This window comes from Amblyomma mixtum, chromosome 8 (assembly GCF_055824585.1).
Source record: "Amblyomma mixtum isolate Tamu chromosome 8, ASM5582458v1, whole genome shotgun sequence".
Taxonomy (NCBI): domain Eukaryota; kingdom Metazoa; phylum Arthropoda; class Arachnida; order Ixodida; family Ixodidae; genus Amblyomma; species Amblyomma mixtum.
Window position 1 is genome coordinate 27,383,811 of NC_143019.1, and position 71,712 is coordinate 27,455,522.

General features: G+C 46.8%; 2 protein-coding genes, 1 non-coding gene and 1 pseudogene across 4 annotated transcripts; all 4 read left to right on the top strand.

Annotated features, from left to right (window-relative positions):
- Positions 1-3,417: 3,417 nt before the first annotated feature.
- LOC149331800 (iris pseudogene) lies at positions 3,418-9,546 on the top strand (annotated as a pseudogene). The gene is made up of 2 exons (XR_016285104.1): positions 3,418-3,590; positions 4,193-9,546. The product of XR_016285104.1 is annotated as an iris pseudogene (transcript).
- Positions 9,547-25,368: 15,822 nt separating this feature from the next.
- On the top strand, positions 25,369-36,627 carry LOC149331801 (iris-like). The gene is made up of 7 exons (XM_089555577.1): positions 25,369-25,597; positions 27,291-27,659; positions 28,464-28,617; positions 29,792-29,905; positions 33,474-33,678; positions 35,563-35,786; positions 36,424-36,627. The coding sequence occupies exons 1-7, from the start codon at positions 25,458-25,460 to the stop codon at positions 36,595-36,597; spliced, it is 1,380 nt and encodes a 459-aa protein (XP_089411703.1). The 5' UTR covers positions 25,369-25,457; the 3' UTR covers positions 36,598-36,627.
- A 3,220-nt stretch (positions 36,628-39,847) lies between these two features.
- Positions 39,848-46,575, top strand: inaF-D (trp-interacting inaF-D). Its single transcript, XM_089555578.1, has 2 exons — positions 39,848-40,803; positions 44,607-46,575. The coding sequence occupies exon 1, from the start codon at positions 40,095-40,097 to the stop codon at positions 40,758-40,760; it is 666 nt and encodes a 221-aa protein (XP_089411704.1). The 5' UTR covers positions 39,848-40,094; the 3' UTR covers positions 40,761-40,803; positions 44,607-46,575.
- Positions 46,576-51,584: 5,009 nt separating this feature from the next.
- TRNAT-AGU (transfer RNA threonine (anticodon AGU)) lies at positions 51,585-51,658 on the top strand. The gene has a single exon. It is a non-coding gene; the product is annotated as a tRNA-Thr (tRNA).
- The last annotated feature ends 20,054 nt before the right edge of the window (positions 51,659-71,712 follow it).

A 71,712-nucleotide genomic window follows, 5' to 3' on the forward strand; every position in this document is an offset into this window, starting at 1 on the left:
AGAAGTTACTCCTTGAGACCTTCACATGTACACAGATTAAGGAAATTCAGCATTTAACTCTTAAAAGGAATTTCTGGAAGTTTGGTGCACACATTATACACAAACACTACTGTTTTTAGTTGCCTTCAGCAGTGTGTATTTTACAGCATCATGCACTTTTTGCTCAGACATCGCCTCGGGCAGATTAAAACGAAAGAAAACATTAGCTTAGCCGAGCTGTCCGCATGATATTAAAATCAAATCGTCATCATTATGTTGTCTTGTATACATAGGAGCTTTAACACTGATGTGGTATAAGTAGAGAACCATCGACATCTATTAGCTCGACTTGCGGCAGTGCAATTCCAATCGGGTGATTGTGCTGGTTTGCTCTTTGTTGGGAAAGTATGAAATGAAGTCGAACAATGATTTGGTCAATGCATCCGGTGTAACACTTGAAACTGCCGAGTGTATGTACACAGAGAACACATTTAAAATTTTAAACAGTAACATGCCACTCTGACAGTGTTTTACAACAGTACTATACAGTGTTTGTCAGTACCAAGACTGAGGCAGGAGTAGCCAGGATTGCAATCAATGCATGGATTGGAGATGCTATCAAGGACCTTTTTCCTAAGGTATCCTTCGATTCTGAAACTGTGCTCGTTTTGATCAGCAATTTGCCTCTGCAGAATGAACCCCTGCGCAATGAGCTTGTATAAGCCCTACCTGTTGAGAGAGACTACTGAGGGTGTCCACATCATGTACAAGTGGTCCCACTTTAAGATTAACACGATGCAACAACTTGAGAGCAGATACAATCCCAAGCACAAGCCCACTTGTGGCTTCGGTGCTTCCGTTTCTTTGTATGTTCAGATTATGCTGAATAAAGATTATTATTATTATTATTATTATTATTATTATTATTATTATTATTATTATTATTATTATTATTATTAATCGAAATCCTGCGCTAAGAAGGTGGCAAGACATCCATGTTTATACTGCTTCCTTATGAAGTCGGTGGTCTTCTAAAGCTAGAGGCGGTGCTGACACCTTCGAAGCCCTCAGAAGGCTGGATTCAACGATCAACTTCAACTTTCCACACTTAAAAATTGAGGTAAGCGTTGATGTGAAGAAAATAGTCCATGCAATGGGGATGAAGAATTCATTTTCAGACAAGGCTGACTTCTTTAAATAAATGGGAAGAAGGACCTTGTCTCAGCTGCATTCGACAAGGCCTCATGGAGATCTGCGAGGAAGCGACAAAGGCAGCAACCACAACAGGAGTGGCGTTTCTTTTCCTGCGTACTACACCTACCACACCTATTCATGTTTTTAATTCGAAGTCACGACCTGTATATCATTTTTTTCTGGTTTGGTGCACAAAGTTTAGCAACTATAGAGATCTGCAAACTCGTGGATTTCTGAATCCTGCGGGTACATTTTAAAAAACTGTGACTGGCGTGGTTAACAGCTCCGGAGTTGGATATAAGTTTATGGCTGATGGACATAGCACTGTGTATAAATGTCTAGTGGAGGAGTAGGAAAGAACTTTTATTGCCCAAAAAATGCATTCCCCCAACCCCCTCGGCACTAGGGAGGCAGGAGGAACCGCTTTAGATGCTGGTTGGGAGGTCTTGCGTCCCGGCGGCCTCTTCAGCCAGTCGGACAAGGCGGAGCTGGAGCTGAGGGCCTGAACTACACAGCGGGGTCTCTCCAAGCTAGGATTCTTTAGAGTCGATACTTAGCGCCCTCCCAGGAGAATTTGCGCATTCCCAGATTATATATGGTCGAAGCACCCAACCCGCAGTGTGAACACGCGTCTGATCTTATCTAGTAAAGAAAGGCGAAAACACTGAAATTGTGCGAGATGCTTTAATGAAGTCGGAAGTATACCAGACTATACTCCATCCTGACCCTTGAATAAACTAGCAGAATCATATTGTAGTTCTTGATTTTCGTGAAAACTGGACAAAACACGAACGTAAACAACAGGACGACATTCAGGAATTCACCGTATACAGCAGGTTGCCATGGGTGCTATAAAAGTACCTGTGAAAAGTTAATCATTTAGCCGCAGGATAGGCGGTATAATTTTGTCTGCGTGTCAAATGGATTGGGTTCGAGTGGTGTATGATTAAATTACAATGAAAAAGAGTACAACAGGACCGGCGCTGACTATCAACTGAATGCTTTATTAGGAACAACACACAATATATACTCCAATGATAACCAAGAACGCATGGCAACACCAAAGGCTACAATGATACATCAATCACCTGGATCAAGATACTTCAGTTCACAGTCGTGAACTGTTACAGAGGGGATGCTCACGCACGAGTCACTGTTTTTTTGAATATATGAAAGGCTTCACTGATTTCCCGTGTTAGTTTATCTTTGTGTTTGTACAGAATCTGTATCAAGTGCCGTTCACGTGCGGGAAGACCTATGTAGGTCAAACAGGAAGGTGCTTGAACACCCGCTTAAGAGACCACAACACTTCATTAAGGGGGGCTCCGTCGTCAAGCTTGGCCTTGCATTACAGGAACTGTTCCCAGAATAACCAACCTGATTCTTCTGAAAAATTATGTACCCCCATTTTTAATGAAACTAAGATTCTGTACAAACACAAAGATAAACTAACACGGGAAATAGTGAAGCCTTTCATATTCAAAAAAACAGTGACTCGTGTGTGAGCATCCCCTCTGTAACAGTTCACGACTGTGAACTGAAGTATCTTGATCCAGGTGATTGATGTATCATTGTAGCCTTTGGTGTTGCCATGCGTTCTTGGTTGTCATTGGAGTATATATTGTGTGTTGTTCCTAATAAAGCCTTCAGTTGATAGTCAGCGCCGGTCCTGTTGTACTCTTTTTCGTTGTCCTTCGTTTAGCGCTGTTTTTTCCAAGAAACATGTACCAACTAGCTCAACTCTCCGTTTGATTAAATTACACAGTATCATTTCGTAAACATGTGATAATTTGAGAAAAACGAACAAATTTATGGTAATCATTTGATTTTCGAATCACTTCTTAACCAAAGCAAAGGCACAAAACTCGATCTAATACTACCCAATGGGCACTTAAACTCTGGACGTCCTGGGACGTTCGAGACGTCCTACGGACGTCCAGTGACGATTCAGTGCCCACTGGGTAGCAATCCCGTTCGAACAAGTAACATTCATAGTGGCAGTGGCGCTTGTAGAGGCCCTTTCACGCTAATTACTTACAATATTAAGCCAATTACTAACCTTCTCATTTTATGACACCGCAGCAATGCAGTGACGCAAGCAGTACAATTGCGTCTCGCACTTCGCGCGCGCTCTCGGTTTTCGCGCGGTTTTGAGGCGAAGCTAAGTTTCCCCTGCTAATTCCCCAGTGTCCCTAGCTTCTCAACACGAGGCTAGGAACTTCACCATGGAGGAAAAACTTCACTCTCTCCGTTGACAAACGTGACATAATCAGCATGCGAGAGGAGCTGGCGAGCTTGCGCCGACGCCCATGTTGGCCTCGATCCCAAATTAGCGCTGTTTTTGCACGCGCCTGCATCTGAGCGCGTGTTTTCGTCTGGGCAGATTCCGTTGACGCCCAAGACTGGCTACGTTACAAGTAAGTGGCGTCGAGATCGGTGCGCGCTGGTCGGGCGCACAACACGAATTCTGGTCACAGCTCTTAAAACTAGCAACAAAAAGCAGGCCAGGACATGTTTTGGGTCTCGGTGGTTACGCATTATTTAAGACAGGCACTGAATTTTTCGTGCATGGTCTGCTTGAGAGCTATGTGTATGAACTGATTAATCCGGACACTGCGTTCAGCGGTGAAGTCGTAATCAAGATATACTAGTTTCGGTATCGCAGAGGCGTACTGACGTACTTTACTTGCACCGTTTTTTTGTTGAGTCTGGTTTGCATACCTTTATGGGGCCTTTGGATATATATTTGAGCAGCGTTTCGAGACTATATAACAAACTTAGCTGAATCTATGAATGTATAGTTTCCCATTTCCGATCGCGGTCGGATACGTAGCGTACAAGCATGTTAAACATATGATAAAGCTTGACCTTGGAGCAGAGCCTGCCATTACGTGACGAAAATTGAGCCCCACATTCAGAACTAAAAGTCATAGCATCGAAAATAACGTTGATGTGGTGTTTTTACACTTTTCTCACCTTCATAAACTATTCATTCTTTATGCTTGTGCCTGTCTTCCAGGATCCCATTCGCAGCATAAACATGTCTTCAGACCTGACTGCTGCGCTTTCAGCTTTCACAGTAGGTCTCTACAAGGTACTACTTTCAGAGAACAGCCATCAAAACATTGTTGTCTCGCCGTTCAGCATTGCAGCTGCTCTGTCAATGACACTTGCCGGGGCCAGGGACCGTACCGCCAATGAAATTGCTGCTGTCCTAAATGCAAAGGATAACCTAATACACAAGCAGTTTGCAGAATTCTTCTCAAAAGTGTCAGCATATGCACCAAATGTGACTCTTCAAGTTGCCAATCGTCTGTATGTGGAGAAGAGATACACCATTCTCAAAGAGTACCTTGCTGTGTTGAATGACTGCTATAACAGCGTTGTGATGCCTGTTAATTTAGCAAGCGAAGCTGAAGCAGCGAGGCTTGCAATCAATGCATGGGTTAAAGAAGCTACAAAGTCCAAGATAAAGGACCTGCTGCCCAGTGGAAGTTTAGACTCTGATACCAGGCTTGTTTTGATCAATGCGATTTACTTCAAAGGACTTTGGAATGAGCAGTTCAACCCTGCGGTGACAACCTTGGAGGATTTTTATGTGTCCAAGGAAACGACCAAACAGGTCCGCATGATGCACAAAAAATCCAAATTCAAGCTCACTGAATACGGTGACCTCAGTGTCAATGCAGTCGAGATACCATACAAGGGCGACAAGACATCCATGGTGATACTTCTTCCCAACGAAGTGGATGGCCTTGAAAAATTAGAGGCAGCATTGACGCCTTCAAATCTCTCAGACATCCTGAGAGGACTTGAATCAACAGCTGTCGAACTCAGTCTTCCACGTTTCAAGGTTGAGTACGACGTGAATCTGAAGCCTGTGCTTCAAGCGATGGGTGTCCGGGACCTGTTCACACGTGAGGCAGACCTCTCTGGGATAAGTGGAAACAAGGACCTTTTTGTCAGTGCAGCGCTTCACAAGGCCTTTGTGGAAGTCAATGAAGAAGGCACAGAGGCAGCAGCTGCGACAGGAGTGGTGATCCAAATGAAAAAACGTGTCAAGAGTCAGCCTCCCTTTCTCTTTATCGTTGATCACCCGTTCATGTTCTTCATTCGAAGCCATGATCCAGATGTCATTCTTTTTGCGGGATCAGTGCGTGATATCTAATAGCCTGATGCATATGTTGAGCCTGCTTACTATTTGTGTTCAGCTTTAGCCACAGATTAATGGAAATGCCTTCTCTTTGCTGATGATATGCCGTGGAACAAGTGACTTGTTTATGTGCTTTATTAGGAGGAGATGCAGGAATTTCTTTTTTAATAAGTGGAGCAGGAATGAAGGAAAGAAAGGCAGGTCCTAAAGCAATGCCCCAAATGAAAAGATAAATACTAGCTGTTCAAGTGTAACCACTGCGGGCAACATGTATTACGTACATGACCACACACCACAATCTTTCCCAGCTCAACTGGTTTATGGAACAATTTCCAGTTGGTTCCAGTTGGAACCTACTGGTACCCAGCTGGTTCCAACTGGAACCAACTGGAAATTGTTCCATAAACCATTTGGGCTGGGAGAAAGATTTTCGCCAGGGATGGGGGTTTCTTATGTAGGCCGTCCACCCGGTTAGCATATTCTCTTTGGCCAGTAGCTGAATGCTGGAGCTTTCGGTGGAAACATTTGGCTATGTTTGAAGTTTCCCCAGCCTTATCTAGTGGGAAAATAGGTGCCACCGTTCACTGAGAGCTTTTTAAAGAGTGCTTCATTCATCATGGGAATGCTGGGCAATGAACAGTTTGTATTTGTCTTGGCTAGTGTTAGGCTGAAAAAATGGATTCTGCGGCAGAACCATAGCTGTGCCGAGATTCTCTCGATTGTGCACTGGTCAAATGAGTTTAATAGTGCACTGTTTTACTTCTTTAATGAATTTACCGTTATTAAATGCCCAATATTTGGCTTGTGTAGAAATAAGCACAGGATTTTGTGAATTTTTCTCTCAAGAAAAGTCGTGCTTTTGTGATTGAGTTGATAGTTTCTGCCAAATGGTAGCCAAGAGTGTTCACTTCCTAGCATCCCCCTGGTAGCCCATGATGAACAACTCGCCACAGCAGTTTCTAACCACAAGGTGATTTTGAGATTGGTGTGGTTCTCCACTGCGTATTGCATCCTGCCCAGAATGCTGCTTTTACTAATGATATTCCACTCATTAATATTGTTTTACTCTCTATATTTCTTGAAGAAGCTCTCTGGAAAGGCACAATTATTTTATCTCGTGTGAAATGTAAGAACATTGTTGTCTGTGATTGATTAGTTTTTTGAGTCAAGCCACTCGAAATAATGTTGCAGGTGGTGCTTGCAATAATCAGCATTTTGCATTAAAGACCTTTCCAGTGTGTACGCGTGATGTTGGAAAACCTACTCTTTGGATTGTTGGGAATAGGTGCAGACAACTCATGTTACCGTCTCCGCCAAGCTTGCACTACATGTACTCAGCATTCCAGCCAGCAATGTGACAATGTCTAGGGAGTGCTTCAGTAGGTCCACTAATGTCGTGTGCATATGTAGATTGCATTGCAATGTTACAAGAAGCGTGCAAATTGTCTTTAGTATGTGGTGCATCGAAAAGTCAGGTCTCTTATGTGAGGAACCCTCTCCTGTTATAGGGTTTGCACATAGAGAAGAGATGAATTTTATGGTGGTGCATAGAATAGTCATTCCAAACTTTCTGTTGCATAATCATCCTACAAGCAACAAGCTGTATAGTTTTTGACACTTCTGGTGTAGCGTGCGCTTTTAATGTGTTCCTATATGCTTGGAATAAGCATGTGCAGTTTGTGGTGAACGCTACCTTTGCAATACATATGAGGATGTTTTCGTTATTCCTGCCACTTCGTTCACAGCCACGAAAACTGCCATTTAGTGACAGTGATTCGCATCGTATAATCACTTTTTTCAAAAGGCTAATTTAAAACGAAGTTAATCTTTTCTGCAAAAACCATCTCTGCAGGTTTCCTGGTCGTCTGAGAACTTTTTGCATAACGGCTTGGTACGTACGTAGCATTGGAACACAGCTGCTTTTGCTAAAACTCCTGCAGTTGTTGCTTCTTGCTGGTGTTATTTCTGTGTTTTGGCCTTTAACACCCTTTCTACCATTAGGCCTATTGTTTATATTCTTCAGTGAGGATCTTTAAAAGCAGCACTAGCTGTATATATCGATGATTATTTTCTAAGTGCCTTTGCTTCTCATGAAACTGTGAGAGTGTACTTCTTAAACAGAGCAGTAAAAGCTTTTCCTCTGTGACCAAATTTCATGCTGTTGCTATGAGCTCTGAACTGGTGGGTTTTTTGTTTACAGAAGGATCGAATTCAAATTTTTTTTGGGAAAGCATTTGACTTTTCTCCTGCAATTCTGTGAAAATGTTTAATCTAAAGGAGCACTTTGTCTTTGACCTCATTAGATAAGGATTTGCTTTGATAAATCAGCAGAAGCTATTAATTGGCACAGGCCAATACTGTAACTTTATAAGTAATATAATTGCCAATTAAAGTAGCATAATGTGGTTTCTTCAATATGTACTGTGCCATCCTATAAGTTTAATTATAAACTAGGCAGAATTAGTTTTCAGATGAAGTAGAATATGTTTCTAAAGAAGGCTGAAATTGTTTCAGTTTTCAGTCTAAAGTTCCCAGCAGTTGAAGGAAATTAGGTTGAAATTCAAGTTCAAGGCAATTGCACACAGTTTTTTGTAAGCTTCAGTCAAGTTGGTAAGTTCACATGCTTGAAGTTATTAGTGCAATAACACTTATAGTGGCCATTCCCTGCATTTAGCTCCTTTGTGTTTGTTTGCTTTTTTGTCTGTTTGCTTGCTTGCTTGTTTGTTTATTTCTCTGAAGCCCACCGATGGCAGCACCTGCCATCGAAGGGTATTGGTACATTGTTAAGAATTTTTATTGTTATTGTTAAGATAAAGCGTAGTACTTGCAGATATAGTTAAAGTTTAAAGCATTTGAATTTATTTGTTGCCTGATGGAGACTCTTGTCCCTTATCAAGTTTTGCTTTGTCTCAAGTGTTGCTGGATTAATGAATATTAAATGCATTGTAAATTGCGTTGCAAGCCTTGATGGTCAGATAAGGAAGACATAATAAACTGCTTACGTCAAACATAATGAGACCTACATATTTTGACTGCTAGCCAGGAATCTCTCTGGATTTTATGTGACATTTTTACTCTGCATTAACTGTGTTCTGTGTCAGTGCGTGAAGCAACTGCGTGCTAGTGTCAGTTCGGTATGGCACTTTTTTTTTTCATTCGCTGAGAATTTCAGCGAGACCGAACATATTTCCAGTGACACAGAATGAGAGTGTCTTTGTTTTTAAAGGTGGTGTTCCTGTAATGCAAGACAGTTTTTTTGATGCCTTTTAGTTGCTTGAGGTCAGAGTTTTGTTTGACTGTGTTGTACTCTTACTATAATAGCATTTTGAACAATCACTGCTGTCCTAAAGCACATTTTTTTTTATGAATAAACACCAATGACAGCTCTGTAAGAACAAACATTATCTTTAGCTTGGCATGATTTTTATGGTGGAGATGCCAGTGGCATTCATTGTGCTTTTGCAAATGCTTTTGCAGTTCAAACTTCTTTAATCTTGTGCGCTAGTATTTGTATACCATATGGAATAGAATTGACGGTCAGCGAGGTTAAATTCTGAGGAAACCTGAGTGTCATATGGGACGTTTCTTCTTTTAATGTTTTGTTTATTGGGTCATGTATGCTTCAAGCAAATGATTAAATGTTTACTTGGTCAAAGGAATGGCTGAAGTTTTGTGCACGCGCAATGATCAGTGCTGTAGTTCCTTAGAAATTATTTTACAGCATCTGGTAACTGCGATTTTTGGCAGTTTTTGAACCCCTTGAGCGTGATGATGATTCAAAGAGCAGTTGTGAAAGCTATGCGTGTGGTGATAGGGAAGTGAATTCCCTTAAATACTGACCATGACTCTGGAGATGGAGTGCTAATTTGGATGTCTGTTTTTACCATTCCATCCAGAATTTGATGTGATTGTTGGTGCGCAATTGTCACACTACTGTAATCTGAGACTGTCTGTATTCAAAAGCTTGTTATCAATACCTATTTGTTACACTGCCCTAGTGCTTTATTACAGCGCCTACAAGGCTTTCTAGTTTTGCGGATCTCACAGTGTTGCGTAGCACTGTTTACTTTGCATTTAAAACAGTGCAAATATTTACATTGTTCTAAGTGTAGAATGCGCATTAATATGCTCTTTGCATGACTTTACATTTTATATCAATGCTTTGTTTTTTGTATATTGGAGCAGAAATAAACAATTTGGCTGTTATTTTTCTAATGTCATTTGCAGTGTTGTGTTCATTTTTAGCTTAACATTGTGGAAATAATTTGGTCACTTCTTGAGTAAAAAGTGCGCAGATGTTTTGTTACCGGTCATTATGGCAACTATTTTGGCCTTCTGTATGCAGAAGTGCTGCATATTGATGTCACATTGGTTTGCAGCCAAACATGCAAGTTCGTGAGCTCTACTCAGATCCAGCACTGGTTGTGAGTCTTCTCAGGCTTTGTTCCTGGTTCAGGTGTTCAATAGGAGTTTCGATAGTGTTAGGTTATAGCAAAATGATGGGTGTATCTGTGTGTTCAGAGTGTTGTGAAAATCATTTGCAAGGTCAACAACAGAAACTTTAGGGTAGAAATTATTCTCGTAGACTTCACTACTCCGCAGTACAGTTAAAACCACTTTTTCGAGAGCTTGGTGAAGAAAATATACATACACACTACTGCTGTTCGTGAGTTTCAACTGTATTATGTAGTGACATGCACCTTTTGCTTGACAGATATCCTGCATTTTGAGACTCATTTTGTATAGTAACACTGAGCCTGTCTAGATTTTGGAATAGAGAGAGGGAACCATCGTCATCAGCTAGCGCGACCCACGAAATTGTGATTTTAGCTCAGGTGATCATGCTGGCCATTAGACAACGGAAGCAATAAAGGTTTGGTCGATACTTGCAGTACTGGATGTCCAGGAGACGAGAGGTAAGAGTAGCCTGCCTTTTCTGTGATAATATCCCTATCAGTCTAGGATTTTCGAAAATGCCATTATCGTCGCCGTTTCAGCGCAAACTATTTTGGGGTCGCACACGGCCGAAACCGAAACCTCTCGACCAGGAAGAGCGCTAGCCACACCCATGAGTGTGCGTCACACATCAGTGCGCCTGTCACGGCTTGTGTCACGGCGGAGGAATATGTCACGGGCTCTCTGCCCGCTCGCTGCTCCCAGTCGGTATAGTGTTCTAGAACGGTAGCGGATCAGGCTAGTTGGTTCTAGTTGGGCTAGTTGTAGTGTTCTAGAACACTACACAGACGGGCTCTTTGTGGCCGTGCGGTTTCACTTTTGTCCATGGCTGGCCCCAGAATTCCTTACGGTGCAGTGGTGACGAGAATGACATTTTCGGAATTCCAGTAACTGATATAGACATTATACTTACAGTGGGCTACAGTCCTCAATAGATAAAGAGCCTATAGCAGTTATGGTTAAAAAGTTGACTCTTCGGTATCAGTTAACCATGCCAACCAGTTCGCATGTCTTAATTGCTTTCTGATGCACTACGCTGCTGGAAACGCTATAAGCTATTGTGACGCAAAAAAGCCTATTTTTAAAAATTGCAGACAGTCATAGGTGAAACACCCTGTTTATGATACGTCCCAGATATACGAACCGCCTGTGCTGAGATACTCGACGCATAAGATTCATTAGCTACAGTCTCACTGTTCATCGCATGTCCCTATGGCACTCTTGGCTTTCCTTGGTTGCAGCGATGTAATTGGGTTGAAAATATCTGTAAGCACAATCTAAATTCTGTGCCCGGGCAACGCGGCACACAGCAGTATGCCATTAGGTCCTGCAAGGCAATGGTGAGCGGTTTAACAATGCGCTTCGATATTACAGTCGTATGCTTAAAAAGTTCAGTGCAACCACACAAATTCGTCGAGCGCGAGTGCAAAATCAAAACTAATTAAGAGCTGTCAGTCAGAAAATGCGCCCACAAATATTCGAATTATACACACAGTACGCCACAGACAGATATAGACTTTATGCACGCTACAAATAACATTATTGCTATCAATAAAAAAATCTTGGCTCACCGTTCATGTGATGTGATGTGTGGTTCAGCATGCGTTGAGCGTCGCCGATTCTCGGCGAAGCACGAAGTCAGCGTCTGAGCAGTACTGTCACATCGAACGCCAGCAAGCTTTTTTTTTTTTTTTGCACGTATGGGTCAAAGAGACTGAATTGCCAGTGACAAGGATCCAAATACGCGCATGCGACTGACCGACAGCGTGGTCAGCGTGGTGCAGCAGCAGACGACAAATGCAGTCGGATGGATAAATGGATGGATGGATAGGAGCGCCCCCTTTGAAACGGGGTGGTGGCAATTGCCACCATGCTCAGATTTTCTTTATTTATTATTTTTTTTTGTTTACTGTGTTGGCAATTCTCATTAAGATTATCCATCACCTTTGCCTACGGTTTCCTACTATTCTAACCTTATGCCACATCTCTGCTTTTCAGCCACCAATACTCCAATCGCTTTTTGCTGACTTCCACTGCAGATTTATTTACATGACCATTGTTATCTTTAAACCCTAGGGCCCATGGAGCAAGGAAAAAGAGAGGAGAGGCCGTCACGTGACATTTTGTGAAGCCGGAAACCAGCTCGGCGCCATCTTGTCCGGGCTGACGTCATCGCATAAGTCCCGCCCTCGACTACTGCGCGCGCGTTTCAAAGCCAACGAAGGAGCGTGCTACCGCAGGGGCACAGATCCCCGCGCTGCCCCGCGCTGGTGGCGCTTGGCTGCTTACCGCCGGTTTAGGGCGCCCTATGCCGGTGTTCGTCAGCGGAAAAGTTACTAAAGCGGAAATACCCGTGTGAGACAGGCGGCTACTTTCAGTTATTGCTTCGTACTGCGTCGTCTCCGCGCCGTCTCCAACTGCTCGGCCCTGGTCACAATTAGAGATGTGAAGGCCTGAAAAAAACACTGCAATTTTGGAAAAAAAACGGTTTTTTTTCGTTTTTTTCAGACGAGAAAAAATGGAAAGAAACATCTAAAATTTCACAATGCAATTTCAAGGTCTTATGATTGCCTTTCAGTTTAGGTTTTTGTTTTTCCTTTGATAACCATTACAGTGTGCATCGTTGAACGATTGGAGAGCAGTCGTCATCGCCGGTGCCAGGTAGTGCTTTTAAAATGTTCGTGCTGCGAGTACGCGGGTTGAAGGCCAGGTCGCATTTAAGATCCAGGCTTGGCTTAAAAACACACTAATACTTGAACTCACGGCTGAAGTAGAACAAAATGGCTGCAAATTTTACAGCACGACACACACAGCATAAATAACATAGGCTGCTGTGCACGTAAGCGGTTTTAGCCAAATACAAGCCTAGCTTCTTGATTTCCAACGTAGCAGAGTACAGGACATCCGCAGGAATTTGATCCAGGACAGGGGTCTGGGACACAGCGAAGCACGTGGCCCCATCTACCTGGTGGCAAGGCCTTTGCACCAACCAGCCGCTAACTCACTGGCTTGCCGACTGCTGCAGATGCCACAATCAACCGCCAGCTGCGAACGAAACTGGTCAGGTTTCGGAAACGTGCGAACAAGGATTCGCAACAGGCTTTCAGGGGAAGCGCGTACGAAAGCTCGTGTATGTGCAGTCGAACCTAGCTGTGGACACAATTTCAATCCATGCTGCTGCGCGTAGTGCCGCATCCAGCGACAGTGACTATGAGTCCGATATGGAGTGACTTATAGATCAGTTTTCATGTTCCCTTTCTCGGTGCAATAGAACAAGAAGTTCGTTCCACAAATATGATATTTAGATCTCCATATTCGCCTGAAGTGCAAATCATTATCTTCTCGGTGCGCTAGAACAAGTTCGTTTCACAATATGTCATCTATGACTGCATATTCGACTGAACTTCGGAGCATTATTATTGATCGTTGTGCTGTTGCAAATAAATCTGTTTTTGACACGTTTTGCAAAATTTCCAATTTTTCATGAAAAAAACCCTGAAGAGAATGGTTTTTTTCATGCCATTCAAAATTTCTTGAAATTTTGCATCTCTAGTCACAATTAGTAGCAGCCGAGAAAAATACTTATCTCAGCTCTTGCAAGCGCGGGAAGTGACCTTCGCTTTCAATTACTGCGGTGGCCCATCTTGCGATGGTTATCTGCGGTGGCCCCCCTTTGGCAACGCCCGTCCCTGGGACTCTGAAGTTGAAGGCTGCATTCGATGAAACTAGTATACTTGCTTGTTTAGCTCAGCGCTCGAAATTAGCCTTCACCGGGTGAGGTGAAGGACACGCGAGAAACGTGGGCCCCTCGTCTCGCGAAACCACACGACGGCCACCGATGCCCGGGAAGGGCATTCGTACGGTATCGAAAATCTCCTCCCTGTTCCTCAACTCTTGTAAGCACGGGAAGTGACCGTCGCTTTCAATTACTGCGTTGGGCGAAGGACAACTAAGCACACGCGAGAAACGCGGGCCCCTAGCCGCGCGAATTCCACACGAGCAGTGGTGTAGCCAGAAATTTTGTTCGAGGGGGGCACATGTTTTATTTATTTATTGGAAACGAAAATAATGGAAACGAAAATAAATGTGGAAACGAAAATAAGAGTGCCCATTTATTCTTCACCGTCGCACGGCGTATGGCACTCCTTTTAATTCTAGGCACAGTTCACCCCATTATTAACAGACCTTTTTACGTCAGTTTACTTTTTAATCCTTTGCATTCTCCTCAAATGAAGGTATCGCGAAAATAAAAAGTGCTTTTTTTTTTAAAGGACCTGCAGCCGAGCGCAGGTTTGCGTATGGGGTTGAAGTTTTGACAAATGTCATTTGTTTGCAGTTGATGACTTTGTTATAGAGCAGAAGCTTTTGTGTTGTTGTATATGATGTGAAGATATTGTAAACAGCCACGTTTTTTTCGTGCGAGTTATTTTTTGTGAGAAAATAAATGTTTTTTACAAATGAAGTTCTCGGCATCCTGTGTGCATTCGTATCTTTATGTAGATATTGCAGTGAACAAAACTAACCCTTCGCCTTTATTAAAGAAAAAAAATCTCTAAGGTATTGTTTAAGCGCAGGGTCTCTTTCTTTTCATTTTTACCGCCGGCGTATAACAGGGGCGTGCAAGCATGCAAAGCGAGCGCAGCGGCTTCCTTTAAAATATCGCCCTCCACCGATGTCATGGCCACCGCTGCTCACACAAGCGCAATCGCGAAAAACGAAAATAGTTACACTAACACCAGTGACGATCACTAGAGCGTTGCAAGAGCACGCCTAATAGCAACGAGGTTTCACTGCCGATGGAAACGGGAGCGCGAATGGCACACGCACACTGCACGCACAGGACGCGAAACGTCCGCGCAATACGCCGACGACCTCTCTAGCGCACAGCGTATTGAATCACTGGTAAACGAACAGCACGAGTGCTCCTCAGTAAGCAGCGGCGGTCTCCCGACGGCTCCGAGCAGTGACGCAGTTGACGAAATGCCCATGCGATCGTGGTCGAGCACGTTGAAATCAATGCACGCAACAACGAGAGTTTTGCAGCGAATTCCGCCTGAGATATGAGTGAACGGCGCCAACGTAAGCTTGCGAGCACGATCAAAAACAAACTCGAGCAGTTGAGAAAAGTACGCCGCACCGCAACTGCTACGCCGCGGTCGTCTGCTACCGCCCGGCTTGCAAGCAGCAACTACGACGCCGTTGCTAAGCTGCCCGGACTAGGTGGCCTCCCGATCGCGAAAAAAACCACGTGATTTCCTCCACATTTTTTCCCATGGTGTTGTGTGGAAAGGGCCTCTCCTCTCTTTTTCCTTCCTCCATGCTAGGGCCTCAGAAAGAGTGACTGTGCCTGCATCGACATCCGGATGGATACCATCACATTTGATTATGAGGTGTTCAATTGTTTCCACAGATCTACCACACACTGCACATGTGTCATCTTCTTCGTTAAATTTATTTTTGTAGCTGCGCGTTCTAAGACACCTTGATCTAGATTAAAAAAGTAGGGCACTGCCTCTTGAGTTATCATAGAAAAATTCTTTCCTGATCTGCCTTTTCCAGAATCGATATAGTTCTACACTATGTTTCTTTTCCATTGAATTCATCCAATTTTTAACTTCCACGTTTTTAACCTGTCCTTTAATGCTCTTTCTCCGTCCTCATGACCGGCATACTTACTGGTTAGTTTTCTAGTTCTTTTCCGCCACTGTGAGTCAACGTTCTTTCTGTATAAATATTTAAATACCTCAGCTGCCCATCTGTTATCGTCCAATTTCCTCAGGCGTTCTTCATATAGTATTTTACTCTTAGGTTCCCGTGCCTCGAACGATGCCCAGCCCATATCCCCTTGTACTGCCTCGTTTGTGGTTTTGCCGTGGGCACCTAGTGCTAATCTTCCAACAGCTCTCTGATTTACGTCTAATCTCGACTGAACTTCTGCCCTTAAGCACAGAACCGCATTGCCGAAAGTAAGTCCCGGCACCATTATTCCTTTCCAAATACCTCTACTTCATATTTGTTGTACCCCCATAATGCCCTATGTTTCATTATCCCGGCGTCTCTTCGTCCTTTTGCCCTAAGAGCCTGTTCATGCTTTTCCGTGTATATCTGCCCTTCGTTTAGCCATATCCCGAGGTATTTGTATTCGGCCACTTTGGGTATTTCGTGGCCTTGTATTGTAAGCACCTGATCAGTACTGTATCGTTAAAAATCATCACACCTGATTTAGTTGCGCTAAAACTGAATCCTAGATCGTCTCCTTCGTCTCCACAGCAATTAACCAAAGTTTGTAAATCTTCCTGGCTATCTGCTAACAGTACAATATCGTCCGCATACATTAAACCCGAGAGTCGCTGCTCAACTACATTTCCGCCTAATCTGTACGATAGATTATAACCCAGATTACTTTCTTCTAGCCTTGTTTCCATATTTATCACGTAAAGCATGAACAGCAGCAGTGATAGAGGGCAACCTTGCCTTAATCCTTTGTGCACCCCCACAGTTGTGGTACTTTTTTTCCCTTCCCATGTAAGTTCAACTTCATTATCTCGGTAGATTTCCTGTAGAAAATCAATTACCTCATCACCAATACCTAAATCTTTCAATATGCTCCACAGGAGTTCCCTGTTCACGTTATCGTATGCACCGCTTATGTCCAGAAAGGCTATAAACAGAGGTCTATTTTCCGCCTTAGCTATTTCTATGCATTGGGTAAGCACGAACAGGCTATCATCTAACCGCCTACCCCTTCTGAACCCATTCTGAAGTTCTCCGAGTATCCTATTCCCTTCTACCCATGACGGCGCCGCCGCGGTGGCTCAGTGGCTATGGTGCTCGGCTGCTGGCCCGAAAGACGTGGGTTCGATCCCGGCCGCGGCGGTTGAATTTCTTTGGAGGAGAAATTCGAGGCCCGTGTACTGTGCGATTTCAGTGCACGTTAAAGAACCCCAGGTGGTCGAAATTTCCGGAGCCCTCCACTACGGCGTCTCTCATAGCCTTAGTCGCTTTGGGACGTTAAACCCCAGAAACCAACCAATCTACCCATGACTGCATTTTTAATTTCACCGCCTGCATTGCCAGCCTGTACATTGCCAGTTGACCCCAACGTGACTAGCGCCACCACTCGGCATTCAGTAGCGTAACCAACTGAGGTGCGCCGACGGCTGCGGAGGGCGCATTCGGCAGGCACAGACGTGTGTGCGGGTATGCGAATTCCCAGAGAATCATATAAAGCCATAGAGTTTCTTACTATTACCTAGAGGGAAAGCTGGCAGCCCGTCTATGGGAGTTTGCATGGAGATCCCTCGAGACCACTTCAGCCACCATGGGCGCTCAAAGCATCATGGGGCGGTGAGCTACCGACTGCAGAACTTCAACTTTTGGCCAAAAAATAATGCAAAAATAAACGCTATTCGATAATCAAGAATGTCCTAACGTTTAATATCCTGTCCGTAAATTGCAACAAACGAGCAGAAAAGGATTTAAGTGCAAAGTTCGCCCAAAATAAGGGATGGCTAGCTCTCCTATTGGCCAAGTAATGAACACTACAAAAACGAATATTTCGTAATTAACAGGCGCACTTTTAAAAGTAAATATGTTTTCATAAAAAATGTTGTTGCTTAAACACTATAAGAGGTTTTTAATGGCATTTCAGAAAAGTGAAACCTTTTATTGGCGTCGTGTGTCTGTGCGTTTTTACTACTATGGTTCTTGCACACTGCGTTCGCGCGAAAGTCGTCTGCGCACACACGAACAGCGTCTTCGGAATGAAACATCTCAATAGTGCCACTCCGTGTTCCCGAAAAACTACGACTGTTCCGCAACAAGTAGCTCACCGCCCCATGATGCTTTGAGCGTCCATGGTGGCTGAAGGGCAGCGCCGCCAGCTTTCCCTCTAGGTAATAGTAAGAAACTCTATGCAGAGAATCATATAAAGCATATAACTTGCGTAGTGCGATGACGATGGTGGCGCCATTCAGCTAATGAGCAAAGAGCTTTTTATGCAACATGCACCTACGACAAAAATAAAACTGTGATCTTAAAGAAAACAAAAAGTAACTGCGAAAAAGGATGTGTGTTATTAATTTTTATGATCACTGCTCTAAGAGCACGAACAGGTGGCCAGTTGTTTTTGTTGTGGTGTCACTGTCGTCGTCTGTGGCTGTTATGCTCCCTCAGTTTTTTTTCCTCCATGCTGTTATGGTCGGAACATAGGGTGCGTTCCAATTCTCTAGACGTCCGACAAGACGTCTAGTGTGACGTCTAGGAAGCCGTCTACATGTCTAGATATTGGAACGTGTTAGAGTTCCTGTATATGCTCCCGCAGACCGCAGGGGGCAGAGTTGTGCGAAGGTCCGCCATCATGTTCCAAGCTGTGCGGGAAAGCCACTTCTCGTACGTTCAGGGGCTGCGTAGCTCGCTGTGTAGGGCGCTTGGGCTTCTTTTTTTTTTTCTCCTTTAAATAGATTGACTTGATGGCAAGTTTCTAAACGTAACGCTGAAAACTAATCTGTGATTTGCCGAGGGTGTGCGTACAGCACGAAAAAAAAATCGCCAAAGGTTAACAGCAAATCGTAATCATGACAAACTGACGAAAAAAGACTGGAAACGGCCTGCGAGTTTTTTTTTCTTTCTGGAACCAGTAATTTCACAAGAACAAGCAGTTCCGTTCCAGATGAGGCAGCGTCTGTCCCATCCTGTCTTCCTGCGTGCACGTCTTAAGAACAAACAAAGTTGGTTTAGGTTTATGGGGTTCAACGTCCCAAAGCGACTAAGGCTATGAGAGACGCCGTAGTGGAGGGCTCCGGAAATTTCGACCACCTGGGGTTCTTTAACGTGCACTGACATCGCACAGTACACGGGCCTCGAATTTCTCCTCCAAAGAAATTCAGCCGCCGCGGCCGAACAAACAAAGTATAGCGATGAATTACTTTTTTTCACAACTTTCACCGCCGCGTGTTCTGTACGAGTTATGCGCGGAAAATACGAAAACGCATCTCTCTAGAACCACATTAAAATAATTGCGCAACTTGTTGTAGGCAAGCAGACTAAAGCAACTCCAATGCATTGAACGAGGCGAGTCTGACATAACGAAAAAATTAACACTCAATTGCTTGCCCAACACATTTCACAAAATGTACCCCGTTGCTAAATGCAGTGATAGGGCGGATCTTTAAAGGACCTTGAAAGTACTCTTACACGTAGATATTATTTAACTTTCCTCATTTTTTTTATCGAAAAGCACTATCGTTTCACCTTAGTTATTAAATTACAATAGTTGTTGATTACTGTGATAGGTTTTCCTGCCTGCTTCATCCTTATTGCTCGGAAAAACTAATTTGATGTTCCGCTTTGCATTTTTGTACTCCTTCTTCGTAGATTCGGCTTAGGTCGCAGTATCAAAACATTTCGCGACTCCTGGATTTTTTTAAAGCCGAGGTTATAGGCTGATTTGCTGTCTTCTAGCTGAAATTATTCGCGGCATCAATATTTGCGACACTTGTTTACATGCGATTTTTGCCTATCCTATCCTCACATCTCTCACTTAATCCTTGTCAGATGGTTCTTAAGGGCATTTTTACTAAGAACAATACTTTATAGCATAGGCAGACAAATGGTTTAGGGGGTTTAACTGCCCAAAGCGACTGAGGCTATGACAGGGAACAGTACATGGCCTCTAGAATTTCGGCTCAATCGAAATTCGACCGCCGCGGCCGGGATCGAACCCGCGTCATTCGGGTCAGCAGCCGAGAGCTATAACCACTAAGCCACCGCAGCGGCTGCATAGGCAAATTAAATGTTTATGCAGGTGAGACTGGCATCGAAATGTAGCAAAACTTTGCATGGAATTTGCTTCTTGAACATTCATTGTCTCTTATATTTCACCTCGAACCATCACTACAGGAGGCTCGAAGCAGCAGTAGAGTAAGCAGAGCCTGCCCTAGTGAAGGACCAAAAAGTTGCAGATGCAGACTGTAAATTCGGTACAATTTTAATGCAGTGATATGCTACTAATACTGCTTCGAGGGACAGGTATAGGCTCAAACTAGTATCCATAAAAGGACACTAAGTGAAAGATATAGACAAACAAGATTTTCGTTGCTAGTTCCTTATTTGATAATGTGTGTAAGCTAGAAAAAAAAAGTAGTGATTTGTTCAAGGTAAACAAATGTCGACACATGAAAATGTTTTTACCAATGCAATTCTGATTTCGCTTTCGAAACAGGCAAATGTTGGTTGTGATGGCACTGATAGATCTTGGAACATGTTAGAAATTTTTATTTATTTATCAATGCTGTAAGCCTTTCACAGCCGCAAACAGGAGAGGTTCATTCTCAAGAGCCACTTGAGGCGCCGACGCACTTCGGCCGCCGACCTTCCACATTGCACTGCGTAAAACGCTTTGCCGTTTCCCGTGCGGTTGCTGCAGTTTGGCGCACTGCACCCAGTCATAGCTGACGACTGCGCCCGTCACTGCCACTGCAGAACACCAAACCTGACGCCGCAGGTGTGCACGGAAAACAAATGCATGTAGCCGACAGCGCGGGCTCACATGACGCGTCGAGCAGACGAGGGTTCGCTCGGCGCTGCACCTGTGAAGTCAGCTTCTCCGCGGAGTGTTGAACGCACGACGTCACGAAAATCATGTGATCGCCTCTCGGCGAATGGCGTTCGGAGCGGCGAGGGAAAACAGACGCGCAACTCTGCTATCTTTGGTAGCATATACAGTAACTCTAGCCCCATGCTACCTTTGGTAGCATATACAGTAATTCTAGAATGGATGGATGGATGGATGGATAGGAGCGCCCCCTTTGAAACGGGGTGGTGGCAATTGCCACCATGCTCAGCTTTTCTTTATTTATTATTTTTTTTGTTTACAGTGTTGGCAATTCTCATTAAGATTCTCCATCAACTTTGCCTACGGTTTCCTACTATTCTAACCTTATGCCACATCTCTGCTTTTCAGCCACCAATCCTCCAATCGCTTTTTGCTGACTTCCACTGCAGATTTATTTACATGACCATTGTTATCTTTAAACCCTAGGGCCTCAGAAAGAGTGACTGTGCCTGCATCGACATCCGGATGGATACCATCACATTTGATTATGAGGTGTTCAATTGTTTCCACAGATCTACCACACACTGCACATGTGTCATCTTCTTCGTTAAATTTCTTTTTGTAGCTGCGCGTTCTAAGACACCCTGATCTAGCTTCAAAAAGTAGGGCACTGCCTCTTGAGTTATCATAGAAAAATTCTTTCCTGATCTGCCTTTTCCAGAATCGATATAGTTCTACACTATGTTTCTTTTCCATTGAATTCATCCAATTTTTAACTTCCGCGTTTTTAACCTGTCGTTTAATGCTCTTTCTTTCTCCGTCCTCATGACCGGCATACTTACTGGTTAGTTTTCTAGTTCTTTTCCGCCACTGTGAGTCAACGTTCTTTCTGTATAAATATTTAAATACCTTAGCTGCCCATCTGTTATCGTCCAATTTCCTCAGGCGTTCTTCATATAGTATTTTACTCTTAGCTTCCCGTGCCTCGAACGATGCCCAGCCCATATCCCCTTGTACTGCCTCGTTTGTGGTTTTGCCGTGGGCACCTAGTGCTAATCTTCCAACAGCTCTCTGATTTACGTCTAATCTCGACTGAACTTCTGCCCTTAAGCACAGAACCGCATTGCCGAAAGTAAGTCCCGGCACCATTATTCCTTTCCAAATACCTCTTAGTACTTCATATTTGTTGTACCCCCATAATGCCCTATGTTTCATTATCCCGGCGTCTCTTCGTCCTCTACGCGTCTACTTCACGCGCCACCTTGCGGCAGATAAACTGAACTAACATTTGGTAATAGTTGCACTCCTATGTTCTTAAAAATTCTTAATAAAACAAGTTAAAAACGCGCTGTTAGTAGTTTGCTAGTTCTTATTTTATTTTTTTTCTGCAATAATGGTGCGTTCATCGCTACCGCTTCAGCAGGCGATCTCACCTGCATAGCAGACGATCTCACCCGCACGATTTCCTCTCGCTCGATTCACAAATATAATCGTAGGTCCACAAAGACGGCTTTATTTGCCACCAGTTCCTATAAAAATCAACTTAACGGAATGACTGACACTTGAAAGATGGTGCGTCCCCGGGCTCCAGTGCCCGCCAAGAGCACGGCTCACTCAGCTCTGACTGCACCAACTGCTCCGCCATCTTTAGACAGGAAGTTAGCCTGCATCGATGTGGACTTCGGCGAAGCAGTCTTCTTGAACAGCTTCGTGAAAATTGGAACGAGTCTCAAAACGGCCGCTGTCCGGCAAGACGTCTAAGTAGACGTCAACTTGGGAGTATTGGAACGCACCCCTAGAGTTTCTTACTATTACCTAGAGGGAAAGCTGGCGGCGCTGCACTTCAGCCACCGCGGACGCTCAAAGCATCATGGGGCGGTGAGCTACTTGTTGCGGAACAGTCGTAGTTTTTCGGGAACACGGAGTGGCACTACTGAGACGTTTCATTCCGAAAACGCTGTTCGTGTGTGCGCAGACGACTTTCGCGCGAACGCAGTGTGCAAAAACCATAGTAGTAAAAATGCATAGACACACGACGCCAATAAAAGGTTTTACTTTTCCGAAATGCCATTAAAAAACTTTATAAAGTATCTAAGCAACAACTTTTTTTTTGAAAACATATTTATTTTTAAAAATGCACATTACAAAATATTAGTTTTTATAGTGTTCATTACTTGGCCAATAGGACAGCGAGTAGTCTCTTATTTTGGGCAAACTTTGCACTTAAATGCTTTTCTGCTCGTTTGTTGCAATCATTAGACAAGATATTGAATGTTAGGACGTTTGTAGTTATCAAACAGCTTTATTTTTCTATTATTTTTTTGGCCAAAAGTTGCAGTTCCGCAACAAGTAGCTCACCGCCCCATGATGCTTTGAGCGCCCATGGTGGCTGAAGTGGTCTCGAGGGGTCGCCATGCAAACTCCCATAGACGGGCTGCCAGCTTTCCCTCTAGGTAATAGTAAGAAACTCTATGGGTCGGAAGGCGGGAGTGTGTTGTGAGCTTGGAGGAGAAGATTGTGTAAGCACACCCTCGATAGCTATAACAAAACGGGAATTAGGCTATTTGAGCCAGATTCAGTTAGAGCAATTAGGTCGCCCTTCCCTAATTTCGAAGTTTTAAAGTTTAGGGTTTCTGTATTCAGCTAATGGCCCTTTTGGAATTGCTTATTTTCGTCCTGCTTTTAACGTTTCTTTTTGGCCCTTTCAAAAAGTAAGTACTGGATTGTGTATTACTTTGTGACATCTTGCGCTTATACATCGCATGGATTATTGTTTACTTGTTCTAAACAGCTGTATCGAGCCCGCTAGCCAAAGACGTCGGAAAAGGACAGTGGAGCGTGCCACTCGAGCGCTCATGAGATTTGTATGGCCATCTGCACGATTCAGACAAGCTCAATATAAACACTTCCTTATAACAACCGATCTGCGACTGTTTTCAGGACGATCCCACCGCGGCTTTTATACGGACCTCATGTCCGTATAACGTTCGAGCCGCGACTGTTCCCGGGATAATCCCAGTGCGGACTTTTTACGTATGTCCCAGGGACGTCCTGTTAGGGATGTGGGACGTGCGTACATTTTTGGGACGTCCTACGGATCTTTGGTGTTGTCTGGGTGCCCTGCCTACAGCGTCGAAAGGCAGTCTCTCAGCCGTGCACTGTAGCGTCTAGATCCACGCCCACTGACTGAAATGAAGATCCTCGGCCACTGTTCGCGGCGATCGTCGGCGGTGAAGGCCTCCGAGGCACTGCGTTTCTGGCGGTCTTCTGGCCTGCATGATAGGCTGTGACTTCACGAATGCTAACTTTCTGTTACTCTCCTTTCTCTTTCATTTTCCTTAACCCTCACCCCCTTCCCCCCGTGTAGGGTAGCAAACCGATTATTCTTTCGGTTAACCTCCCTGCCTTTCCTCTTATTCCTCCTCCTCCTCTTCTGCGGGACGTCCAAGGGAGGTTCAGTGCCCATCGGGATGTTGTTGAGGACGGCTGCCACGGAATAAGATATACAGGAGCGCCTACTGTAGGGAGGAGCGCCTACTGTTCGCAATGCATTCTACACTTCCCGGTAATGCTACTCTGACGTCACATGCTCAGCATTTCTTTCTACTCTCTCCCTCTGCTGCCTTCTCTCGACGATACGTCTTTGTGCGCGTCCTCCTTTTTATAGAACCCTTCGAGCAGACCACACGATTCAGTTACCTGAGGGGCACACAGAAAAAATGAACATAATCATGAATTCGCGAAAATCGTGTAGGAACTACAACAGGGGCAGGATAGGGCAAGCAACCATTTGGACCCTCAAGCAAGTAAATGAAGCCCGAAAGCAAGCAAAGCTGATATGGATACCAGCGCTTCAAACCGTATTGGGTCCCCCATCGAATTTAGTCCCAATTAAAATGTTTTCATCACCATCCTTTGACACGATTACTTCGACGCGCCAACTGTCGATACTGATGCTAAACAAAATGCAGCATGCAGTCGCTTCAGGGAAGGCGGGGTCGTACTACCAAGGGCTTTGATTACGGTGGTTCCATGCCAACACATCCATTTAATGGGGTGTCAACCGTCTTCGGTTTTAAAACGCCGCCTTGTTTCTCCAGAATTACCTATAGCTCTTGTGTGGAAACGAAGTTAGTTTCTATCTCAAAGAAGACTTGCCTTGAAGCTGTATCAGTCAATCCCGCAACCCAGACAGCCGAAAATGCAGCCTTTCCGAAAAAAAAAAAATTACCGTAGCGTGGAAAATTGAGCATAGGAGGAAGCTGATTGCGTTGCGGCGCCACCTGTTGGATGTGCTGCAAAACCAGCGCCCAGTGAAGCACAAAATTTGCCCTTTTGACTTGCGGCACGAAAGCACTCTGTCCATATGTTCCTTATCGTCCAGGCCCACCTTGATAACCTTCTCATTGGCCTAAGCTGGACGCGGAATTTTTCGGCCATGACATTATACGACGTCGTTGTCGCTTTTTCTCCAGGGGAAGTGCCGATCGGGGTTCTCTCTGCCGAAGCTTTGTGAATCTTGTCGTGAAACTGAATCACTTGATCACTTTTTCCTCCTCTGTCGGCGGTTTTCTTCTCTGCGGAGATCTTATCTGGAGATTCCCTTTGCTCGGTTAGGGCTTCCTTTCTATTCAGGTTTTCTCCTTTGGGGCAAGCGCCAGGGATAGGTCGTAAAACCAGTGTGCGCTTATCTTCATGATTCCATCATGACATAAAAGAGATTCCTTTGTTAGTTATAATTTCCAAAATTTTTTTCCTTTAGTACGAAATTTCACCCACGTCAATCTTAAATGCGTCGATGTGTTGCTAATGTTTGAAAGTGCACGGCACCCTGGCGAACCTGTGGGTGTGTGCCACTCCAGCCAAGAACAAAACAACAACTACCACTTACAGGTACCGCTTTGAAAGAAAAAGACATGGCGAATGGTCAGCACGAGGGCTGAAAGGACGACGAAAAGTAGGGACACGGCCATCTTCTGAAGCGAACTGACCGCCTCTCACTGCAACTGCTGCCGGTAGCGAAAGCGTCCCACGTTCACAACAGACAGGGCTGCCGCCAGCGCCTTCCTTCACGGCCCCTCGCATTTCCTCCTCCTCCGATATCTGAGCTCCGTCACGGCAATGTCCAGCGGGTCCGTGGAGAGCCACGGCTCGGTGGAGTACAAGTCCGTGTTCTGCGGTACCAGCTCGCCCACAGAGCTCGCCGTGGCCGCAGAGGCTGCCAAGAAGGCTGGCGAGGCGACCGGGACGACAACACCAGAGTGAGTCTTTACTAACCGGCATAGTACGTACAGGGTCAACCACACTTAGAGGGAACACGCCTCTGCGTGGCCACGTACCTGCGGAGTGCCATTGCATCTAACCCGCTCATAAATCAATGCAGAGTGGCGCACGAGAAGAGGGACCTCGACGTGATGCTTCGCACGGGTTTGCCAGCGGCTTAGCCAGGTTCCCTTTAAGTGTGATTGACCCTGTACCGGCGGCACTGCGCTCCGTTCTACGGCAAGAGAGTCGATAGTTCTTAAATTTTTACTTTCCAAGGCTACACTGTTGGTTCTATAGTATAACATGTAGGGTTTGATCTCCCGGTGTTGCAGCTGAACTTTGAGAGACGCCGTATTTCATGAAGGCCTCCAGAATAATTTCGACATCCTGGCGTTCGCCGAGATGTACTACGAGAGAGAGAGAGAGAAGAGAGAGAGAAAATAGGGTTTTAACGTAGTTAAACCAAAGTAGACGCGCGAAAGCATGTGTTCATTCGCCTTTTTTTCTGGCATCTGCATGAGCAGAGCGAGAAAATAAACTTAGATGGGTAGTTCCCCCAGTTCCCGGAAACCCTTGGCGAATACGTCCCTCCAGGCTTGACCGATCAGTTGGCGCTAAGAGGGGAGCTCTGTGTGATCCCGCTCCGCCTCCCAGAGCTCACGGTTGAGTTACCGTTAACTGTACGCTTTACGTCACTCGGGGCAGTTCCAAACCTTGCGTTCCAAACCTTGCGGAGGGCGTAGGAAATCTCTCCGCAGTGAAAGCGTTTCTCCCTCTTCATCTTCACACCGTCTCCCCACTCGGCGGCAGCTGGCACAACGCCCTTCTATCGTTGGCTGCAGCTGGCGCGACGCTCCTCCGAATTTACCCGAGCTTTCTCCCATTGGCTACAGCTGGCGCGACGCCCTTCTATCATTGGCAGCAGCTGGCGCGACGCTTCTCCGAATTTACCCGAGCTTTCTCCCATTGGGTACAGCTGGCGCGATGTCCTTCTATCATTGGCTACAGCTGGCGCGACGCTCCTTCGAATTTGCCCGAGCTTTCTCCCATTGGCTACAGCTGGCGCGACGGTCCCCCAAGCTTACTCGAGCTTCCTCCCGTTGGCTGAAACTTGCGCGACGCTCCTCAGAACTAATCTGAGCTTACGCGAGTAACTCCGATGCTCCTCACAAAATTCTTGGTTGGGACCGTGTTAAGTAGTGCTTTCGAACTAGAACCCTCCTTAAATAAGCACTAAGCGTCGAAGATTTCCTGAGTCACCACGGCCAGCTGGTTCGATGCATTGACATCCCCACTAACCGTCCCCCCCCCGTTTTCACGTAGCGAAAGCAGAGCGCACAGCTTCGGTTTATGTAACCCATACCCTAACGTCACAACTGTAAATTGAACCACGGGACACCACGCGATTACCACGTGGCTTCTTACCGCCCTCTGCCGACAACTTGAAAGGTCAAAGGTCAAGTGGTGCAGCACCAACGTGGACCACACATGATTAGGCAGATGTGCAACCATCACTTATCTCAAGGTCGTTTCATGGTCATTGGGAGGCTCGCGGCGAAATGCGTCGCAGCTATATTATAGCTTTCGCTACAAAAAAAAGTAGAAGTGAGCCGGTCCTTCAATGCCACTCAGCCCCGTGGCTTCAACCTATGAGCTAAGATCAAACCCTTGACCTGGTCGCGCGTGCAGGCAGCTGCTCCGTGAACAGTGCCGTAGCCAGGCGCCGGACTTTGCCCGCAGCAGCCTTCAGTTCGCCGTGGACCTGCACGAGAGCCTGCGTCGCGACGGAGGCTGCGCGGTGCGCAACGTGCTCTTCTCGCCGTTCGTGCTCTCGAGCGCGCTGCTGGCCCTGTACAACGGGGCGCAAGGACGCACCGCCGACCAGATCGCGCGCGCCGCGCGCCTGGGCTACGAACCGCGCAGTGTGTCCGCCTGTCTGCCCGTGTGGCACGCAGAGTTGTTCCCCACGTGGCCCGACAGCCACCGGCGGAACTTTGAGATGCGCCAGGACGCCTGCCTCGTCTACGACAAGGGGCTGCAGATCTCCGACGGCTACAAGTGAGCCTCCATAAGAATGTGAGAGAGTGCAAGAGTACACTGTAGGACCAGTTAGTCTCTCCGTTCTCGTCTTTTGATAGATTAGGTTAGGTTACGTTAAACATAAGATGTGTGTGGAAGAGGGTTACGTAAGCGGAGGAGATTAGGAATTGAGAGAGGATGCTAGATGGATGTAGCTGCAGGAGATCAGTGGGAGATTCCTTTGTCCTGGTAGCTGTGGTAGTGAGGTTGATGATGATGATACTGAGAACCAGTGACGGCTTCAAGGGGAGACGGGGTGGTAGTTACTACCACAAAAATTTTCTGGACCAGAGAGAAATCTCCTTAGTGCTTTCGAAGTAGCAGGATGTTATTGGCCGAAGCATGGGAATGGGAAATCATCAGTGGACAATGCTTCGATCATAGGCAAAATTCTGGACGCCAATCAAAACTTCTGCTTGGTGGTGGTGACAAGCTAAGTGTTGTCCAAGCTGAGGAAACTTCAAGCACGAACAATTACAGCCCGAACTGGGCCTCCTCGATGGTATATGCGAAGCTTTCACAAGTGCGTTTTGTAAATTTTGTCTTGCTTGTATGAAGAGCAGTGCCACAGAGGTATGGTGCTAACGCAACATTTTACCCCGTCCCCCTTTAATCCGCCTTTTCGTCCCCCCCCCCCCCCCCCCCCCCCCCCCCCCCCCCCCCCCCCCCACACACACACACGATTGTCGTGGCACCGCCCCTGATGACAGAACACATACAGACAACACACAAACGAAACCAGCGCACTTATCATACACGTTGTTGTGATCGGCTTACGTGCAGGCAATGGCTGAGCCGATGGTACCGCATCGAGGCCGAGGACTTCGCCAACGACCCTACAGATGGCGTGGTGTTCCCTACGCGCATGACAGCCTGGATAGGGGCGCTCACGTCCTTCTCGTGCAAGGCACCAGAGGACGCCGCCTTCTGGTCGGAGGTTAGTCGGAGGTGCCCAATATTCTAGAGCACTGTATCGGAGGTAGTGTTCTTAGTCGGAGGTAGCACCTGTTGGCGCTGGACGCCGTCGTTCTGGAACGTTTGTCGCCATCTACATAACTGCGTCTCTATACGCCAGCGTGAGAAGCTTACGGACTGGGGTAGATGCCCCCAAAAGTAAAGTAGAAGAGGAAGCGAAACTGCAGATACACCCACGAAACGCTGGGGCCAGCACTGGCCGTATATATACCAGGTGTCCCAGCTAAATGTAACCAAGCTTTTAAAAAACACGGGATGTTCTAGCCGTCTGAAACCAAATGAGGGTTGTTTAGAGTCGCGTGACCTAGTCTGCAGTATTTTTTTCGTTCTTCAAGGTTGACTAATTAATCAAGCTTATTTAACTAACTTTTTAATTATTGACTTGAGGAACAAAGTGTCAATGGAAAAGTTGTAGATCGCTTTGAGAAACAGCTTACTGAGACAGTTGGAGCAAAGTAATATTTACATAAAGTAGTTTTTTTACCGGACTTCAACCACAACCCGCACAATAAGAAAAAGCTTCCACAGGACAACTGTGCCACTTCAACGTCCCAAGACGCGCCTTAAAGAATAAAATCCTTTGTTTCTGAAGTCCTCTCCTCGATGACACATTGGGTGCACATTGGAGCAGAGAAGTAAGCGAGCAGCTGGTCACGTGACAACTTTCTTTTAAGGCCAATAAATGAAGCTACGTAAATCGTACCTTGACGGAAACAGCACTACGAGCGGTTTTTCGAGGCGATCTAAAACTTTTTCATTGACACTCTTCCTGAAGTCAATAATTAAAAAGTTAGATAGTTAAACTTAACTAATTAACTTTGGAGAGCGAAAACAATACTCAAGACTAGGCCACGCGACTATGAACAACCCTGAGTTGGTTTCACTGGACTAGGACACTTCGCCTTTTTTAAAAGTTTGGTTACATTTAGCTGGGACACCCGGTATATAGTGCTGCGTATATACAGCACTGCAGAAGCATTTCTACAGAAATTCAAATGAGGCTCACGGGTAACGAGAAGCTTCTCCTTATCTTCTTATCTCTTATCTTCTTAGCTTCTTATCCATAGCGCTACACGTAAGCGATTGGATTGATGAAATCTATTATCCCGGCTCTTCCTGTCCTTTCTCGCAACCAGGTCGACCGAACGACATCACTGTTCCTGTTGAGCATACTGTTCATCAAGGGCAAGTGGCGACACGTGTTTAACGTCACCCGGGGATACTTCAACGAGACGCCCAAGAAATCAAAGGTAACGGAACACGCCGTCAACAAGGCAGTGTCCCCGTATGCGTCTAGTAGAAGGCTGGAGGACCTATGGTCTCGACTTCAAAAACGTTCAAAACGTTTTCAAAACGTCCTTTAATCCCTTTTCTGTCTTTCTTCTTATGTATCTTTATCTTCTTAGTTAGAGTTCAGAGCAAAGAGGCTAGGACTGAAGAAAGATAATGCACACGGGCGCTGATGTTCTCTCCTGCTCTCCGCTATTCCAGCACGTTCACTCGTAGTGCATCTCCTGGGGAGTCAGCTTCAACAAAGGTTAACCAGACAAGATCTGGGATTGAACCGATGGAACGGATGTGAAAAAAATTGCGCAATATTTACCCTATCAGTGCGTAAATCGTTATATAAACTCAGCGAAGGCTTGGTACGCAGAGCGTTAGTGCGCAGCGCTTACTGGTATCGGCTATGCCTCACACTCCCAGCCTAAAAAAATTACAAAACCTTATCAAATACGACAAATTCTTTTGTAGCTTTGTCGTAACGTGAAAGTGTTCTGCTTTGTAGTATTTTTCTGTAGGACTGTACTTTTTTCTCCAGTACTTTTCTGTAGTCTGTAATTTTGTAGTGACCTGTGGTAACTGCACAAAATTCTGTTACTATAAGTTCTAGGTCAAAAACATTACAGAAGATCTGAGCCAATATTTTAATCGCTCAAACAACCAGGGCCAATGTAAGCCCGAAGATTTCGGGCCAAACCTTTAAGGTGAAGCCAAATTTGCCAGTCCTGCAGTCTGATATCTTAGCCATGGTCATGAGAACCCGCTTCCAACCTCCTTCACGGGAGCATGAGCTGAGCCCCGAACCTTATCTAGAAAACTTCCTTTATTTCCTTATTTTGATGCGCCTCTGATAGAAAGAATCCGAAAGAAAACAAAAATAAAGGAGAGTAATTGCCTGCCCCCCCGCAAATATATCACAGGTTTAAAAAAATAGAAGTTAATGAACGGGGGAAAAAAATGGCTGAGGCCTTAGGTTAAGCCTAGTCAGATGCGAAGCATATTGTCGCCGAGTTGCATATCGAGCACGCCGCTTGGCTAGACGTTCTTCACGCTCTTCATCAGTCTCTGTAGCACGCCGCAACTTTTGCTTCTCATTCCAACGAGCAGCCCTGTCTCCAGGAGGCATCTCTATCCCGTGTACGCCTAGCAGAGTTGTTGTTGTTGTGACTGAGAGAAGGATGAAAAGGAAATTGCACTGGCCTGCTACTGGCTCTAGCCAAGCCACCACCGCTGCCAACGTGCAGATAGAGGAGAGGTAAGAGATCAGAGGAAAGAGAAAAAGGCAAGAAAAGACGCGCGTCGCAGCAACAACTGCGTCCGCCGGAGCGGACGCTGCTGAAAAAATCAGATAAGCGGCCCAAGCCGCGCTCGCCGAAGCAGAGGCAGGCGCACCCCCTTGTATACCGCCGCTCCAGCATCACGTGTTCACTACAGCGCACCTAGCGGCAGAAGCAGGAAACACATTGGTCGCGACGCTCGCGCGACGGCGCGAGCTGGGGCCCCGTTTCTCCTATGTCGTTACGTCACGCATCACGTGGTCCTCCTTGGTCGCGACGCCTCGCGCGACGGCGCGAGCTGGGCCCCCGTTTCTCATCTGCTGTGACGTCACGCACCACGTGGTCATCCTTGGTCACGACGCCTCGCGCAACGGCGCGAGTTGGGCCCCCGTTTTTCATCTGCTGCGACGTCACGCATCACGTGGTATGACATGGAGGTCACGAAAGGTCAATGGTAACGACACCGCCGCGCTCGAGGAGCTGGGTTGGGCTATTTTAGTATGCTTCGCATAAAAAACGTAGCAGTGGAATTCGACAGCTTTAGATTTTATATTTGTCGTAGCTTCTGTTGAAACACGATGATTTGTTTAGTCAGTGTCTTTGCATTAGTGGGTCCATCAACCGCCATATCTATTTCGACCAATCGGCGAATTTCGTTACACCAGACGGCCCCAGGTTGGTCTTGACGTTAATTCTAATGCTAGGTTGCTATTTAGAAACTAGGTTGCTCACAACTCGGCAGGCAGGTTGTGATGGCGTCGCAAGGTCACCTGACCTCTATCAATCAAGGCGGCTATGATGACGTCACAGGGTCTTTAACGCACGAGAGCTGCCAATGCGGCGGAAGAGTTGGCGATAGCGCTCGCTTGCGTCGGTACCAAGGCCACGACGATTTTAAGTGACAGCAAAACTGCAGTAAGAAACTTCGCGAAAGGAAGAATCTCGGAAGAGGCCAAACACGTCCTCGAGGCGAGGCCGATACAACGTAACATAGAGATAATATGGATCCCAGCGCATGAGTCTATTGCAGGAAATGAGGCTGCACACGAGCTTGCCCGAGCTCTCTATCACCGGGCGGCCGCAGAGCAGCCCTCCCGCATAGACATGAAAGATAGCCTAATTTCATACCACGAGATCACGGAACATTATAAGCTGAGCAGGAGGGTCTATCCGCCGCCCCACCGTTCCCTCGCAAAAGAGGAGGCAATTGCGTGGAGAAGATTGCAAGGGGGGAATCATATAAGCCCCTTCTGGGTATACATAACAATCTCCAAAGAGGAGAAAGACCAATATTGTATAACGTGCGGGGAGAGGGGCACTCTCGACCATGTCATATGGGAATGTGCTGGAAGCCCGGGCGCCGAGCAAAATATAGAAGATAGAGAAGCCTGGGAGACCTTGCTGCGGAGCGAGGACCCCGCTAAGCAGCAACAAGCCATCCGCCTGGCGGCTGAGGCCGTGAAGAGACAATGTGTCTTCACCAGACCTTAGTTTGCGAGGCTCCTAAGTAGGGCTCCCTTAGGCCTGCGTGCCGGGGGGTCCAAAAAGGAGTCTCATTTCGGTGGAAATAAACGTTTTCATGATGATGATGATGAGCGAATTTTCTGACATCGGACAGCAAATTTGCTCCTGACATGAACACCGCTATGCACTAAAAACACAAAAACGCAAACCTGCTGAAACGTTCCTACGAACTGTACATATGTAATTTTAGAATCGCAAATTCAGAATTATGAGGGAAGCATGCAAATTCCGCACGCTTTCCTAATGGTTTCCTGTGGTTTTTGTTCCTTTTTTGTATAGTTTTCTACATGAGATTTTCATGTGATGTGTGTGACCTCATCGTAATCCGCAAGTATTTCTACTTTCCCCCATGCGTTGTCCCCATAGTTCGTGTAGGTTGGTTGGTTGGTTGGTTTATGGGGTTTAACGTCCCAAAGCGACTAAGGCTATGAGAGACGCCGTAGTGGAGGGCTCCGGAAATTTCGACCACCTGGGGTTCTTTAACGTGCACTGACGTCGCACAGTACACGGGCCTCTAGAATTTCTCCTCCAAAGAAATTCAACCGCCGCGGCCGGTATCGAACCCGCGTCTTTCGGGTCACAGCCGAGCACCATAACCACTGAGCCACCGCGGCGGCCATAGTTCGTTTAGATTCCGCACTTTCCGTGTGTCTTACATAGTAGCCGTATGAAAAACGCATGCCATTAGGGAAATATTCATACGGAGTGTTGTTTCACTAGGGAATTATATCCGCAGGTGGTGCGGATGATGAGCCAGACGGGCCACTTCCGCACGGCCGAGAGCGAGGAGCTGGGTGCCAGCGCTGTGGAGCTGCCCTACCGCGAAAACACCAAGACGATGGTCATCCTGCTGCCCAGCAAGGCGCAGAGCCTGAGAGAGCTCGAGGGAAAACTCACCGCCGGCCACATCCTCAGCTGCCTCGACAGGCTCGAGGACAGGGGTGAGGACGCCAGGGGGCTCTTTTAATGCGTCAGCATTAGAACCTTCATTAGCGGAAAAAAGTGTCCGATCATAGCCTCCGAGATAACCCGTTCAGTTGGTGGCAATCTCGGAGGCCTCCGGCGAGTGAAGCCTCGGGGGGAGAGGAGGCAAATTAGAGAGGAAATAAGAGAGGAGGGAGAGAGGGAAAGTTAGTGGGAAGCGACGGATGACGAGAGGGAAATTCTGGTCGCCAATCAAAGTTGAGGTGCGTGGATACTTTGTGGCTTACTGTAACTGCTTGTTAATGACATCTTAGTTGAAATCAAGAGGAAGAAATGGGCTTGGGCAGGGCATGTAATGCGAAGGCAAGGTAACCGCTGGTCCTTAAGGGTAACGGAGTGGATTCCAAGAGAAAGCAAACGTAGCAGGGGACGGCAGAAAGTTAGGTGGGCGGATGAGATTAAGAAGTTTGCGGGGATACAGTGGCGGCAAATGAAAAAGGACAGGGTTAATTGGAGAGACATGGAAGAGGCCTTTGCCCTGCAGTGGGTGTAGTCAGGCTGATGATGATGATGATGTAACTGCTGGATTGGATCAGACAAGTGGAGAGGGGGTACGGCATGTCACACAGAGATTAATGGTCTTGATCACGCCGGTGCCATCGTCAGAGGGAGCACTAATGTTAACGCATGCGGCGCATACACTGCCGCATAAACAGCATTGATAGTTTGTGACTTTATTCACAGAAGGACCCGTAGGAGCACAATCATCGGTGGTCAACGCAGCGAAAGACGAGACAGTGCCGTGGCTCGGTGCCGTCCGTGTTGGTTCCGAGCGCGCGCAGTGACCTTGACTGAACGGTTCAGTTATGTCTCATGGCAGCAGAGCGTGCTACAGCCAGTTTCCGCTAGCGAGCAACTTCTTCCGCTCCATCCTGCACTCATTTCGGTGGCAGGACAGCTGCATCTCAATTGGGACTTCTTACTCTGTCCTGACTACACAGTACACACACACACGTGCATACTAAGAGAAAAGCAGCTGTGAACCACTCCCCCCCCCCCCTATCTGCAGAGGTCGAAGCTGGTGAAGGCCAACATAGACAAGCACACGGCGCACCCCCGTTGGTTTCCGCCGCGGAAAATTTTTCTGCTTTTCATTTTAATCTACACACCTAGTCTCCTTGAAGCCCTCGACGTCCCAAGATAATGCAGTCACCCTCTCCGGCCTTTTCTCCATGCCTCCTCGCCATATCGGGTACAGATTCTGCTGCTTTTGCAGTTTTTTCTCTTCAGCCCCTTCCGCACAATCAATCTACCGCCTTGGGAATGTTTTCTTGTACCTTACGCTACTCCCCTCCCAGAGCCCCAGCTGTGACCACGAGAACACAGGCGCGTTTGCTGGGTTCCCGCGCTAGTAACGGCTACCGCCGTAATAGAGTTTGCCAAGAGGTCATAAGAATCTTGAGGATGCACCAAAGATGCATACAGAATTTTAAAATGTTTAACGTTAGAAAACTCTTGTTTGAAAGCTGGACGTATCCTTCGGCCCACTCAATATCTGCAGACAGGAGCGGCGCCTATGAGTTGTGCAAGCAAATGCTGATGTTCTCCTGCAACTTTTATTTCCCCAGCATAGCGGTGTTCTCAGAAGCGCTGAGATGTTCATCTGAACGCTGCTACATAGCGCGTCAGTCAACTGACCTCCGACTTTGAGGTGCAGGGCTCCATACATGGCGCCTGTAAGCAGTTTCACAGCTGGCATGGTCAAAGAGCTCCGGTTGTCCACTAGTACCCACGACATCCGTACCGCTCACGAATATGCGTATTAAAACGCTACATTTTGTATAGATAAGTCACCGATGGTTACACCTGAGTCACGTAACAAAGACCCACGTGCTTCGCAGGCCTGGTGAGTGTGAGCGTGCCCATGTTTCGAGTGAGCGACGTCACCGACTTGAAGGAGGCGCTGCCGGCGCTGGGGGTCAAGGACGCCTTCCGAGCCGACGCCAACTTCTTGACACTTTGTGACTCGCCGGCCGGGCCCAAGGTCTCGTTCGCCCGGCACGTGGCTGTGTTCCACGCCCGCGAGAGGTCAACCTCCCGCATGCCCAAGTACACCGGCGCCCAGGTATGGTGACTTACGGGACACTGGACAAAGTTAGGGGTTTGTGGGGTTTAACGTCCCAAAGCGACTCAGGCTGTGAGGGACGCCGTAGTGAAGGGCTCCGGAAATTACAACCACCTGGGGTTCTTTAGCGTGCACTGACGTCACACAGCACACGGGCCTTTAGCATTTTTCATTGAAATCCGATCGTCGCAGCCGGGATCGAACCTGCGTCTTTCGGGTCAGCAGCCGAGCGCCCCAAACACTGAGCCACCGTGGCGGCTCGGGGACACTGAATGTATACAGTGCCTCCAGGATATGAATGTCAGCCAGATGAACCTATTGTTTATTTATTTCGTACCGGTATCGGGTTTTCTGGCATGAGCTGTAGCGGGAAGGTAGAGGTAGCCCCGGCATGAAAATGAATAATAAGTTTGGACACAAGAGCTAATTATGTTCATACTTCTGCAGTCCTGCCCAAAATATTTCATGTGCATCATGGGGATTACCGTAGAGAGAAATGCTATTTAGAACAAGAAAAAATATGTACAGCATATATGTAGAGCAATACACCCCGTCCCTCAAATTTTTATACTGCGTCATCGGGCTAAGCTTCTCAACACCGTAACCACTAAGCCTCGTACCGCGGTGGGTCATGCAGGGTGCGCCCGGAACCTCGTCGCCGGCGAGAAGATCGACGGACGACGAGACCGAAGCGCATGACGATGAGGCCACGTTCACGGTGGACCGGCCTTTCATGTTCTTCGTGATGAACAGCGAGCCCAAGGCCGTGCTCCTGTACGGCTCCATCCGGAAGGTATTCGCCTGGAAGTAGCCGACTACGAGCAGCAGCCATCCTGCCCGATTGGTCGGGAGGATCGTGACGTCACACGCCCTCTGGAAGATCCTAGTTTTCCGCCGCACAACTGTAACCTCGGTGTGACGTGCTTGCGAGGAGAGAACGTCTTTCTCTCTTCGGCTACCGGTGTGTTTTGAGCGTCTTTGATTTGTGCAGTCCGAATAAAAGCTGCCGTGCATACCTCGTCTGTCGTGCGAAGCAGATGGTCGAAGACAGGTGCACACTTCTGCTGGGGGACACGTCGTAGTCTATACCAGGCGCTTGTTTGCCAAATGTTGCCATTGCAAATTCTCCTCAGAGGTCAGCTTGTCAGCATTGATCCGAATGCATTTAGAGCGAAACTGTTATAGTTTCGGTTTAGCCGTACAGCCCTGCATTCTACTGTGAAATTTATAGCGTCAGCCGTGAGATGTACAATTAGTAAACTAGTTTAATGAAGGGAAGTGTGTGAGGAAATAGAGAGGGTCGGAGGTGATCTGTGACCTTGTGGCTTGGAAGGTTATGGTGAGAGCGGAGGAATGCGCACATTGAGGGTTGTTTCAAGACAGAATGCATAACTATATGTATTTAAATTCATTTACAAATACACCTCAAAAGGCCCTAGGTAAGGGGTATTACATCAGGGAAGGTGGCTAAACACTGATGGTGAATTTTTCATGGCGCAAGGACATCCGCGGCCAAAAAGCGCAATGGCACAAGGTATTTTCGTTTACTCAACTTGGGGTCAAAGATATGGCTATGCCAAAGCTATTGCCTCGTCTGTGGTGCGAAGCAAATGATGGCAGACGGACACATCGAAGTCTGTAGCAAACGTTTGTTTGCCAAACATCCTCGTCAGTCCACTGCAAAAGTGCCCTGCGATGGCAGCATCTGCCATCGCAGGGCACATGTCTTAACTGCTGCACCACTGCTCCAGGAGTGGCATGAGGAATTAGAGAATGAACATTTCTGCATATATAGTGATTAACCTCTTAACGCTATGGCATCATACCCTTAGGGGAGGTTAAGAGTCTCCTTACAATATATTGTAAAATCGCTACACAGGAGCACAGTGAGTGCACACTGACCTCCAATAGCATTTGCAGGCCGCAGAAGTGGTGGTTAAAAAAAATCCTGCAAAAAAGAAGTGTGCATCATACGCAAGCGGAGTCTTCATACGGGGATATGGATTGGTTTACGGCTTATGGGGGTTTAACAACCCAAAGCGACTCAGGCTATGAGGGACGCCGTAGTGAAGGGCCCCGGATAATTTCGACCACCGGGGGTTGCTTAACGTGCACTGACATCGAGCAGTAAACGGACCCCTATAATTTCGCCTCCATCGAAACTAAACCTCCGCGGCCGGGATCAAACCCGCGTGTTTCGAGGTCAGCAGCCGAGCGCCATTACCACTGAGCCACCGCGGTGACCTACGAGGATATATCGGTTGTCTCACCGGAACCAGAAACTAAATTTAAAAAAATAGGCTTTTTGAGGTGCAGATAACGGTGGAGGATAGCGCGGCATAAGAAAACCAGGTTTAGTAGACATCAAAAAATCGGTGAATAATGTTAACTAGTAGGATGTTTAATTTCTAACAGTTTACTTTTCGCCAAGGGTTAATTGGCCAATGCCAAGGTGGCCAATGCCTTCACCAGGGTGGCCAATGCTCTGATGAGGGAGTGCTTTGTCCGTTCTGGTCACCGAGATCAGGCAATGCAAAAGGGGAAAGAAGCTGATGAGGAACAGGCAACAGCAGATCTGTAGAAGGACGGAGGGGAAGCGTAGCAGGGGACGCAGGAAGTTAGGTGGGCGGATGAGATTAATCCGCCTACCTAACTTTCTGCCGCTCCCTTGGGGGGGGGGGGGGGGGGGGGGTATACGGAGGTTGCAGCTAGCAAAGGACAGGGTTAATCGGACAGACATGGGAGAGGCCTTCGCCCTGCAATGGGCGTAATCAGGCTGATGATGATGATGACTTTTCACCTGATATGGTTTCTATTTGAGATTTGGAGCTGGCCGTTTTTAATAGCCATATCAAATTTCGAATACCTGCTCAACCTTGCCGCTGTGGCTTAACACATTTCGGCCATCTCGCGGGTATTTTGATAACTACACGATCTGTGGAGCGCGTACAGCAACGCCCATCATTACACGTCACTCCGCGGCGCTCGTGCATCGGGATCTTCGCCGTCCCGTTTGTGCTGGAAACCCGGTACATTCAGTAAAATACCGTTTATGGCGGTGCGGTGACAGTTGACACCTACCAAATGATTTTTAACGTGTTAATATACTTCGAATGAGTGAGATGTGTTTCTGAAGTCAACGCAAAGAATCACAGGAAAATCATTTTGCGGTTCCAATTTCCCCCATTTATTTGCCTGTTGCATTGCAGTCTCCGTGCAAGCCGGCAACGTTAATTCACAGTTATTTGAGCTGCGACATCAGCGCAGAAACTGAAAATCCCTTAAGGAAAGCGTGTTCTGTCGTGTTTAGTATGCTGGAGTATACTGGCTGTTGATTGCATGCTCTGGAGTACTGCGTTTAAACTAGTTGGTCAGTCTTTATGTTACTTTATTTTTTCGTCGCACTGCGAAGTGCTGGAACCAGTACAGTTGAGCAGACGATAAATGTATTTTCCTCGTAGCTTTAAAGGCTATCAGTGGGCTAGCAAACGATCCATACATGCCACTGTGCACTCAGCGCTTCTCAATACATCCCGCTGCATACTAAAGGATAGCCTCGTAGCATTTTTATTATTTTGGTTGCATTTCCTACAAAAACACGCCACGGAGCAGGATAGAGTCGACGTCGCGTTGGCCTTGCGATGATGCAATGCAATCAGTTATATTGGAGCCATTGAAGCCGGTGCAGTAATAGTACACTGCTTAATACAAGCTACGGTGCGCCATGCCTAAAGGCGCGCGAGATATTTTGCGTGGGCGTCAAACAACGATCGGCTGTCGGGCCTCGGCGCTGAGGCGAGCGGCTCGGGGCGGGACACCGCCGAGATGAGCCTTACGCCCCAGTGCGATAACATGGCCTCTGAGATCCCCAATCTCGCAGGTCCATTTTGGAAAGCCTAGGGAAGTCAAGAGGGTTCATCAAGAGTGTAGTCACCACGACCGCCACCAGATGCCGCCACCTACGTCGCACCTCCGCCAATCCTCTGGTCTACGCTCCTCTCGTATCGACCCGGAACTTCTCCGCTCCTCACATTCCTCCGCATCCCGCCGCTCTCCCGCAGAGAAAAAAAAGCCGTTCTCCATCCCTTTGTCTCCATCGCTTTCGCTTCTGAGTACCGTTTTCTCCTATACGCCACATCAGAGACGTCTCAGGGTAGAAACAAGGGTTGCAAGCACGCCATCAAAGCCACGCCTGCAGCCAGGTAGGCTTTCGTCGTCGTCTGCTACCATCCAACGGTCGCCTGCTGAACGCATACTCTCGCCCCCATCGTCCTGTCGTCTGTGGCAACGTTTCGCGCCGCTCGGGCCATGAAGATGGCCAACGAGTGCGGCGCGACGACTCGACCCGCTGCAGCGCCGGGCGGACTGGCCACGACGACGAGCATGGGACCAGCCGGCGGCAACTCGTCCAACAACAACAATAACAAAGACAACAACCACAGCAACGGCGCCGGGGCAGTGGACACCGTGCAGAGCGGCATGCCCTTCGACACGGCCAAGGCTAAGATATACGAAACCAAGCGGCACAAGAAGATTGTGCGCCTGATGACGGTCATGGCGTACGTGTTGTCAGTGTCGCTGGCGGCCATGGTGCTGTCGCTGTACTACGTTTTTCTCTGGGACCCGAACATGCGGTCAGAACCGGTTCCGACCGTCCTGGACCGCGATGCTGGCAGGGTAAACGCGGCTTTCACTTCCTCCTCAGCCACAAACGAAACAGACTGTGCGGAACTGGCTGCTGCTTCTGCGTCCAGAAAGGCAGCGGCGCGAGTGCAGAGCACGTCAACGACAGCACCATCGACCAATGAACCTGCCCCTAATTCTGTCGCGGACATGACGACAGGCTACAGCGCTGTGGAGACGCCTTCAGAGATGTCTCTAGCGGAAATGAATGTAGCCGAGAATGTGACGGATGCGTGGATCGGAGAAGCAGATGATGGCACCACCTTCGCGTCGACAGCTGACGTCCACTAGGTGAACAGGTCTACCCCGTCCGTCGAGAGATGAGGGGACCATGGTGAGCTTAGTTTCTTCCACGTTGTTTATTTTCTTGATTAGTCTTAAGGAGGTCAAGGAACTTGCTGCACCAATTGAAACCACTGTGAAATAAGACGCGAGAAATTAATATTTACTGTGCTCCCATCAAAGTCTGTAGTAATGGACAGGAGATGGCCGAGCAGAGCGGCAGCGAACTCTATTTTTGTAAAGGAAAGGAAACTGTAGTGCGGCTTTGTGTGCACATCGTTTCTATTTGAGCTTCACAGTATTTTTGCTATTTTTTTTAAATAATATATGTATTGCAGGATACATCAGGTTCGACCAGGACAGCAGCTTGGGCATATATTGGTTACTCATTTGTGATGGAACAGCGCAGTACACCGGGGCAAGAGAGAAGCGAATAAAGTTCGAGGGTTAGAAACTGCAGGTGGTTTGTAAACCAGTCCATGCTGCATTCATTGCGCTTGCATTACATTTGGCAACAATGTATTCCCACTGTACTCGCGGGGTAAACATATTGGGCTCAGTGCGATAAAATACCTATTGCGGATCATGTTTTTGTTGCTACTTTATAGTGGCAAATGAAACATATTTGCCATGACATACTGGTCAAAACTCGAGCGATGACCTCCCAGTTTTCAAGGATGTTTCAAAATAAAATTAAAAGCAAGAGCGCGTTTTTCTTACACAACCATGAGTCTTTCGCGCTTGACCGTGTAGTGTGCCTCTTTTTTGTCGTTTTTGTCCATGTAGCTATATATTCAGCGCTGACCTTAAATCCCTGATAACACCAACAAGGTTTGTTCCAAGCCTTAGTGACATGAATTTTTTTCTGAAAGCTATATTACCTTAAACGGTTGCAAACAAAACGAAAGCCAGAACGCCATTTAACGACTACGCCATTTATATGACGGGTTGTGAAATCACCTCTGTGGGCACAGAGCGCAAAATTAATACACTCGTAAGGATGCATGCGAACGGAAGCTAGTTGCGATAGGTCGCTTTCAGCTCGCGTGTGTGGCGGCCACACTAGTCGGTAATGTGCTAATTCAATACTAATTCAATTAATAAGCGTGTTCAATACTCAACACAGACAGGCAGACTAGTCGGTGACGAACTGGAACGCATATTGTAGCAGGCCGCAAACAAACATGAACTCAGGAAAGAAACGACAGGACAAGGCGCGGACTTCAAGTGAGATTTACTGCAAAAGAAAGCCGAATATCTATACATAAAAGCGTAAGCACGTGCAAATGCAAAGGGAAAAAATGCACCATAAAAGTCTGAAATGCTGTCGTGTGACGCGCTTTCTTTCCTCCGAGAGTTCCGGTATTTTGAAGAAAGAACGTGTAATTCACGGCAGCATAGTTTTATAACGGGTACAAGATTTTCCCGGCCTGGTGCTCGACTTTTCAGTGGTGAAACGCTTGGGAAAAGGGTCTTGAACCAAACTGTTGCTTTGACGGGCCAGTGATTCGTTCCGCCGTCAAACAACCCTAAATACGCCTCGTGCGGTAAAAGCCCACTTGGGGCCCTTTTTTTGATTGACTAGCATGGTTTACTATCATTTTTATGGTTTGGTTTGGTTTGACGGGGTTTAACGTGCCGAAGCAACTCAGGCTATGAGAGACACCATAGTGAAGGGCTCCGGAAATTTCGTCCACCTGGGGTTCTTTAACGTGCACTGATATCACACAGTACACGAGCCTCTAGAATTTCACCTCCATCGAAATTCAACCGCCGCGGCCGGGATCGAACCCGCGTCTTTCGGGTCAGCAGCCGAGCACCACAACCACTGAGCTACCGCGGCGGCTACTATCATTTTGAATTTTTGCCTTCTATCATTTGCGCGTTCCTACGCTGATATGAACATAATTGGCGTGTCTATATAGTAAACCTTGGTTGTAGCTCATGCCTTGTCCCGTCGTTTATTCCCCGGGTCCCTGTTCGTTTGCTAGGTTACAATGCGCCTTCTAATGCAGTACTTTTCGCATTAATTTTGCATCGCCTTAGAGAATGGGTAGGTTGATATGTGGTATAAATCTTGCGACGGCGGTTCGCTATGTTCGCAACAAACTATAATCTATCTGAGCGCAGGTTATGTTGGCAGCTGTGCATCCAAGAGCCGTCGTACGTGACTTGTGCAGCTGCCATATTCGTTAACTTTTGAGTAAACAGCACAGCAACGCTGAGTTGTCAAAGTCTACTCGGCGTGGAATAATGCTACCAGAAAAAAAGAGCATAAAGTCTCCCGAAACTTCTGCTTAAAGATTAGTAAGCTGCATTAGAAAACAAATTATTGGGTGCAGCCTCCGTTAGATTCAGCGACTGGCTCAGCTGTGAATGGCCTGAAGCCAGCTACAGGAACGTGCGGTCTCGTACTTCTCTATTTACTTAGTGGCTTCAATTCAGTGTATTTGCATCATTCTTCGCCTCATTGCGATTTCCGACCTTTGAGTTGTTAGCGGCTGGAATTCGCAGCTGTACTGCGACAAATCAAGAAAACCTCGCAGGGTCATTTCGTGATCCGGTCGTAAAGCTTCCAAATCTTTTTGCATTTGCGAGTGAATTGATATCTTGCTCAACGACCAAGTTAGCACGCTTGTACGTTGCAGCTTCAGCACCAACAGCGTTTTGCCTGTAAGACCCCTAACACATGTGGCCATATCGTAAGAAATTACGTCGTTCCATAACAAAACCATGAAAGTGCATCTGTTTGCACATTTTGGACTACAGCTACTCGCCGGCTCTGGTCTAAATCACAGGCTTACCAATAAATCTATAATTTCTTTTACTTCAGGACTTGAGGAATTTCTTTTAGAGAGGGACCGGGGTGGCCATGTTTATCGCTCCTAAGACTTGCTTATTGTTGAATACTTTGTCTTTTATTAGCTTATTGTATGTTAACTGTTGAAAGAGCTTCCGGCACGTACGGCAGTTAAGGACGGACCTCTAGTTGGTGAACCACACGGAGGCGACTGGAGTGTCGAGTTCTGTTACAAAAACTTAGCTATAGTTTCTCTCACCTGTCCCTGAGAGACTAAGGCCATCGGTTTTTTTTTCTAACGAGTACGTTTCACCGATGAGTATAACCTGCCCAAAGCCACGAACGCGCTTTCTACAACTCGCATAGAGCAAGTTGAGACCAGAAAGAGTAATTGTGAATTTTTAATGAAGAAAAAATCATACCCATCGTCAAATGCCATCGTTAACGAGCTGTCTTGGAACCCTGCATGTCGGGATGCACCTTATAAATACGCAGGATGTCCCGCTGAACCGGACTTTGGTCAATATGCCGAATGGCAACTCAGGTTCATTGCGAGGGTTTAACCAGCCTCAAGGTCTTAACATTTGCTAGCCGATTCAAATACATGTGATGTGTCTGGCTTTACCCTTTTCATCCGCACAAGAATACCCCTTGAAAAAGAAGAAAAATATTCATCGCCACTGTGATGCACACAGGTGCCAGTATCATGCGTACTGACGCTGACTTAACGTAAGCGGCGAGAAACGAAATAAAATCTGCTAATTTAGCTATTGTATCGTTTATCGCCTTAGTTATCACCATTCTACGATAGCAACAATATGCCAGTACAGAAACAGCGCCTTGTTCCCGAGAAAGGACATTTCCTACCGACGACCGCCACTTACCGTGTCTACAGTTGTGCATGCGGTGTAATGCGTTAGATTTCATAAGTCATTGCAAAGGTCACTGAGCCATTAAATAAAAGTGTCCGTTTCCAGTTGCATGGCATATAAAACTCCTTTCTTTTTGGTGTGAGAGGATTTTTCTTTAAATGCTTAACGACTGTTTACTTTCAGAGACAGGCCGGCCTTCGAGGTGACAGCATGCCACGCAGGTCATCATCCACTTCCACGTCCGTTTCCAGGCCTGCATGCGAAATGGACGAGACGTGCAGCTCCACAAAACAGCCCCAAGCGGTGTCCTCGTCTTTCGCTGGCGCATCCTTTTAATCGGCACGTATCTCATTGTTAAGGCCACGCCAAATGGTCACGAAACTTCCACCAGCTTCATATCGGGCTTCTACGAGAGGAGGGCACTAGTGTCGATTAGAGGCCGTTGAGCTTCTGTCCTGCCGGAAAGAAACCTCTCCAACAAGGAGACAGATTGCTGTCATGAAGAAAGCGCTAGGTTAATAAATTTGAGCGCAGAGTGGAATGCATGCACCCAATACGAACCTCTGAGGCTTGGATGCTGTGACGCGCATCAAATCTTTCCTCTTAACTTTACTATTTGTTTTTTTTTGTGCGTTCACTCTTATATTCACACGCTGTAGTGAAACTTGTCTGACGTCCCAGAAATGAAATCTCGTAAAGCTTGCGAATGTCTTGCTGTTACAAAGCTTTTTGCTGTACCACACCGTTAAATGGAACCTTATTGTTAAGTTGAATTTAACCTTGATGCTTTGATTTTTAGTCTTGCAGTGATCACTTTGCTTTCCAGCCGTTCAGGTTTCAAGATGAACTTATAGGTTGTTCACCACGTTCACGTGAATTGCTAAAGTGTTACTCCATCACATTGTTAAAGCAAGAACTCGCTCCGTATCAAAAGAGTGACCATAAAGAAAGCCTTGCAACCTGCAATAGAAACCTAAAAACTATGGATCTATTCGGTAGCTGTAAAGCAACTGCGGAAGAAAGAAAGAGCCGCGTGCAGCTCGCAGCTTCGGCGTGATGATGTTTTTACGGCTCTCAAAAACAAACGGGAGAGGTATAGTTGTGATGTTATGACATGCGGACACTAATCCGCGTAGCTTTTGGCACTTGATGCACAACCTGCATATGAAGCACTGAAGGAACACAAGTTAAGCGACACAGGTAGGGCACGCCTGTCATTAACACGAACTTCCTCCTGCAGAAGAATAAAATGAAAATGATGGGCTAGTTTACATTATTTCATGTCTTGAGTCGTTGTTATCTTCATGAGTTGTTGTCTTCGTAAATGGATGGGATAGTTTACATTATTTCGTGTCTTGAGTCCTCGTTGTCATCTAGAGTTCTTTTCCTCGTGTATATTTACTGGAGCGCAAATGACGATTCCTCTAGGTACCCCTGCTTCGTCGTCACGTTGCACACAGTACATGGGGCCTGCGTTGTTCGTGTTCCTACACATCTTGAACGCACAGGGAGGTGCGAGAGATTAAACCATGCAGTCGAGAGAAAATTGCTTTGCTTTTCACAGCTTCGCACTTACAATCCTGCGACTGAAAGCAGCGTTGCGTTTGTTGCATGGACAAGTGCGGACTGCGTAATTTGGTTCTAATATCTGTATGCACAGAGTGCAAAAAAAGTTATGTTTCATTAACTTTTCTGATTGAGTTTAACATTCATGGCCAGGTTACAGCTGATTCATGACAGCGAAAAAGTGATTATGCAGATGAGCTGCGGCTCGAAGATACAAATTCGATCGATCGATTCCCAAGTAAACGGCAGATTTTTTCCTGGAAGATTTTGTTGCTGGCGGCAGCGAGAAACTGCGCACCTCGGGCCCACTGGCTGCCGCAGACCCAGAACAGAAACACTCACGCAGAGCGGTTCGAACTTTTTCGGCAGCCGCCTACCACCCGCGAGAATTGCTTTTGTTGTTTTCGTTTCGCAGACCTCAATATTTACACTATCCGCACGCGGCGGCAGCGCTCTCGAACCGAAGCCTAAGCGCCCTTGAGGAGCTGGGGGATGTATTTTTGGCACCGATGTAGAGAAAAAGTGAAAGACAAACAGGAGAAGTAGAAAGGAAGAAAGTAGCAAAAAGATAAAGAAGAAACAAAGAAAGGAAGAGATAGAGAAAGAAAGAAAGAAAGAAAGAAAGGAAGGGATAGAGAAAGAAAGAAAGATAGAAAGAAAGAAAGGAATGGATAGAGAAAGAAAGATAGAAAGAAAGGAAGGGATAGAGAAAGAAAGAGAGAAAGGAAAGAAGGGATAGAGAAAGAAAGAGAAAGAAAAGAAGGGATAGAGAAAGAAAGAGAGAAGGAAAGAAAGAAAGAAAGAAAGAGAAAGAAAGAGAAAGAAAGAAAGAAAGGAAGAAAGACTTAGGCAGTATTTCGCGACTTAGCAGCAGCTTAAGCGTACAACGACGCTGTGCTTGCAGGGGCGGATGTGAAGAAGGTGGAGGGGAATGAGAAGCGACCGCAGCTCGGAGTGACAGACTGAGTTGAAAAGCGGACTGACCCTTTTTTTCCTAACGATAACCACTGATAACAATATGAATTTGGGACTACACAAGACACAATACGATGCTTGAAAGGGTCGTGGACGTGTAATTTCGTGCATAAGTGACTGCTGGCAGCAACATTCGCCAAGATTCAAACTGTAGGTGGGGTCTTACTGATTTGCGTTTTAGAGCTGGAATTCAGAATAAGGGCATGAATAAGCTAGACAGCGAGTCCGCAAGTGAGCACTTCAGTCGATTCAACTGATTTATCGAATCATTGAACGGGTTAACCGGGTAACGCGTTCGACCATGACTTAGGGCCAGATATGGAGCGAGTGAAGCTTGCATTGGAATGATTGCGAATGTGTGAATGAAGCAGGGAAGTGTGTGAAATAGGAAATGTGTGAGGCAATCTGTTATTGTCTGGTATCATTGTTAATTTTGTGCCGCAAGACATGCAAATATCGACGCCTTCGCTGTACTTTGCATCGTGCCACATGAACGTTGTTACGCTGCCAGGTGAAAGTTTGTAGCGCGTGAAAGAGGGACATTTGCAAATAAATTGACCTCTAGCTTAATGGTAATTCTTTTAGAGGCAGTAATTCTGGTATGTACACACAGACGCATGCCTATCCCGTTACACAAATATGGATGCACCCTTTCGCCGCCGAATGTTAATGACGAGACTACATTTCTGAACGAGCTTTCCGTTCAACAAGTATTAGCACTCAGGAGAGAGGCAGAGACCACAAGCCCCTAACTTGTTCCTAAAGCCGACCTGTAGACCGTCGACTCCCAGCCATGTTATTGTGATAAGTACGCTTTTGTAGAAAAAAAAAGTAAGTAGTACAGTACAGTAATAGTCAAAAAGAGTGCAGTAATAGTCAAACGTAGCAGTTTTGTTAGCGTTTCCAGACACCTCATGGCAGTTAGCTGGTTTGCGGTAGAAATCGTTGTTGGTTCCTAAAGCCTGGGTTTTGGCATGAATGTGACACCGATGCACACTATGATTTAAAGGAGTAACCGCGTAGCTCCTTAAGCAGGCTGACACGACTTTTCCGCGCATTGCTGTTAAATGAACGAAAAGCCCTGCGAATAATTGGTTTTGAATTAAGAGATAGTGTTAGAATGGCCTCTGACTTTCAACAGGGGAAATTTAGTGAAGTATAAGCGGCTCACTCGAAACTTACGCCAGACTTTGCGGTGTCAAAAAGCACAACCAAAATGATAGAATATGCGCGGAATGTGTAAAAAAAGCTCTGTGATCATAAAAGTGGCGCACCTCAATGGAGGTACTACTGTACAACGGTACCTTATGAATAAACACCTCATGTGCAGTCTCATGTGGCTGCTTTTGATTATGCTACACGTCATGTACTAAAAGAAAGTAAAACTAATCAAACGTGCCCTTAGCGGAAATCAACCCATACCACTGATAACTTAAAAATACAAATATCTCGATGTCAAACCATTCAGGAATGTGGTCCTCCTGGCTTGCTTAAACCATTAGGCATCTGTGCCCCCTCACCCGGAATTGGTTGGAAGAATTAGTGCTCAAAGAGCACTAATGATGCTCGGTTTTGTTTTCACTGAGGGCGTGGCTTTGTTTTGAACTGATATGCTTTTGATGTACATATTCTCTGATGCTGCGAATAAAAAGTTTGCAAAGTTATACCATGCCTTTCTTGATACTCTGTGCTAAGGGCTTGAAATCAGATCAAATGACTTAGCCACAATCGTTTGATGATGTATTGAAACTGGCAATAACAAGACTGCTCTTTGCTATAACCTCCTTAACCTTACAATCTATCTGACATATCCTGCTTTGCCAAGTATTGTGGCGAAATGAGGAGGGACGTTTCTTGTTTTGTCTAACGGGAAACCGGGAGCCATATTTTGCAATGATTCCTTTCGCTGCTCACTGCTTTGCTTCCTTGCCATTGGCCAGAGCCCAGTCTTCGTTACCAGAGCGGGCAAATGACCTTGCTTGGTTTGATATAGGTCATGACGTCACAGTTCACAACATCCAATGAGGGAAGTGCATCTAAAAAAATACGAGGTCTGTTAGAAAAGTATCCGACTTTATTTTTTTTTGCGAACATTTGATGGATATGAAACAAGCGCGCTTACAGCAGCCGACCTTGAACCCTCGTGCGCATGCACGAATTTTTTCCCGCCTGCCGATAGCGTCAGTCGCTGGGAAGCAGCGTTTGAGTGAGGCAGTGCGCAGTGCTCACGTCGGTTTTTTGTTGCAAGGAAAATGGCGGCGCGAGAGGAGCAGCGCTACTACCTCAAATTTGTCCAGAAACTTGGCGATAGCCAAGTGGAAACCATTCGAAATGTTCAGGCGGCTTTCGGTGATGATGCTATGAGCAGCACACAGATTAAGCTGTGGTGCAACTGGTTTAAAGACGGCCGCACATCCGTGGAGAGAGAGCCACGCTCCGGTCGGCCATCAACATGCCGAAATGACCAGGTAATTGCCGAAGTGAACGCTGTGGTGATGCGGGACTGTTGTGTGACTATCCGAGAAATTGCGGAAGAGGTGGACATCAGCAATTTTTCTGCACATTCCATTATCACCGAAGGTTTGACCATGGAGAGAGTTGCGGCGAAGTTCGTGCCGAAGCTGCTGACGGTGGAGAAAAAGCAGCTTCGTGTTGAAGTCTCACAGGAGATGCTGGATTCCACAAACAGTTACCTTGACTTTACCGACGCCGTAATCACTAGTGACGAGTCTTGGGTGTACGGGTACGACCCGGAAACCAAATCCCAGTCGTCACAGAGGACGCATTCCACGTCACCAAGACCAAAGAAGGCCCGCCAAGTGCGCAGCAATGTCAAAGTGATGCTGACTGCTTTTTTTACTCCCTCTGTGTGGCACACCACGAGTACGCACCCCACAGGGTCAAAGAATGACTAAAGAGTACTACAGGAATGTCCTCCATCGCCTACGTGGTGCTGTGCGGCGCAAGAGACCGGAATTGAGGTCAACAAAAAATTGGCGCATCCCTCGCGGCATTGCTCCTGCACATTCCTCGCATTTGATTCAGACTTTTATGACGAAAAACCTGACTCCTGTAGTTCAACAGGCTCCTTACTCTCCTGATATGTCCCCCTACGACTTCTGGCTGTTTCCTAAAATGAATATGCCATTGAAAGGAGCGCGATTTCAGAAAAGAATGGACATTATGGCTGCAACGACAGCAGAGCTAAATTCCATTCCGAAAAGGGCCTTTTCGGAATACTTCCAACAATCGCAGCACCGCTGGGAGATGTATATGGAGCCCCAAGGAGACTACTTTGTAGGTTATTAGGTTTTTAACGCTCCAGTTATGCCAGTTTTTTTTCTTCGGGCAAAGGTCGGATACTTTTCTAACAGACCTCGTACACCCTCCGGAATTTAGCGTGGGCGAATAAGTCGCACAGTGAAAACTGCACAAATAAGCAATAAATCCAGTACCGGCGCCTCATTGTTCTATCTGCTCAGGTAAGTGATAACAAGGACGATTAATTTTCATTCATTCATTCATTCATTCATTCATTCATTCATTCATTCATTCATTCATTCATTCATTCATTCATTCATTCATTCATTCATTCATTCATTCATTCATTCATTCATTCATTCAAACTTTATTGACAAGGATGGCGTGAGGTCTAAGGTGGAAGTGGGGGGCAGGGGATAGGTTTAGGACGCCGGATTCCAATAGGACAACTTAAAAGCAAATTACAAAGCTAACCAGAACGGACGATAGATGTTGATGGCAGATCGACTTAGAAACTGAAAGTGGAAATCATCAATGTTATTCCAATAGTTGTGAGGAATCATGCAGGGTGGAGTGATACTGTTGGAGAAAAAAAACAATACTAGTAACATTCTCTTGAGCGAGGGTGATTTTTTTTCAACAATGAAGGTTTGACAACTGAGTAACTTTTCTTACCAGAAGTATGGTTGCGCCTACGTAAGGTGGAATTCAGAATATTTCACTGCTGAACTTCACTCCACCAAGGGTGTCTCGCTTGAAAACTGGGGCCAAGACTTCAACCACGACATTTTATTACAGTGACGCTGCAAAAGAATCGAGTCACACCTCTTGCGTCTAACAATGCAGAAGAATGCGCTCTTGAGTCTTGTTTAGAGAATCGTTCATTCCGAACCTGCTTTGTCGGGCTGTGTGTGCAATCCACACTCTGTACTATCCACACAATCCACTCTATGCTGGAGCAGCACAATGACGCATCTCCTGAGGACGGTAAGAGATACTGAACAAAGGCAACGAGTTCGGTACGCCGGGACACGACAAATACAGAATGTATCACAAGAGAAAAAAAAAGTACTGTCGTCTCACCGCCTTCAGTTTTTATTTTACTTTTCTTTCTGTTCACAGCGGTCTCCATTTTACTGGGGCAAAGCAGTCACAGAAAGAACGATAACGAGAACTGGCCGTTAGTGTACTTTGGCTCTTGGCGCGCATTGCGCAAGAGATGCCCTTGGCGACTGGGGCGTCTTCGGTGTAGGCGCCGTGCGCTGCAGCTATAATTAGATCCGGAACACTGAATGGCGCAACTTCGTGCTACCTGATTGCACAAACATCCAGAACAGCGCTATTGTGTATGATTCCGTCGGCGCCGTGGCTTAGTTGGTTAAAGCGCCTGTCTAGTAAACAGGAGATCGTGAGTTCGAATCTCACCGGTGCCTCGACGGTCTGCTTTTTTTTTTCGCGTTTTGGCTGTAACTGAAATTTAGTGCAAGCAGACGTTCCGAAAAATTTTAGAACGAGAATGCACACAAATCTATATTGTAGAGAACGTAATCGAACGTTAATGAGGGAGGCAGTAGAGCACAGCAATGGGACATCTATAAGCAATCCAAAGAGGGAAAGCAGCTGGTGAGGATCAGGTAACAGCAGATTTGTCGAAGGACGCAGGAGAGACTGTGCTAGAAAAATTAGCCACCCTGTATGTGCAATGCCTTATGACCTCGAGCGTACCAGAAGCTTGGAAGAACGCTAACATTATCTCAATTCATTAGAAATCAGGCGTCAAGGACTTGAATACTTACAGACCGGTCAGCTTACTATCCGTTGCCTACAAGGTATTTACTAAGGCAATCGCTAATAGAGTCAGGACAACCCTAGACTTCAGTCAACCAAATGATCAGAGAGACTTCGCAAAGGATACTCGACAATAGACATGCGTATTCACGCTATCAATCAGGTGATAGAAAAATGCGCAGGATATAACCAACCCCTATATATAGCCTTCATTGATTACGAGAAGGCATTTGACTCAGTGGAAACTTGAGCTGCCATGCAGGAATTGCGGAATAAGGATGTAGAACAGTGTTATGTGAAAATATTGGAAAATATCTATAACGACTGCACAACTACTACAGTCCTCCATATAGTCAGAAATAAAATTCCAATAAGGAAAAGTGTCACGCAGGGAGACACGATCTCGCCTATGCAATTCACCGCCTGTTTACAGGAGGTATTCCGGGGCCTGAAATGGGAACAGTTGAGGATAAGAGTTAACGGAGAATACCTAATAATTTGCGATTCGTTGATGCCATTGCCTTGATAAGTCACTCAGGATATGAACTGCAAAGCATGATCAATGAGTTAGACAGGCAGAGCAGAACGGTGGGGCTAGAAATTAACATGCAGAAAACCAAAGTAATGTTCAACAGTCTAGCAAGAGACTAACAGCTCGCAATAGGTAGCGAGGTGCTGTAAATAGCAGAAGAATATGTCGACTTAGGGCAAATAGTGACCGCTGATCCGGATCATGAGAGGAAAATAACTGGAGAATAAGAATGGGGTGGAGCGCATATGGCAGGTGCGCTCAGATAATGAATGGCAATTTACCAATATCCCTCAAGAAAAAGTACACAACATCTGTATCTTACCGGTACTCACCTATGGGTCAGAAACGTGGAGGCTAACGGAGTGGGTCCAGCGTAAGTTAAAGAGAACGCAGCGAGATATGGAAAGAAAAATGATAGGTGTAACGTTAAGAGACCGGAAGCGGGTGGAGTGGGTGAGGGAACAAACGCGGGTTAATGACATCCTAGTCGAAATCAAGAGGAAGAAATTTGCTTGGGCAGGGCATGTCATGTGAAGGCAAGATAACCGCTGGTCTTTAAGGGTAACGGAGTGGATTCCAAGAGAAGGCAAGCATAGCAGGGGGCGGCAGAAAGTCAGGTGGGCGGATGAGATTAAGAAGTTTGCGGGGATACGGTGGCCGCAACTGGCGAAGGACAGGGTTAATTGGAGAGACATGGGAGAGACCTTTGCCCTGCAGTGGGCGTAGTCAGGCTGATGGTGACGATGATGATGACCTGTTTAATTTGTGTTCTCATTTGTTTGATTATTTGAACGTTAGACATCCTTTGGGGCGTGCAGGGTGACTGGAAGCTCAAGCAATAACCTGCTGGTCAGTGCCGGTGTTACCCTGGTGTGCCAGGAGGGGGCTTCAAATGGTTTCGTGAGAATTCATGCCATCAAAGAGACAGCGCAAAGAGACAGAGAAAGCTTTCGAGGAAAACCGTGTGGAAAGCTTTACCCATGTCGAAGATTGCATCAACCTGACCACGATTAAACACGCGAGACCCACCGTATTCGAGAAAACTGCATAAATTCGTTTCCAGGGATCGTCCTCTTAAAAAACCGTGCAGCAGAGTTGAGATATTTTGTTTGAAATATGAGCTCATGGGTTCGTACATTACCATTTCAAAAACTTTCGCAAAAGAACAAACCAGTGACACAGGCCGAAAATTATTCACAACAAAAGCATCACCAGACTTGAATGCAGGAACAATTAATGACAACTTCCAATGAGAGAGAAAAGCACTAGTGAGCAAGGATAAATTGAACAAATGTGCCAAAGAGCAGCAAAAATGCCGGCGCATCCTTTGATTATGAAGCTGGAAATTACGTCCACACCTGGTTTAAGCTTGTGAATTGCCGATAGGAAGTCATGCTTAGCGACACTTTCATACGCTAAGCAGTCAGCGGTATCTTCAAAAGTGATAACAGCAGTTGTGCTATCGGGGCGTACAAAACAAGAACGGAGGGGGTCAGCGAATGCTTGGCATACATCTTACAGTTCAGAACTGATACCATCACTCATATTTAGCACCGCATCACTAACTTTATCATTCCTTTGTTTCCACACAAAAGCCCAAGAACAGTTTGGTCTCTCTTAAACTTCTGTCCGAGAAGTTTGTGGTATTCAGCTTCATCGCGTGGAATCAGTTTTTTCACAATATGTCTATATAATGAATGCCTTTCATATTCGGGTTTTTTACGTACGTCTGTGCAGTCACTAGTGACCAAACCGGTGGTCCATTCGACATTTGGAAGATTAAGATCCCCGTAAGTGTGAACCTTGTACTTCGAAAAATGAAAATTTTTCCCCAGTACGAAAAAAGAATGACTGGTGAAAAAAACATCAGGATCTGAATTTGTAATAACAGCCGACGAGATAGCGTGATTTTTCACGTGTTTTAATTTCCAACCCCACCCATTCTTTGTAGTACGTCTCCAGGTCTGGTCTTGTAAATGCGCCTTACACAGAAAGGCAGGCTATCAGTACTCCACCCCCGTATTTAACCTGGTCGGAATACATTCTGTTGGCTCTGACAACGACATACGAGGTCTGTTAGAAAAGTATCCGACTTTATTTTTTTTTGCGAACACCTGATGGATATGAAACAGGCGCGCTTACAGCAGCCGACCTTGAACCCTCGTGCGCATGCACGAATTTTTTCCCGCCTGCCGATAGCGTCAGTCGCTGGGAAGCAGCGTTTGAGTGAGGCAGTGCGCAGTGCTCTCGTCGGTTTTTTGTTGCAAGGAAAATGGCGGCGCGAGAGGAGCAGCTCTACTACCTCAAATTTGGCCAGAAACTTGGCGATAGCCAAGTGGAAACCATTCGAAATGTTCAGGCGGCTTTCGGTGATGATGCTATGAGCAGCACACAGATTAAGCAGTGGTGCAACTGGTTTAAAGACGGCCGCACACCCGTGGAGAGAGAGCCACACTCCGGTCGGCCATCAACATGCCAAAATGACCAGGTAATTGCCGAAGCGAACGCTGTGGTGATGCGGGACTGTTGTGTGACTATCCGAGAAATTGCGGAAGAGGTGGACATCCGCAATTTTTCTGCAAATTCCATTATCACCGAAGATTTGGCCATGGAGAGAGTTGCGGTGAAGTTCGTGCCGAAGCTGCTGACGGTGGAGAAAAAGCAGCTTCGTGTTGAAGTCTCACAGGAGATGCTGGATTCCACAAACAGTTACCTTGACTTTACCGACGAGTAATCACTAGTGACGAGTTTTGGGTGTACGGGTACGACCCGGAAACCAAATCCCAGTCGTCACAGAGGACGCATTCCACGTCACCAAGACCAATGAAGGCCCGCCAAGTGCGCAGCAATGTCAAAGTGATGCTGACTGCTTTTTTGACTCCCTCTGTGTGGCACACCACGAGTACGCACCCCACAGGGTCAAAGAATGACTAAAGAGTACTACAGGAATGTCCTCCATAGCCTACGTGGTGCTGTGCGGCGCAAGAGACCGGAATTGAGGTCAACAAAAAATTGGCGCATCCCTCGTGGCATTGCTCCTGCACATTCCTCGCATTTGATTCAGACTTTTATGACGAAAAGCCTGACTCCTGTAGATCAACAGGCTCCTTACTCTCCTGATATGTCCCCGTACGACTTCTGGCTGTTTCTTAAAATCAATATGCCATTGAAAGGAGCGCGATTTCAGAAAAGAATGGACATTATGGCTGCAACGACAGCAGAGCTAAGTTCCATTCTGAAAAGGGCCTTTTCTGAATATTTCCAACACCGCTGGGAGATGTATATGGAGCCCCAAGGAGACTACTTTGAAGGTTATTAGGTTTTTAACGCTCCAGTTATGCCAGTTTTTTTTTCTTCGGGCAAAGGTCGGATACTTTTCTAATAGACCTCGTACTCATCCGGCAAATAAGAGGCACTTGCACACGATGAGTTTAGCCACGTTTCCGTATTCCCATTGATATGCATTCGCAATGTGGACTTCCCTTTTCGTTCAGAGTCCTCTCGTGTTTTGATAATAAAGCTTAATTTCCTGTGCCATTTTCTGACGTGGCTATATAAGTATTTGGATCATCAAAGCGCCGTAAGAACCACAGTTTTCCACAGAAAGGGCGAAAACCACAACCATCAGGCCACACTTCAGATTTGTTCACAAGTTCGAACGACAAATGATCATCCAGAGAGACTTGGAAAGAGCAATACGTATCGTACCTCGTTCTCAGTTTCGTACACGTAACAACCTTGTCACCTACCACATCCGCGAAAAGATCGTGTATGTCTGACGCTGTTGTAGTTGGGTCCAGACGAGAAACATATAGGCTTTTCTTTGCAGCAAATTTGGACGCTACTATTAGCATGGACTGCTTAGCTGTGCCACACGTCGCTCGAGGCCGAGATGGCTGGCTCACCGCTTTTGGCTGGCGTGGCAGATGAGTACGCTGGTACTTAGCAGTGGGCTTCGGCGAGGATGCAGAATTTGTCGCAGCGAGTGTTGTCGCCACAACAGACGCATAGTTGCGTGATTCCGAAGACTCTGAGGGCAAGCACTCACTGTAGTTGGCGGTACGAAACAGAACAGATGCACTCAGGCCATTCACAGCCTCACGCAGGAGCACATTCTCGGTTCGAAGTTGACCCGCCTCATCGGCCAACGCATCCGGTCGACTAGCCATTTTTTGTATCACCTGAAGAACACTAGATGAAGCACTGACGGAAGCTGCGTCTTGAAAATCCAGAGAAGAGCAAAGTGCTTCGGGGGGGGGGGGGGGGGGTGCTTCTTATGCCGCCGGCTGTGCAGATAAGCCCTGTCGACGAAGGATCGCGCCGCTTCACGCAGTGAACACATTTGTACTTGCTGGTCCCGGATTCCGTGAGGATCTATTCCTCGGCCTGCATGTTGATACACGGGCTGGGAGCAGCTCTCACATGCGCCTGCCTCAGGCGCCATCTTGTTATGCGATGACGATGCCTATGTCGCGTAAAGTTGGAACGCCGAGATTTGTATAGGTTGTATGAAGAGTGTTGGCGCCTCTACGCTTAAACGTGTACACAGCTGTATCTGTTTTGCAGCTTAGCAGTTACCATCGACGTCGTAGTCGTTTGGGCGTTTCTGCGCACAATTGCTTGTTTGCGCTCGTGGTACATATCGTGACCCAAGACGTATGGCCTAACCTACGGTAGTATGATCACGTGATCATATATATATGACTGTGACCATTGGGTACCTGACCTTGACCTTAGACCTTGGATACATTGGATTCGCGGGCATGCCCAGGATCCGCATAATATTAATGTGGATGCAATGACACACCTTGACACATCCGATATCCCGCCACCTTCCTCTATTCCCTCAGATTCGTTCCTGTCCCATGTTTCCGAGAAACAGGCTTTGCGTCAGCGAACACGCGCTCTAATTCCTCCGTGTTCGTACCCTCTTCCCTGGAGTCTCACTCGGGAGGAGGAGGTATCTGTGCACCGGATTCGGGCAGGAGCGGCTCTGACTTCTTCTGTGCGTCATCGGTGGCGTGACAAACGTTTCGAAGTGACTGACAAGTGTCCCCATTGTGGTGCTGCGCACGACCAGTGTGACGAAAAACACTTGCTTTGGACTTGCCCGGCTACAGCTTCCGTGAGACGACGCTTCCTAAGAAAGGTAGGCCTGCGATGGTACCTTGCAGGCGAGTATCGCAAGTGGACTCATGATAATCGCTTTATCGCGAACTTTTGCCGCTTTTAAAGCGAGGCGCTTGTTTGCACTCCTTTTTATAACTTTCCCTTTTTCATTATGCCTAATGGCAAACAGCTCGAATAAAAAAAAAAAACTTCACCTTTGACTTTGACGTTGGATCCGAGAAGTGGAGACCATGCTTAACAGATCTTTCGCTCGTATAACTAGGTCACGCTGAACCCCAGCTATATTTGCTTCCAGGTGAACAGTGCACTCTGCGTTCCTCGCTGCTTTCTGTGCTTGACGCGCCGCAGCCTTCTTCCGCTTTCCTTTGACCTCAGGGTCGCGTTCGAATGCCTTGGATGCCTTATCAAGCGTGTTTCCACAGTATGAAAGCCACAGTGCCGGAAATGGCGTAAAAAGAAAGTTGTCCGTGCCACCTAGCGAAAAATAGAATAATATTTATGAGAATGAATAGGAGCAGAGTTACAGACGCTTGTTGCCGTTACTTCTGTGACGGAATGAATTCAACAAACAAACCAAAATGCATTCGGGCTGTTTTTTTTTAGCGCGTAAGATGACCGCTATACAAGCCCAGCTTGTATAGCGTCCTTCCAGCTGAGGACGATTCTTTTTTTGCGGGTTTATATTTAGTGCCTTGCGTTATACAAGTCCTATCCGCTTGATTTTCCTGCGCATCAGATGCTTGGATAGAAGGTTTGGCGTGTGTTTAAGTATTATGCAGTTTTTCAGTAATAAGCTATTTCGACAACTTAGTTGTGCTCTTTTGTACACTGGCCTCCATGCGAGAGCACGTGAAGTTTCGTAAATAATACGTATTTGTTAATCACGGCCTTTGGAGGGCAAGACAAAGTGCCTTTCCGCACGAAAGCATCGCGTGTAAATTGCAAGGAGCACGGGATAGCCTACATTACGCGCATATATACTTGATCAGGAAGAACAAGGACCAGGTTTGTATGATGGCCGCGTAAGGAAAATACATCCCTAGTAGTGACATATGAAGGAGGGAGCCAAGGAGACCTGTATAGCTAGACGCCCTCTGCGTAGGACGAGGTTACAAGGATCTCCAGTTAGAATAAATATATATTTATGTGTTTTGGCATGGATTAGTGGACCATTCGCCATGACAACTCAGAAGGTGCAGTACACGACTTATTTGTCGCCGAATAAAAAAGCGTTACATATCGAGATGTACTAGGAATATAAATAATGATGTAATGAGTGTGAAATATCAGATTGCACTATGACAGTTGAAAACACTGCACAGCGCATGATGGTCTCTGACACGCCGGAACGAAGCCCGGGGAAGTCCAGGAACGAGCCAGTCAGGCTGTCCGGGACACCCGCGATGAACAGCGTTTTGGTGCTGTAGACCTTTGGGCCCTAAAGGTTGGCCGCCACGGCCACTGGCGACACCGAAGAAAGAGAGGCCAAGAAGGCATCATGCAGCGCCATCTTGGGCAGCAAGTGTCGAGAGCACAGTTGTTGCTTCGCTCTCACGATGTCTCCGCACTCCTGGAAGATGTCGCAGATGCCAAGAAGCATCGCATCGGTCGACGGGACGCCGTTGGAAATGTCGTTCCTGCGTGTAGTTTCAGGACATTATTGGAGCACAACTCTTTCAATGCGAATGGATCAGCACGACCGCCTTCATAAGCGGAGAGCTAGCACGGAATGGCTTGGATCGCTGCGCTTCATCAGCTTGGGTAGACAAGGCAAGATGCGACCAGTTATTTAACACGATTAGCTATTTACGAGCTTTCTGTAAAAGCAGATCTGCGAAGAAATCGAGCTAGCGCCGACTTATGATAATGCTCAAAGGAATCAGCGAGGCCTAAGCCATGATAGTCTGGAATGACTAGTCTGTGTGTAGAAATGGAAACACTTCTGCAGGCGCCGAAGGTGGAAAGGAAACCTAGTTACTTGGCTTCAGGAGCGTAGATTCTACCTCTTCCTCTCTGGAAACGATGAACTGCTTGGGGAAACTGAAGTTATTTCACAGTGTGGTACGTGGTATGGTCGTTGCAGGGACTGAAAGTGGCTTAGATCTTAGGTCATTAGATTGAGATAGAAACTGAGTTTGAGTACCTCACTGTGTAGTGCCCTCGCAAAAGTCTCTTTAGGCTGGCTGGTGACTTCCGTTTATGAGATGGAAGTCCACAAATTTTCTGTAGACAATTCCTAGCAAATGTATCTAGGCTTATTGCTTTCTTTCTTTCTTTTTTGCTGTATGCAACTTGCGTCTGTTAAACTGTCAGTAGACGATATACGCCTTGTTCATTTGCGAGTGAAACCATGTTTGTGAACAAGGCTTCCGCACAGAAGCCGGAACGTCTTCCTTTGATCCAAACCATTAGTCAGTGATGTCTTTTTTGTGTTGGAATGAACTTACTGCCGCCCAGATGGGACTTCGTCAGAGCTTAGACTTCGCAAAGATAAATCAAACTCTATTACAAGCAACCGCTTGGTAACAAAGTGTGCTCTATCCACAGGACTAAAGAGCCGCGGGAGGTTCTGCAGCGTAGCTGAAAAGGGCATCTGTCCAACTTTGTGGTGGTGCACTTGTCCGCTATTTGACGCTCAATTAGCTTAAAAGTCAGCAAAGCCCGCACCTGTGTACCCCCTCCATCGGAGTTGTGTGCCTGGCGCAGTGGCTGTAGGTGCCGTCCCTCCGGCGTGGGATGGCCATCTCCTTCCTAATCGCCACGCCGGTGTAGGCGAACTTCAGCGGTGGTGGTCGCCACCAAAGGTCCACGGCGAGCCCCGTTGGCCGACGCTGAATAGGTGGCACAGGAAAGCGGCCACCGTCGGTGCAGCGCCGAGGACCAAAGTTGTGACCTTGGGCCGACCTTCGCCGAACGTCACCTCAGGACACTCTTTGAGAATGCCCGCGGCCTTGTCAGCACCAAGTGCGGCCGCACCAGGTAGGTTCGTCGAGGTGCAGCTTGATTTCCTGGAGACGGACGGCGAAGCGAGGCTGTCGCGGCCACGGTCTTCTTCTTCTTCTTCGTTCAAGCACTACGCGTGCCCGCAATTAAGCATTCACCCGAGGTCTTCGTTCATGTCCAAAGTAAAACCTCAATAGTAGCGACGCTTACGTTGAAGCCCATGCATACTTGGTGTTTCAGGGAAGGCTAGCTAATTTTCAAAGATGAGATTTTTGACGTCAGAACTTTGCTTTTGCGGCATAGCATTGCCAGGGTTGGCGGGCACCAAAAAACTGGTGAATTAGCTTAACTGGCAAGCTGGTGAAGTAATATCCAATAATTAACTTTTTAATTGTTAGTGTTATGCGCCTTGTTACAATTACAGATTTGTAGCCGGTCGCTTGTAACCGCCCTATCAGTTTTTAGAACACCAGGTGTTCCAGGGAAGACTTTAAGTAAAATTTTAAAATAAGGTTTTGAGGTAAAAATGTGGTTTTTGTGGCATAGTATTGCCAGGGCTGGCGGACACCAGAAAATCAGTAAATCATCTTAACTAGTAAGCTGGTTAAGTAAGTTACAACAATGAACTTTTTAACTATTTGTGTTAGGCGCTGGTTACAATTAGAGATTTGTAGCTAGTGGCTAGTAACCGCCATATCAGCTTTTAGAATTTAGAAAATGCGATTACCCTCCGCGCTGTAGCCCAATAAATTCTTGCCACATAGTGCGAAAATACATGCGCATTCGGATAGCATGCAGACAAGCGACCACTACAGTTCAGTAACTAGTCGAAATATCCAACTTTGGCGAGCAACAGCGCCGAGGGCAATCGTATTTTCGAAATTCTAAAAACGGTATAGCTATTACTAACGACCGGCTACAAATCTCTACTTGTAACCAAGCGCCTAACTCTAATAGTGAGAAAGTGAATTATTCGAAAGTAGTTAACCGGCTTACTAATTAAGGTGATTCACCGATTTTCAGGTGTCCGCCAACGTTGGGAATACTATGGCGCAAAAGCCATATTTTCCCTCAAAAAACCTCTTTTTTTTTAAATTAAAGTCTTTCCTAAAACAACCTGAAACACACCAGCGCTCATGTGGCCTACCATCGCCATCAAACGTACCCAAACACTGCTGAGGAAGCAACGCAAAACAAATAGGAAATGACGTCATGCCTAAAGTAAGATTGGGCATGCCTGAAGGCGTACAGGCTTAAACCAGTTTCTCGAAATCTGCCTGTGCACGGATATTTAGATCCCCTTGGAATTCGATTTTTCGCAGTCGAGAATGATGATGATGTGCCATACGTAAGATATGCTGATTCCATTGGGTTTACACAGCATGTATAAACGGTGAATGGCTGTTCGACAAGCTGATATTCATGTCATAAATATTCGTTAATATTTTGTTGATTCTGCCTTGAAATCATGGACGTTCTGAAAACTCGGCCATATGTATCTGAGTCGGTAAACACGCTGGAGGAAGTGACAAACTTGAACCGTATAAAGTGAGACCAGTTGTCTGCAAACCCGGTAAGCTTTTCAATTCGTTCAGTTGGTACTTTGTTTTCAGAAATAAAGCTACAAAGCAAACAAAAATGCGGCGATAGCAACTGCTCTCGTGCACTGGCCAATGAAGCGTACCTGTTCACGCAGGCGTGGGTTCGAAACCCAGGCGCGGCACAGTAACGGCCATATTTATTTCATTTCTACTGGTCTAGCTGATTTACGCATTCGACAACGTTTTTTTTTTGTCAAGATTGAAAGCCTTAGTGCCTTTTTCGTTTCCCTCACTACCGGAGTGATCTGGAAACCATACCAGGAAGCCACATCAGGGTCTTAGATTTTGTCGCGGTAATTTGATGAAATTTTGAATGCTGTATGTTGATCACTGATCATATATAATGATTTCTCTCCTAAAAACTATGTAAAACAGGTCTGTTAGACGAAAGCTTTTGTAGCCCCCGCCAGACAAGAACGATGAAGTTGCCCCAGCCATCTTCTCCACGCGCAAGAAAGCGCACGTGCCTCAACGAGCGATCCATAACCGTTGACTCAAAGCTGCTCTTGGGCTACGCAGGACCATGTTTCCGGGATTCCACCCTCAGCGACCGCTGTTCTCGCGCTCCCAGTCGCTGCCGGTGTGCTGCTCGAACCAGATGATGCCCAATCACGGAGCCGTCGTGCACCGTAAGGATGCGGCGACACCACCAGCCGGCAGGGCGGTGTACGCGGCCTACGCCAACTCCTTCGACGAGGACGACGGGACCCTTCTGGCGGCCATACCGCTGCCCTACATACAAGTGCGTTCAAAATCAGTACACCTTCTGCAGAGCGTTCTCGGCAGTGTTTGAAAACTCAGTAAAATGTCATACGGGGTCAACTAGAGCGAAAGACGATGACCAGAAAGGAGACAGGTCCTGTACTGTTTTTAGCCCTGGTCGTATGCGGTGGTAGATGTAGTGCGACACCTTAAACAGACCGTGAAATGGTTTTAGCGGTCGTATTCTAATACAATAGATCTGTATAGGTGGTCTTTGTGGGTATTCGAGCCAAGATTGAAAGCTCTGCCTGGATCCTATCTTTATAAAGAATTTTTACTAATTGCTGCAAGCAGTAGCTGACAACTAATTAGGCTGACACACCTCACCGCGCGTCTCCTACCCCAATCACGTCAATGGGCAGAAGAGCCAGCCTTCAAGCTCGCCCCCTCTGCACACTGACGTCATCGGTGTAGGGGACGCGCGTTGCGGTGTGTCGCAGTAATCGAGTACAAGCTACGGCGGGCAGCGATTTTTTAAAAAACTATTTCTAAATTAGAGGCTCCACGCAGAGCTTTCAAATTTGACTCGAATACCCACAATGACCACCGCTACAGATCTGTTGCACTAGAATATGCCCCTAAAATCACTTCAGGGTCCATTTAAGAACTGGACAAAATGTCTATTCTTTAGTAAAATGTATATGGCTGTCTTCTTCGTTGGTCACAGCCGCCGCCGTCACCGCGGTCGCGTTCTCCGGTTCCTGTGCCCCGGACATACTACTGGAGAACGTGCGACCGTCATCGGCAGCGGTCGTTCTCGTCCTGGTCGGATGGAACGCGGCAAGACCCCAGCTCCTCTCGCGGGAACACGACCACGATCACGGGCTCTCGCCCATCGGGCGGTGATGCCACCAGCTACAGCAGTGGTGGCACCAAGAGTACGGGATACGCTTCCGGCATCCCGATGTCGACGGCCTCCATCAGTGAGGTACTTCAGCGGTCGTTTGCCGATCGCCTGATAGCTGAGCTTTTTCGAATATCGTTAACGGGATACTGAGACTGTTACTGTGTCCACGAGATGGCCACTGCGTATAGAGTACGGTACAGTACGGTACAGATCTCTGAACAACATGCGGGTACATAACGTTAGGCACCCATATTAGACACCCATATTCTTTAAGAATGTGATTCAGAAGGTCTCTAAGTTTTTTCTCTTACAGAAAGTCCGGTCTGTGTGTTAAACCCCATGCTGTTGGGGGGGGGGGGGGGTGGGGTGGCGGCGGCTCAAACACAACCCTGAGAAATTATCACCCCATCGCACATCAGTGTGGTATCTCGTGTAACACTGAACTGACCATAGCGCCAGAGCTCATCAGGCTCAATGAACGGAACAGAAAGAATAAGACACTTTTCTTCGTCCAATCTGCTCTCGCAGGTGCTTACGGAAACGTACGCTTCAGAGCGGCGAACAAAACATCGCTCCCCCAAGATACAAGGAGGACGCCTCCGCTTGGAAGGGCTACTTCGTCGTGGCGGCCACGCTCATGGCGGTCGCTTGCTTCGCAGTGCTGGCGCTCTTCTTAGTGACCGGGACACAGTCGCTGTTCTCGGCGCAGCGCGGTGGGGCCTCGGCGCAAGAAGACAGCGATCGCCGGGCACAGCCCACGGTGAAGGCGGACGAGCCGAACGAGCTTCTGGCAGGGTCCAGGAGCCTCGTCAAGTACGGCGAGGCTGCGAAACCCTCCACGGATGGCAAGCAGGACACGACAAGGCTTACCCGTGCGAGGTGCGCTGCATTGGTGTGCGATGGTCATATTTACAAGGCAGCTCGCGAATCTGGCAGGCAGGTGATACGGCACAAGGTATTCTTTACCTCTGCTGTGGCTCTAACCCTTCATGTTGGCACCTTCAGTTCCGAAAGTTAATGAAGTCATTTGTGGAAAATATCCCCTTTCCTCTGGTAGAAGAGCATGCGAGAGTGAAGATTCTGAACGCCAAATCAAAATTGAATGACGTCCTGATTGTTTAGGACAGTTGACGTATGAAGTTAATATCACGAGCAAACATTTTTGGGGTATGGTCTGTTTTTTTTTGCACCTTCTCAAGCGCCATTTTTTGTTTGCATCGAAGACAAATATTTTTCCTTTTAATTGTATATTCACACTTAATAATGCTAATTTTTTAGTTTTCCAGCACAAGATATTGGCAGGAAATTTATTTCGTGGATGCTGAATATTTCGTTCGAAATGGGAAAACAGCAAAATCTAAATTCAAGGAAATGTCAGGCAAACATTCGAAAAATCGTGGAAGGAAATTCTGGATCGGAAATGTACAATTCGGTTGAAATGGTTAAAAAATTAATGTTATTACCGGTGGAGGAATCTGTATGCATAAAAATGATATCCATGCACTGCTACACGAAACGATATTTACTACGTTCGCTATACGGCCCAAAAAAATGTTATTCGTGACGTGAAGGATGCTAAAACCACCCAAAGAAAATACCGCTACTGCCTTACACCAATAATCCCACGACCGAAAACTTTACCCAGAGTTACGAAACACTCAGACTGTCATCAACATTTCGTACTACGCCAGCTATCGCTAACTTTCGGGATACCCGGAGGGTAAAAATCCCGGTAATGTTTTATTATAATGCGTAAGCATTAGGGCTCCTGTCTATCCTTCCGCCGTGCGGAAGGATATCCTGTGTTGTCTATCCTTCTGTCCAAGCGTCTAAAGCCTCGGATAGGAGGTGACGATGGGGGGAAAGAAAAATTCCCGTCTCCTCTTTAAGAGGTGAGAGAAGGAAGAGAGAATACCAACAGAGGGTGGAAGGCGACAGAAAATGGAAACATGGGAGAGTTGGATTGGACTGCACATCATAGCGCTAAACAACGAAGACAACGGAGAAAAGGACAAGAAAGATGGCGGGTGGGGTAGAGTGGAGGGGGGTAGGATATGCCACAATGTGACTGCTGACTTGGAGCGGCTGCTTTGTCTGCGGGGAACGCAAATTCTAACGTGTACTCTGCCGCAGCAATCGCACTGACCGTCTATGCTTTTTTTGACCTGTTCTAGTTTCTAACGACGCCATTTTAAGGCGACACAGGCTTTTTGTAGTTCGAACGGGGTAATCTATTGGAGTAGACCAATATCATTATCTAGTCAGTGGCTGTTAAGCGCTCTAATACAACGGCATTTTCCTTACTCAATGTGACTCCCCCGTGCACGTTCCAGGCGAGTCAACACCAGCAGCAGCCCTCCCTTCCCGCGCCTCTTCCCTTTCGTCGACGGGGCAACGACGCAGTTTCCGCGGACCGATTCTTCGACGCCGTCACCACAACGGCGGCACACGTTGCAGTGGGACGACTCCGTCTGCTGGACAGAGGCGTGTCTGGCGGAGGGGGCCGCCATTAAGTACGCACTTTCGTGCTTCCTGTGTGCGCCTTCCAAGTTAACATAGCGTCTGCAAGGGCAAGCGAGGCACTCCGCGATCTTGTTGCTTTCTCGGGGTTTAAATAGAATCAGTGCGGTAAAAGTAGTAATTCAGCCGTCATATACATTACTTGGAACAACAAGTATGCGATTAGCCATGAACCTCTGGTGACAGTTTAACAAATTTTTGTCTGCTTTTAACCACCCCATGCTTTGGAGCTACTTGTAGGCTACTAAACGGCGTCCGCTATGTTTCTCTGAAACCTAAAAAAGGTTGGTTTATTGATTTATAGGAGTTTAACGTCCCAAAGTTACCCAGGATATGAGGGACGCTGTAGTGAAGGGCTGCAGAAATTTCGACCACCTGGGGTTTTTTAGCGTACGCTTACATCGCACAGTACACGGACCTCTAGAATTTCGCCCCCATAGAAATTCGACAGCCGCGGTCGGTGTCGAGCCCGCGTCTTTCACGTGAGCAGCCGAGCGCCATAACTACTGAAGGACTGTAGCGATACAAGCACTGCCAGTTCGCGAGTTACAGTCCTTCAAGCCCTCATGCCACTGTTGGACTTGCAGGTCATCTTTGGACTTGAGCGTTAACCCCTGCGACGACTTCTACGCCTATGTCTGCAACCGCTGGACGCACGAGCGACCGCTGCCTCGCGGCCACGCAGTAGTGTCAGTGGACCTGGACTTCCTGGAAGTCTTCACTCTGGACGTCTTTAACGTCCTTGGCCGAGAGTCCAAAAATAAGCTCTTTGACAAGCTTAGGCTCCTTCTGCAGGTACATTATTATGCTTTGGTAACTCCTGTGTAAGCGTTTGGTTTTAGAATGTTAAGAGGAAGTTAAGTAATGAACAATTTTATGAGGAAGCAAAGGCGTGGTTGTTCTCGCACGGAGTCTTTTTTGGTACAGTTAGGCACTCGAGGTTAGTCACATACTGTGTTAAAGTACCTTATATGAAGGACATGAAATTGTTTTGCACCAAACGTTATTTCTAGTCAAATTAATGTGCTGCAACCCTTCTGTGCCTGTACTCCGAGCCAGGACTACCACACAGACATTCAGTGTTGTCATGCCCATTGTAAATGTTGAGCTTCCTGCTCAGCCTCCCACCTTATGAATGAAACTGCTGTGTGAATGTCAGGGTAACAACTTTTTCGGACACTTGTTATTTGATACCCGCTTAATTTGAACTGCCGCTTTACATGTACTAATTTCTCTGGTTGATTCGAAGACTCCTTGAGACAAATTTCCGGTTCACTTTGAGTTAGACTTATCTACAGTGAAAAATGATTACCTTCGTCCTAATGACAGGTGCGCCGCAGCTTTGGCGAGTGCGCCCTTTCTTAAACTCACTGGCGTTTACTACGTGGGTACAGATGAGAGGGCGCGGACTCACCGGCCCACGTGATTTACTAACTCTGCCCCACATTGATGACGTTCATGTGCCGAAGCTGGAAAGCACAGCACTTTTCAATCGCTACGTAAGGCACGAAATCGCGGTCACCCCAAGCAGCTCCCTGTCCACTATAATAAAATGTGTAATAAACTGCACAATACACAACACTTTCCATACTACAGAGGAGGTAGAAGCAACAATATAAGTTATATTACATTCACATAACTTTTTTTGTCCACTGGCCTTTTATGGACTAATGACCCGCAGGCGTGTGTGGCGTCTCCGGAGGACTTCTTCCCGAGGCTGGCCCGAGAGGCCCTCCAGTCCGTTGCTCTGGCCGGCTGGCCGTACGACCATGACGTGGACGCCGACGCTGTGTCCCTCTCGACGACGCTTGGGCGCATGGTGACCGCGTACGACCTGGACCCTGTGTTTGGGCTGACCCTGACTTCGGACCCGGCGTCGGCATCTGGCATGATGGTCACCTTCGCCCTGTCCGGCCCAGATCCTGTGCTCAACGAGGGCATCGAAGAAGGGAGGGAGTACGGCTTCGTCCGACAGGTACCGTCTACAGCTTTAAATTCGGCAGCAGTAGAGACGAGACCTACCGGTTGTAAACTGCCCAGGAAGGCGAAAAAGCAAAAGGCAGACAAGCGGCCTCGTGTAGACTTCATTCTTTCGTCTTCATCTGTCATTTTGCGCGGTGTGACAATTCTTACGACTAGAAGAAAATACTGCGCACGGTTTTCGACCATCTTCAGGACATTCCCGTAAAAATGCTGCAAAACTTCACGTAAGCTTGCCGCGCAATTGCACCCGTCACTGAGGAAAAGCATATGCAGAGCGTTAAGTTACAAGGGGTTCTCACTTTTAAACGCAGCTCCAATATATAAATCGGAACACTTGTGAAAGGTACGTACGCAGATAGTACGAAAAGAATGCAAAAAGTTTTTGCCAAACAGAAAAATGAAATGCTTTTATATCTGTTAGTTAGTTAGTTAGTTTATGGGGTTTAACGTCCCAAAGCGACTCAGGATATGAGAGACGCCGTAGTGAAGAGCTCCGGAAATTTCGACCACCTGGGGTTCTTTAACGTGCACTGACATCGCACAGTACACGGGGCTCTAGAATTTCTCCTCCAAAGAAATTCCAGCCGCCGCGGCCAGGATCGAACCCGCGTCTTTTGGGTCAGCAGCCGAGCACCATAACCATTGAGCCACCGCGGCGGCGCTTTTGTATCTCTTGTGCACAAAGGATGCGGAAACCGATAGCACCTCTGAAGGCTGTTTTAGCCAGATTATTTTCCGCCTGAGCCGTCCCTCTTGTCTACTGAATATTATACAGGAACTCTGCAAAGTAAAGCGTTTCGAAATAAAATTACCTTGATGTCGCCTTCAGCTTGTTCATTTTCTTAACCCCAGTGTGCGTTAGCCCTGCTTGATTAAGCCGAAACTCCAACAAGCCCAATTGTCTAGATGCTAGGTTTGTATAGTTGTGTTACCCGCCCTTAATCGCCGGCTTTCTCCCTGAACGTGTCGCAGGCCTATGACATCCTGGTGGAGGCCATCGGAGAGAAGTCCCTGTACGACCCTATCGAGACAGACGTACAACTGGCCACAGTGTTTGCGCAGTCTGCACCGGTCGCCACGAAGGCGCTGAAACTGAAGAACTGTACCAGGTATGCCGCGCCTTACGTCTAGGCATTCTGTATATGTATTTATTTTACACATGTGTTTTTTTCTATATAGGTAACTGCTAGGGAGAACACAGAGTTACAACTGGTTGAATTGGTACGCATATGTGGTCAAATTGACGAAGAAACAGAAGTTACCGCTGTCATAACAAGGACCACCATTGTAGGCTGAAGTGTTCGAAACTGGCTTAAGCCTTGATAGGGCGCAGTGAGGTTTTCGGACAGTCTTCCAAGCATACACCCGTGGGATAGCCGGGCACCCGGCTGGGGAACGCTTATACCCTTTCTTGTACGGCGGTGGGACTTGAGCTATTCACACACCGCAGTCGAGGCGGACACATAATCCACTAGGTGATCGGTCACCCGCACCCTCTTTTTGTATACATTTGCATAAATGTGGCTTTCTCGAAGCGCCATGTAGGTTTCTGCAATCTCGGAAACGCACAAACAGGTACAGAGAGCTTGGCTTGGCTGCGTTTCACGTTCAATGACGTCACTGATAGCCACGCATGAGCCATCGTCTCGGATTTACCCATGTCGCGATGGCAAGCAATTGTGCTATTGGGCGCTCACTCGTGTATAAAACAAAGTTCGCTAATTAGCACGAAATGCGCCGTCTGTTCTGCCGAACACGCACGGCAAAGACAAGCTAACCGACAATACGGTCATGAGTCTAGGTGCACATTCCAAAATGCTTGGTCATCCAAACATCGCTCGCGCTAGCTCGTTCAGCCGCTTGAGCTGCAACAACTTCAGTCCCTGTGCGACCTTTGCGGCGGGCAGGGCAAGCATGAAGCGTGTACCAGCGTCGGGACCAGAGAGGACGACATTACTGTATTTTGTTCGTACACATGCAGTTGACGACTATCTAGAATCCAGCGAAGGATTTAATTTTAAATAGCGCTGACTTGCTTCAAAGTGCAGCGGTGTTGCTCTCCAGACAAGGCTGTTCACTTTTTCACTTGAAGCCGTACCACAGGCCTCTCCGGTCGATTAAGTTTTACTACCGCAAATTGCGACGTAAACTCGTCTTCACAGTTAGAAACGTATCACATTTTCAACCCTCGTAAAAAGTGCACATACTGAGTCCGCCAGAGAGAGCTTCACACAGTTATCTACATGATGCGGCCGTCTCTAGAATGAAGCCTAGCTTCCACCTGGTTTGCGGATATTAACGATAAATATTCTAGAGATCACCTGCGGTCGTATAAGTAGCGGGTAAATGCTGTTGCTAACTACAGTATTTAGGACGCATGCTAATAGCTGCTTTATTGCCTTGCAAATGATCGCTCCCACTGTCAAAATGTGCGACAAAGAAACAGGCAAAATTTAGAGTCAAATGTGAACTCGGGCACGGTCTTCTGCATCCGTAACAGGGTCTTAGCTGACCGGCCGTGCAGTAAATAAATGGAGGCCGCAGTATCTTAATACTCTTGCTCGTGCGCATAGGTATGTTTGAGGTCCTCGCTCTTTTAGAGGTGCTACACCAGGAACGGACACGGTACTGAGTTCGTGTTTTCAGCGGGGCTGTATTAATTTGTAGCCCGGCGGCAAAATAACGATTGAGATGATGACACTGCCATGCCTAAAGCTAGGCCTTCGAATCTGTAAGAATATGTAAGCGCGCTATGTTCTAGGCATAAAACAACCTCCGTATATGCATCGGAAACCCTTAGATATTACTGAAATATGTATGAGAACTTTTAGCGAGGATGCGATACCTTCAACACAAGCAAAATAATACTTCCGATCGGTCTTTCACAATGTTATTGCCCGCTGTCGGAAATGCTGTGTTGTAGAAGGTGTGTCACCAGAATATAAGACTTGCCCTTGCAATGCATAGTCCTTGCGGAAATAAGTGATGTGTTATAGCTGTACTTCAAAAATGGAGGTTTCGCCTACACTGATGGCGCCGGTGGTAAGTTTAAAAAAAACCTAATTGGAACTCTCATATATAGCTGTGGTAATATTGTCCACTGCCCATCATGACGTGGTACAGTGTTGCTGACAAACAACACGTACACGCCATCATTACCTCATGCACTTCCATCGCCACTCGTGGTAATCTCGTATAGTTAGATTCTCAGACATGACGCTTTCACAAATAGCGGGACCAGTGCAAAAGCATTCTGTCCTGACTTCACGAGGAGGGTGCAATGATAGTTATCTCTTTCGCAATCAGGCAAAAAACATGGAGATCCTTTTCCCCCTCCTAAAGGAAATCCGTGGAAGAGCTTCCCCAGCTGGGCGAGTGGCT

What these genes read in the sequence shown, in the direction of transcription:
- LOC149331801 (XM_089555577.1), top strand. Translation starts at nt 25,458, where the DNA reads ATGTCCAGCGGGTCCGTGGAGAGCCACGGCTCGGTGGAGTACAAGTCC. An exon ending in ACCGGGACGACAACACCAGA is followed by an intron (nt 25,598 to 27,290) that starts GTGAGTCTTTAC and finishes TCGCGCGTGCAG; the next exon opens with GCAGCTGCTCCGTGAACAGT. An exon ending in CCAAGTACACCGGCGCCCAG is followed by an intron (nt 35,787 to 36,423) that starts GTATGGTGACTT and finishes TGGGTCATGCAG; the next exon opens with GGTGCGCCCGGAACCTCGTC.
- inaF-D (XM_089555578.1), top strand. Translation starts at nt 40,095, where the DNA reads ATGAAGATGGCCAACGAGTGCGGCGCGACGACTCGACCCGCTGCAGCG.